Raw genomic sequence first — 72,089 nt, 5'->3', positions numbered from 1 at the left:
ACGCAGGTGGTGGCGGTAGATGACCCATGATTCGGAACCATATAAGAGAGTAGACAGCACTATGGCTCTGTAAACACTGATCTTGGTACTTTTCTTCAAGTGTTTATTACGCCATACTCTTTTATGGAGTTTTCCAAAAGCACTATATGCCTTTGCTAACCTGTTGTCTATCTCTCCGTCAATCTTACCATCCGAGGAGATGAGGCTGCCTAGGTAATTAAACTGCTGGACTGATTTGAGCTCTGATTGGCCGATGGTGATGTGGGGATGATGGAGGACTTCCTGAGATGCAGGTTGATGGGGAACTTCTGTCTTCTTTGAGCTGACTTCCAGCCCAAAGAGCTCAGTAGCATCTGCAAAGTAGGATGTTAAACGCTGCAGGGCTTCTTCTGTGTGGGCAACAAGGGCGGCGTCATCAGCATAAAGCAGCTAATTGCACAGCTAATAATACTTTTGTCACTCTTGTTAGTAGACAGAGATTAGGGCATTAATATAAAACAGCATGTTCTATATCTCTAAATTTCTGCCTTCATAATAAGAGTGCCAGTAAGTAGCAATAACCATCAATAAAAATAACATGGACAAATTGAAAACAAATCCATAATCTGAAGAAGTATATAGCAAGGAAATTAGCACAGGAAAGAGGACTAAGTTTTGTAGAGAAATAGAACCATGGTAATCACAGAGAGGCAAATCCTTTTTTCAATGTAAATTTACAGAGTGTCTGCAGAAGACATGAGATCCCAAACAAGGCAGCATAAGGAACCTATGATGAGCTTTAGAAAAAGCAATTGACATAGATATTAACAGATGTTGCTGTGAAAACTGGAAATAAAATAAAGAACATTTTGTATCTGTTATAAACCACAGTTCCAAAAACTGGGAAAGTAAATAGCATGAGAACATGGTTACTGATTTTCACAGAGTGAATGGCAATGAAAAGAAGCATACAATAACAACTAGGTTAACATTAAATTCACTTTGCCTGTTTTCTGCTGCTCATTTGCACACAACCAGTGTAATCCCAGGGTAACTACTACTTTCATCCATGTGTATGTCAGTTTTTCATCAGTGGAGTGGCACAAAATCCGTAGAACATACCAACGAGCATGAGCTGATCTTTGATGAGAGGAGAATGATGTAATACAAATCTTTCCAAAACAAAAGAGAAAACCAAAACCAACAACATTCTTCTGTACCAAGGCCAAAAAAAGACAGAAGGAATTATGTGGGTCGTGGAATGTTTAATATTAAGGCGAAACCTTTAAACTCAAGCAGTTCCAGAAAAAACAGAAACCATACCAAAGTAAATGTTGTTCTGAAGATCTTATAAGTTCACCAGAGGAAACTGAGAGAACAAACCTCTTCAGCTGGTGATAATCAGGACAATCACATGGTCTTTGTGGCATCTCTGTCTGTTCAACCTTTCTGCAAATTGATTCGGCATTTACGGACCTAAGCCACAGAAAACAAGCACCGTGATACGTCACTGCTCACAAAAGACACTGTGTCAAAATAGGATGTATTTACTTGTGGCCAAAATATTCTATCCTGATCATACCAATTTCACCATGAAAACATAACACACTACTCCATGTCTGTACAGTTACACAGGCTTCATAGCTAATATTGCAATGTAAACACACTTTCTGATTTCAAAGTATTTGGAACACTTTAGGCTTCTGTTCTCTACTGACTGTTGTTTAGTCTTTTCCCACTCTCATGAGTATTTTTTCTGAGTTTTGACTAAGGAAACAAAGTTGCTGTGACTGAGACTCTTCAGTTTCCAGTGAAAATGAGATTAAGAGAGCATGAAATCAAATCGTTCAGTATCTTCCTTTAAATTAAATGCATACATACATAAAGTCAATTAGCAATTAAATTTTTCTTTTTCCAGCATTCTTGAAGGAACATCCTTTAGTAGTTGCAGTATTATTAGAACACAAGTTACTATATGTTTTGGACAAGGTAGAAAGATAATATAGTGCAGTATAGCTACGTTACTGCAAAAAGGACAGCACTGACATTTTCAAATTTGTTTGAGTAGTACTGCACAGTAGCAGGAGAGGACTGCATGATGCCAAGTGAAAAGAATTTTCCACATCCTTTGTAACACCATAACTGTCCTTTGTTTCCTTGATCTCATTAGACTGTGTTTTCCTTATCCCAACCACACTCGTGACTTTCCATCTCTCTCCACTGATCACTGTTTTAAAGCTGGTAGATTGTTAGATTTGTTTTGTGCACCTATTTCATGGTGGAAGGTAGTAAAGTGAAATCTCTGCCCGTCTTTACATTTCCTGTTGCAATGAGCTACTGGCATAGCATAGATTCCTCCTCAATCTTTAGTGCTCTCCTCTAAAAACCGGAATGAAGATGGCTTGGTGTCATAAGCAGAGGCTGTCTCCACTACACAGTTCTCATTCAGTGGACTGGTAGCCCTCTGTGGGAAAGGCGTATTTTCCCCAACAGAGTATGCTTGGGCGCTTAAGCATGTACTGAGGAAAGATTTCTTCATGTTTCTTTGAATGGCCTAAATCAGGCTTCCCAACCCCCTCATGTCTGCAAGGCGGATGGGATTGCATCACTGCAAGTAGCACAGCCAGTAGCTCTTTTTCAGGGTGAAAATACCCCTCTCTATGCACTGCCATGATTTGTAATATGAATATGGGTTGCTGTCTTTCACCTGTGCTGGATGTTCTCCTGAGGCACTATTGTAGCTTGAGCTGCTCCGAAGGTTGAGAGACTTTAGATATAGTGCTCTACTTGCAATTCCTTTCATTCTTTCAAATGCTTGATCTTAGATCTCTGACTGTTACAATGCCACAATAGCTCAAAAAGACTGTTAGGCAGTCTATAAATCAGCTGGTTTCTTTCTTATTCTTTGATTTGGCATTTCTCAGGGTGAGCTGGAATACCCAAAAAGTCAAAAGCTTCACTGGAAAATGCTTTTTCTTTACAATTCTACATCAGGTCACTTTTTTTTCCCCCTCATTATGTGTTAATATCTAGGTTTTGTTCGTGGGGTTTTTTTCTGTTTCTGTTATTCAAAGTTAACTATTCCTCGTAGTCTTAGTACTCATGTAAATAAGTCATGGGAAAGTGTCAAATATGCACTTTTCATTTTAAAACTAGATTTCTTAACAAAATAAGGGTTATTTAGTCATGCTATCAAACTATTCTTCAGCATAATAATTTTGAATCTTGGACAGTTTCAACTCTATAAAAATGAAGAGGCACAATAAAAAATAGCAATATTTTATAGCAATATGAAGAAGTGTGGTGGTTGCTTAAGAGTCAAGGATGGATATTAATATCCTCAAGAGGGTAAGAGGCCACCATATGAATTTAAGAGACTGTTTGGCCAGCAAGCCGGCCATTTAGCTCACCTACTAATCAGGCAAACAGTACATATGTAGCTCCAAATCAACTGTAATACATACTGTCTCTGGCCCATCTACTAAGTAAAAATATAGGTGGAATGAAAAGATCTAGAAAATGAAGAAAATTAAAAATCAAGTGATGGTGGGGACATGATTGTATAAGATAGTGATTTTCTAAGGTTGTAGAGTATGTATGACCCTGTTGATGTAAAGCTTGCAGAGTGTTTGATTGAGCAATCTGTATTTTTTGTGGGTGGCCAGGTTATTTTTTCCCAACTTTTATCCCTTGACACCCACGTTAATGAACGGATCCCATTAATTTTCACTTTATTACCAGTTTTCACACATGAGTTGTGTTTAATTTTTTTTTTCTTTTCATGTGAAAATGCAGCACACCTTGCCTGAGTCTTTCCTAATTCCTGCCTGCTTTGTTTCTAGGAGCTATCTTGTTTCCATACCACCGTGGGTATGCACCTTTCTGGAGCCACGGCTGTCACCGTGTTTGATGTGTTCTGATCCACTCAACAGCATGAAGATCTTGATGTTCCTAATTAAACTGAACAGCTTAGCAAGGACATGTCAGAAAGGAGGTTGCAGAGCTGCTTCTCAGGGGCAGCAGGGCTGAGCAGGACTCCAGTGTGGTAGCAAGGCAGGGCAAGAAGAGCTCCTGCTGTGTCAAACAGGCAAGATCCCTGACAGTGGCCAGGGCCAGCCAACAGTCCTCCTATGAATCTGAGAAAGTGAGAGGTCCAGTTAAGAATTCTGTCCAGACAGGTGAGGTCAGGGCTGAAAAGGCCAGGCATGCCAACAGCACAGCCCAGGCCATGCAGTCAGGTGCAGCTACTGAGCTAAAGCATGGAGGACCTGGGCCAAGCTCCCAACACAGCTGGTACCTCAAAGTCTGCACCAATGGAGAGATGGCCCAGCACAGAAGAAGCTTGACACCTTGGTGGTGTCTGTGGGTTAAGACCTCACAGCCAGAAATGATACTTAAACTAGCATAAAATTGGTTTATTGATGTCTTTTCCTTATGTTTGTTTTGTGATATCAATTTAAATTTAATTAGAGGCACAGAATATTGGGTGAGAACTGGGAAACTAGGGTAGTGTCTAGGTGTTACTAATTAAGCCAGTCACTCAATCCCCACTTCTAGTGGGATAAAGAGAAGAACCAAAAGAGGTAAAACCTGTAGGTTGGGATAAGAATTGATTAATAATAGTAATAGTGGTGGTGGTAATAATAATAAATGAATATTATAATAATTAAACAGGTGTTGAAATCCCAGAGGTGATAAAGACTTTCACTATGTGTAGAAACCTTTACAATATACTCTTCTGTTACCTTATTGGAAGATGTCAGTTGTTGTAAGACTAACAGGTAGAGCAAGTTAAAAATATCACTTCTCATTTTGGCCCACATTTTCAAGGGCAGTAATTTCCATTGTAAATGGTGACACCTGACATTTACCTCATTTCCTGTAAATGTAGGATGTTAGTGTAGGATGATGAAAAATGGGTCCTGTAAGGCTGATAATAGCCTTGTAGTTCTTTGATAACCTCAAATGAGTGACATAGCTGGGTACCTGAGGATAGATTTTTTTTTTTCACTCTTTGTTCCCTTTTGGTTTCTCCATGTTAAGTTCCAAGATTGGAGAAAATTTTCAAATACAAATAAATGTGTTACCAAGGAATCTTCAGCAGCTCTTTTTTGGAATTAAAATATCACTCATGCTATCACAAGTTATCACAGTTTTTGATTTTGTTTTAATTTCATTTTTTGTTTTATTTTTTATCTTTTCTTTATGAAACATCACTTCAGACAATATTGATTACAGCTGCATGTTTTTCACAAAATTTGTTGCCTCATTGGGGAAAAAACCTTAACGCTATTAATTTAAGACAGAGGTAGCATTTGCCTCTGTACTTTAGATTGAGGATCATCTATTGTGATACCATTTGTATGTATACACAGTCTTTCACCTGACTAGCATTAAAGAAAACTTCACAAACACTTCATTCATTTGCTCAGTGTTTCTCTGTTTCCATGCACATGGATAGAAAATCATCGGGAGGAAAGTTAGAGCAACTGTACCAGTTATTTCAGTATCGTTTTTAAGATGAGTAGGGGGTTAATAGCAGTCTTACGCTTAAATATTTCCACCATTACATGTAAAAATATTTTTGTTGCTATATATTCTGGGTAATTTCCTTTAAAAGTATTTGTGAGCAATCACACAGAAATAAAAGACACTTTAACAATCTTCCTAACAGACTGTGATAGACAATTTGAAATAGCCTGAGATTGTCACAGTGTTTAAAATTCTTTGGTATTCTTTTTCACTGCGAAAAGCTTCTGGATCAAAGAAAACTTGGTGCCCCAGACAAAAGATCATGAAATCCCACACTCGTCTTTTTCCTTTTAGAAACTATAAATAGATGTTATTATTGAAGGAAACTCAAAGTCAGCACAACTCCTTGAACAAGGAAATTTAATAGTACACAAAATTAGAGATGAACAAAAAAGGTGGAAGGTTTTGTGGTAAATATATACCGTCTGTTCAGATGATTGGGAGGGGTTTTTTTCCCCTTTAGTTTTACTTTTTGTGGAAAAATTCAGAACAGTATTATGGTGCTTTGAAAGAGAAAGTGAAGATAAAAATAGTACTAAATACATCCTGAAAAATCCTTCTGCTATTTGCAAAAGCAATTGCTAACTCTTTTGTGTGTGTGTGTGTGTCACTATGTTTGTGCATGTCAATGTGTGTGTGCATTGCATAAAGTGAAAAACATAAAAGAAATTGTCTTGATTAGCATTCAGTCTGGACCCTTCTGTATTCTAATTCAACTATTTCATCAGGTGATGCATTAAACCCAATGTTTTTGTGTGAAAATATTGTTGTCAACCTACCCTACCCTCTGAAAAAAAATCTTTTAATAAAAGCCTAGCATCCTCTTCGAAGGCCTACTCATATATTACTTAGCTATATAACAGAAACATTTACAACATTAATGTATTCACTTTTCAATCTTCCTGGCTTTAATTAGCCATCCTGAAAACTGGGCATTACTCTTTGATTAAAAAACATTTCCTGAAATGAGAGAAAAGTCCTCTGGGTAACGCTATTTCCGTACCCATAATTTCTTCTTACGTTAATCAGATCTTTGCAGTATGTGTTGACTACACTAAAGATAAAAGACACCAAAACAGACCAGACAGAAGGCAACATCAAAAAAAAAAAAAGTAAAATTATCATCTATTATTTGCAGGCCTACATGATATCCTCATTTAGATACTACCATCACTTTAAAACTATTACGCCCCAGTTGAGTCTGCACCAAGCTGTCAGCTAAGCTGATTTATTCTTTACTTTCTTAAATTAAAAAATTGTTTTGCTAAATATGAGAAGTTATTTGTGAGCGCTGTTTTTATTTGAAGTCCAAGTTCCATACATTAATTAATTTTTGCAGCCAAGAGTAGAATCCTTATTATACAGTATAAAAAGAACATTTTCAGCAGCCAATTATCATGTTACCTATTTTGAAAGAGAACTCTTTAGAGGAAATATATCATTGAAAATATTTTATGTGCTTGTTAGTAGCCATGGCCCTCAAATGTGTTAATCAAAAGGCATTCTAGAACCTTTGAAATTAATGGGAGGCTTCTACAGACTAAAATAAAGAATGTGTTTTACCCATAATGCCAAATTTATGCTCAAATAAGTGTATGATCTTCAGCATATAGAAAAAATGTAATGAATTTATTGTTTAAAGGAACTGCAAAAGTGAACAGGTATTCAAGAATCCTTGAATGAAAGAGTACTCATTACTACTGTATTAGTACTCATTAAAGAGAGTTTAATGTTGCTGAGCAAACTTATGAAGAGATGTAAAGACAGAACTAAAACATGGCTTTCATCAGTTGTTATAAATTCACTGGCCATGAACTTTATGAAATCATAAAAAAATGGGCACTGATCATTGAAACTCACTCTTTGAAAAGGGAAGACCTAGACTCTGGAAAATGATTCTTCAACTGACCATGCATATGTGTGTGCAAAGAGTTCCTTCACCCCAGCAGGACACACTCCCTAGGGAAGTGAACTCAGCCATGCAACTCTACACTTCTCTCCCGGACTTGACTTAGCAGTTCTGGTTGATATCAGCTGGTCTAGATGCCAATTTAGATAGTTTTGTAAAATTATTTGGCCACTAAAATAATATGGAATATCACAACAAAAGGCAGCAATATAGAAATTTGGAACACAGCTACAGTCAAAATCTGAAGGAACAGAAGGATAAACTTCCTGTGTTTATCAGTTTAGTAGATCCAGAAAAAGAAGAATGTTTTACTTTGAATTCCAACTAGATTTCAAGCTTGATGGGACGAGAAGTGCAGAGACCACACTCCTCACACAGTAGACCAACAAAACCTTTCCAAAACCTTTCTCCTCCTTAGCTAATTCAAATCATATGGTACATTTTTCATCTCCCCAGTCCTGACTGCTGATTATAAATAATGCTGTAGCAATTGTTATTCATATACCTAAAGCTCAGACTCGAAGTACTGATGTGCTTTTCACAGGATGTGTGAAAAATAGCGTAAAAACACAATGATTCAAATCCTTGCAGCCGTTCATAGTGGCAAAAAAAAAAAACACATTCTTCCAAGGGACAGAGCTTCTATCATATTAACTCAAAACAAAATTAATAATAGTAATAACTGGTAGTAGTAGCAGTAATCTGAGATATCTGAGGGGAAAATCCAGGCTATAGCCTGAAAGATCTCATTTGGAAAAGGAATACAGCATTTGTGTTCTACTTTCTTCTGCCCTTTATTCTCAGTAGCTCCACAAAAACAAATTATTTTTTCATGTTAAGGACTTTGCATGTCTATATAGAATGGATTCACATTGTAGACAAAATCAATTTGTATTTGCAAACCATTATTTAATAACTTCTTTTGTAAATTTGAATCAATGCTAATGGATATGTGGTAACATCAAACATATAGAAACAAAAAGAGTGAGCCAAATTTCCTGCTTCCTTATACTGTTTGCTGGTATGTTGAAAAAACAATGTAGAACACTAATAAATCACATTAATTGCTACACTTACATCAGAAATATAATTTCTTTTAAACCTGAACAAAAAAAGGAAATAAAGTTTTACGTGTGTTGTAATATAAGTGGGGCTACTGATGACGCTTTTCTGCTTCCTCACTATGCACGTGAATCACTACACAGAACAAACACTCTGCAGACACAAACACGAGTACAGCCATGCCTCCCTGCTATGCTAATACAACTCAGGCAGCTCAACTGGTCTTCAGGTGGCAGGCCATTTGCGCCATTCTGAAAGCTCTTCTTATCCTGTTTCAACCTTGTAAAAATAAAATGGAGGCCTAAATATTCAGTAAGATCCATTATTTATATAAAATGAAATCCAAAGCCCCTGCAGTATACTTTCAATTTGTGAGATACTGAAATTATTGTTAATATTCTCTTATTTGATACTTATTGTAATTGAACTGTAGAATAATAGAAAAACTGGTTAAATTGCTTTGCAAGTATTTCATTATGCCATTTTTAGGTTGCTCAGATGCTTCAGTCACTGCCAGTAGCAAATACTTTTTCCTGAGGTTGTATGGAATGATAGTAGCAGAGTTTTCTTCGGTTTATGAAATTATTTATTTTATATAGGAAAATGAAATGTAGTTTCAAGCCTAGTAAGCTGATTTTTCATAATGTCATGTTGTGAGTCAGAATCTGATAATCGTGTATCAAAAGCTTACCTATTAGGACAGCTGGGCCTAACTGCTGCTTGTTGATAATTAGAATAGTGATACAGCTCTCAGATAATGAAAAACTAAACAAATCCATACTAAAAAGCAGTTATTTTCAGTCTTTGAGCAATGTTACTCTCTTTAGACAACTGTAATCCCAGTCAGAAATGTCTAAGGCATTAATAGTAAGCACTACAGTCAGGTAGGCTTTTTAAAAGGAATGTTAAGATATGTAGCATTTTTTTCTGCTCACAGATACACACAGTTTTCCCTCTCCATGTATTATTATTTGTCTCTGGATTGTTTATAAATTAAGTCTTTTTTTCCTATATTCTAGTACTAATGATGTCTTCATTAGGTACCATTATCTGTAATATTATTCATATACATTTATTATTCAATCAGTGATATTTATGCAGATTGATAATGACTGGTAAGGTCAGTCTTATTATAATTTATCTATTCTTAGTGGAAAATTGTCACATTTTTAGGAGTACATTTCAAATGTTAAATAAGGACTTTAGTATATGTGATTTTACATGAAACTTTTTAATTAGCCTTAGTGGAAAAGAGCTATCCAGATAACATGCAACTGCAGTCAGCATTAGCTAGTGTCCTCTACCAGCTGAATAAAATGCTGATTCATTCCTGATTCCGAAACAAGCCCCATGTGTGATGGTCCTGGCACTTACACAGATCTCCAAAGGTGATTTGCTCCTGTTGCAGTTATACAGCATTAACATCATAATCCATAATTTCATTATGTTTACTTAACTCACATATAAATGATTTGCTTTTTGAAATCTTCAGAAACAAAATGGGTTTAGTGTTCTATATGTTTCATTCTGAAAAAAATAAAAGTAAAAGAGAAAATCCATTTTCAGTAATAGAGCTGGCAAATTTTGTTCATATTGACTTTCAAGGACCATATTTCTCTTTATTAGCAATTATTTAAACACCCGCAGAGAAGAGCTAGTTGCAACATGAAATATGAAGTTGTTTCTAATTCACAGGTTTGGAAAAAACAGTGCATTTTCATATTAGGAATATGTCTTGTTTATCTTTCTTCTTTGGTATTTTCTTCAACTTTGAAAAATTCTATTTCATTTCACCTGTTTTGTCAATAAATAAAATAAAATTACAACTGTCCACAGTTTATTTTCTTAAGCTTTTTTTTTAATTTTTTGTTCGCTTTCTTTCTTTTTCCTCTTTATTGTATTTCAAGTTTGTGTATAGAAATATCTTGAAATTAGTAACAAAATTAATAGCAAAACTTTATCTATCATGTTTAAACATTTCAAACTGATAGTAGATAAAGGTTCACAGTTTATCTTTTGATTTTTTGATGCTGTTTTCTAAAAAAAGGAAACTTTAAATTGTCATTTTCCTGATAATTTTTTCCAATATTTCAAGAAAAATATCTAAGATACCTTATTTTTACTTACTTTCTGTGGGTCTAAATATAAATTCTTCTCCATTAATTGAAAATTGACTCGTCAGGATGCAAATCTTTCTGTATACTGTTTTTTCTTCTCCAATAAACACTCAGAATACTGTATTATTCAATTTCTTTTGTCAAAACTTCCCGTTATCTACCTGCAATTTTAAAATCATATCGCATTTTCCAGGGTGGTGGGAGTGGAGATTTTTATAGAAAGAAGGTGAGAACTTCTCGTGTTTTTGAGGAGGGTTGTGGGAGCATTTCTTTTCTTTCTTGGTGGTTTTTTTTTTTTTTTTGCCTTTGGTCCACACAGTAGCATTGATTATTAGAATAATTTTGGAATTCCCAATCTCCCGCTTTTTAGGAATAGTGATGACCAAACAGTGATCCAAAGAGATTTTTGAAATTGTTTACAACTATCTTTTGGATATGTTCATAATTATGTCTTACTGAAGAGAATCATGACACAGATTCTAAAGAAAAACTGATGAAAATAGTATTTCTATTTACCTAGTTACAGAAATTTCCAATGAAAGATATGTTTAAGAAAGGATGTGTTTCAAAAGTGATCTTAACTAGTGGTTGTTTTCTACAGTATTTTGTACATTTAATGAACTGAAATTTAGGCAAATGCATAGCAATTTCTAGAGGCCATGAAAATTGCTTACTACCACCTCCCTGGAGTGGCATATATGTTATGACACTGTAAAGGGTTTGTAAAAACCGATGAGCTAATGTAGACATTTATTCATTACACTCCATATGTTTCCTTGTGTATAATGAGAAGGAAGTGAAGATTTCTTGTGTCTTTTGCCAATGTAATTTTTTAAACTTTTTTTTTTCTGATTCGATTAATTTTTTTAAGGGGAAAATGTTTAAATGAGCTCACTGCAGGGAGCTCCATACATCTTGTCCCATTTATGTCCTAATCACACAAAATGGAGGTGCAGAGCTGTTATATTTACTCTATAAACAGGCAGAGAGTGTCAGATTACTATTTGGATATAGTCTGAATATTTTCTATTATTCACCTTATTTAACAAACTGTCACTTGAAAGAGGGAATGGTAAGGTTTTGCACAATGTATCAAAGGAATGCTGTGCTTTCTTTCTTTATTATTCATGCTAAATTTGAAGCTAACGAAGCATAACCTCTGAGCTGATATTTTTATAGATGAAAGAGACATCATGTTACATATTCCGTTTTTTTCATCAAGCTGATGTAGCCAACAAACCCACAATGATTGCCTTGCACCTAATATCTGACAATTGAGGGGCATTCTTGCTGATGTCTAATAGTTTTCTATTTTCTCCATATTTAAGGTTCCAACTATGAATGAAAGAAGGAGGGTAAAATGGATGGAGGACAACAGTATATTTTAATTAAACATTATTGTGGACATAGTCTCGACTGATCTTTTTTTCCTACATTTTCTTTTTTTCCCCTCCATATGATATGTTGATTTCTCTCCTGTCTTTTTTGTATCATCAGCCAACTTTTTTTCCACAAGGATGCTATGACCGTGAATGAAAAGCCCACCTAGATAATAACTTCAGGTAAAACTTCACAGTCTTCACAGCATACAAGGCTATTTCATACATTAAAAGAAAACAAAAAGAATAATGCATGACATAACAAGAACAATAAAATGCTGGTTACTCTGATAGTATGAGGCCAAGAATATGGTTTAATAAACTTGTACCTTAGAGCTTGTATTTCAGTAGGGGAAATTGTATTATCCTATTATCTCTTATTTGTAGAGGAAAAAAAATATAAATTTCCATCCTAATTAATAAAAGATAATAAATTTAACTAAAAATTTGTCAATTTAACAGAGCATTGAAGAAAATTTACAGTGAAAGAAATATACTGTGTCAGTGTTTCATTCGCATTTTCTAATAGCATGTCTCTTTTTAGAATGTACCTGTTGAAAGTGGAAAAACAGACCTGGTGTTAAACCTCACAGGTGAATCATAAGTATTGCCTCTCCAACTGTTCGATGCTGAATGGAGTCTCTAGTTTTCCAGAAATTTCAGATAAAGCACTTCCTTTATTTCTTTTTTTTTTTACTATAAGCAAGCACAATTGAAAAATTCAGAAGATATCTAAAGGCACACATCACAGAAAGCAAACAAGAGGAAGACAACCTTTCATACAGGGGAAAATTCAGATCTAGTGAGTGAGACAGACTGGAAGTACAAATCTGAAAACATGTCTCCCTTCTGCCAATTAAGTGCTTGCAATGTTCATTTTCCCTCTGATCTTGCTTCCAGCAAGTCTAACAATAATGATATTTTCCTTGGCTTAAAGAAAGTTTCACACATTCTGCCCATTCCACTTCTCTTCTGTTGTCTGTTCTCTACCCTGTTTACCAGAGTCTACCAGTATCTGTTGATGCTACAGGCTTATACATTTACTTGACCTCTGTCCCTTGTATTTCCCTATCTTCTTTCCCCATCTCTCTTAAGATCCTCTTCCCTTAGTGGGTGGCATCACATGTGGTGTGCACATAGCAACTGGTATACAAACAATCTGGCACAAGATGAGAAACAAAATTCAGCCTTGCAATTCCCTTCTTCTCTTACACCCGGGGCTATTTTGTCTGTCCACTTAGCAAGTTGACCTTGGCTTCTTTCCTCCTTGTAAGTCATTCCAAAGTTAAAAGGGCAAGAGAAACTGTTGGAATTTTTTATTTTTTTTTTGGTGCAAAAATCTTCGGACTGAAGATCAGGCAAAACACACCTTTTTTTTGTTCTGAGACCTCTCATGTCTGTGAAGATGTTTAAGTACCATCCTAACTGCCTTGACTTCATTGCATATTTCTATAGGAAGAATCTATGGATATTAACAGTAACAAGGAATATAAACAGCCTTTAAGAAAAACCATCTAATAAGAAAAAAGATTGAGGTTGCATATGTTAACCCAAGACCGAATTTTAGTGGTTGCAAGAACAACCAGCATACTTCCCTCAGTGTGCTTGTCTATGTCATTTATATCTACATGTTTTCAGTAATAAAAATCTAGTGTATTACTACTTTTGCCATGGCCAAACATAAAATAATTTACAGTTTGATTTTTTCTTTCTTTTTTCTTTTTGATACTCTGAAATGAGAACAGAATGACAAAACCCAACAACATATAAAGGAATGCATTGACTAATACAATGATAGGTCATATCAAATAGAAAACATTGACATTTTATGGTTTGGAGATGACAGTTTTACTTATCTGATACTCAAGAGTTTCCTTTTTTTTTTATTTTTTAATTTTTTTTATTTTCACTCTCCAAGCACTCCTGAAGTATTTGATTCAGAAGGATTTGCTTTGAGTTTGCCTGTGTTTTATGGTAAGTATTTTTAAAAAAAGAAAAATCTCATTTTAACTTCTATGGTGACTGGAGTGGGATTCAGAAGTTTAGAGGTTTATCAGTTTACAAGTTCCATAATAACATTCATATGTAAATATATATGCATACATATATTTTATATTTACTTTCTCTCCATGAGAAGAATGCCTACTTTTTCTCCCATCTCACTTGTATACAAACTTATTGTGTATTGCTGCTGGGCCTCTCTGCCATAGAATCAGAATTACAATGTATCTATATTTATATCTATATGTATATATATACATTATACATATATACATTATATATATACATTATACATATATGTATGTTGCTGTTTACAACAACATTAATCAACTACATCAAGCTACAAGTTTTGTAAAACACAAAAATTGCATAGAGATGCTGCAAGCCATGCAATTTTGAATTTCAGTTCATGAGCCAAGTCAAATCTTTCTATAATTATTTTGTAAGACTCTATACATGGATTTGGATATATGCTACCTCCATGGTTACACATAATTTTAATTCTCTATTTACATCTCTCACCACTGATCAATGTCCAGACAAAGAAAAAGAGAGAAAAAAAAAGAGATGCTTCATTTGACTGGCAAGTGAAAATGTTGTTCTTAAAGTTAATTTTCTTTTCCTTCCTCCATAATAGTCACAGAAATATTATTTTGATTCTTGTAAATGAATGCAAACACCACAGAGGAATAGAGAAGAGCAACAGTAAATCCATAGAGGTCAAGGTAGCACTCTATATTTCTGCAACATATCTAATTGTTTTGTTAATTTGATTTTACAAGTAATTTCTTGGTAAGGCCTCAAGGTTCTGGACTGTGGTCTATTACACTTATAAATCGTTATCTTGCACAAATACTACGAAAAAAACACCACATTTTTTCAACTATTAGTATTTGTGGAACAGTTACAGGCAAGAGAGTCGCCAGCACTTTAGACAATCCTCTGGGGAAAAAAAATGATCCTTTTTCTATCTGGTCTACTAGATCAGTTAGGTTTTAAAAGGTAAGGCTGATGGAAAAGGAAAGTGCTGAGGCTGCTGAGCTTTTTGGGCTGGAAGTCAGCTCAAAGACAGAAGTTTTCTATCAACCCGCACTTCAGGAAGTCTTCCATCATCCCCATATCACCATTGGTGAATCAGAGCTCAAATCAGTCCAGCAGTTTAATTACCTAGGCAGCCTCATCTCCTCGGATGGTAAGATTGACGGAGAGATAGACAACAGGTTAGCAAAGGCATATAGTGCTTTCGGAAAGCTCCATAGAAGAGTTTGGTAAAATAAACACATGAAGTTTACATTGTTTACAGAGCCATAGTGCTGTCTATTCTTTTATATGGGTCCGAATCATGGGTCATCTACCGCCACCACTCTTGTCTTCTAGAACGCTTCCATCAACGCTGTCTCTGTACAATCCTAAACATCCACTGGTCAGATTATGTGATTAACACGTCTGTTCTAGAACAAGCAGCAGTCACAAGTATTGAGGCCATGCTGCTGAGAACACAGCTGTGCTGGGCAGGACACATCTCAAGGATGAAGGACCACCGCCTCCCTAAGATCTTGCTTTATGGTGAACTTGCCACTGGCTGCCGCATGAGAGGAGCCCTGAAGAAAAGATACAAGGACTCCCTGAAACAACATCTCAGCCTTGGCCATATTGATCTTCATTACTGATCTACTCTGGCCTCCAATCGGGAGGTCTGAAGACACACCATCTATAACGCTGCTGCTTCCTTTGAGAACGCACGCAGGATCACTCTCGAGGGGAAAAGACAACGCAGAAAGAATCGTGTCTTACCGATACCATCCAAGGAGTCTTTCTGCTGTGCCTTTTGCAACCGAACTTGTCTATCTGTCATTGGCCTTTTTAGCCACCATGCGCTTGTAGCAAATGTGGGTAGAGTCCTTCCCAAATCTTCATTCACGAAGCCTAGCCGTGATGATAATGACTATAGTGATGACATTCTCATCCGATGAATGCAGAAAAAAAGCTATGGACCTCTCTCTCTCCATGATGAAAAAAAAGATTTTTTCCCCCCCAGGCTATTAATATTTTACTTCTGAGCAGGTACAAGTAAATAGAATGGAAGAAGTTTTACAGAAGGCCCAAACACCTCACCAGAATATCTCAAGTCTGCCATCTTCTGTCAATTGTTTCCATTTGTCATGTGGTGAAGAAATGGTCAATCCTCCCTGCTCTCTGCTAATAGCATAATGTGATGTCTTAAAATTAGATGAATAATATTTTAAAAATCCCTAAATGTAGAAAAATGAGGTAAAGATTTTTTACATTGGTTTAAAAACTAATGGGTTAACATTATGAAGAGTTCAGAAAAAACACTTCTTTCGATAGTTTTCTTTTCTCTTCACTTTCTGGTGAAGGAGGCTCCTTGTGAAAAGTGGAAAACAGTTACAAAAACTCAATATGAGACTGATAATTCCATAAAATAAACAAACTATGAATTTTCTTTACAGAGAAGCTACGTATTCCAGACTTTGCTAGTCTACCTGTGATCATGGTATCCCTCTTCTAGGAAGATAGAATTATTTCACACTCAAAATTTAATATATAGATTCTCTGTACTGTAAGCTTATTGCTACCTCAGTTGCTGAACTTTGTACAATGACTCCTGAGCTGTTTTCTCTCTCCTGTTTGCCACAGGCTCTTGCGTTGTTTTGTTTCTTTGAGAGAATGTTTTTTCCATTCTTTAAATCCTCCTTGTACCAATAACTCAATGACACTCAGATAACTGAGTGGTCTGCAGTAACACAGTAGGGAATGGCTAATCAGGAAGCCAAGTCATAGTCAGGAAGGAGCATTCTGTATTAAGTGCACACAGAGTTATACAGAACAAGGAGGGAAAAGCTCATATTCTGGAATTGAAATTCAATAAAACTCATGCTTCTGTTCTTGGGTACACAAACATTATGTTGGTGAAATAATTGCAAATGTTAATATTCTATATACTGAGACCTGAATGACTCAAAGTTTAGATCCTTTAAAGTAAAATACAGTGAATTCCAGACTAATACATGACCACAAATTTGTTATTTTGAGCCTGGAAGCACAATCATGAACCACAGCTGAATATTGCTGGAAGTTCTGAATATTGCTGACCAGACACTGCCCTAATCTGTGAACAGATGACTTTCCAAGAGCACAAGCCCCATTGTGCTGGAGCAGATTGATGTTCACTAACAGGTGATAACAAAACTTCAAAATCTACAATTTTTCTTAACTGTTTTTTTTATTATATATTGCCAAATATAGCAGTCTGATAGCCTACAGGTCTGCATGTTTGCAAGTCCAACCAGAAGCAAAGCTGACCGTGTAACCCTAATGAGCACATTCACACATTACACTTTACATATGTATGTATATACCTTAATAGACCTACATATGTAAAATATACATATTTGGCCAGTGATTGTACTTGGTACAGAAAGAAAACAGACTCACAAACATGAACAAGACTAGTAACCCAATCTCTCTTTGACTGATCAAGATGAAAGCTTGTTAATAGAAAATATGTATATTCATACCTATATGTACATGTATAGTGTGTATGTGTGTGTACGTATGTATGTCCATATCACTGGCTCACAAGACTGGAGGTAACTAACTCTCTCCCTCTGCTGTCACATATACACTGCATATTCATATATATATATATTGGGAAATAAACAAAGGAATTAGATATCTGTGTGGAGTTGCAAGGCTACTTGCTGCAACTTGTGGGGATGTTGCTGAGATCACAGAGATGTGATGGGTTCACATGACTGGGGTGTTGCAATGGAGAGATAAGAGCTCAGCTGGTTAGAGCCTGGTGCTAATAATGCCAGGGCTGTGGGTTCCACCCCAATATTTAAGAGTTGGACTTGATGATCCTTGTGGGTCCCTTCTAACTCAGAATGTTCTGTGATTCTGTGAAGTTGCCCACACAGATGTATGCACCAGGATAACCTGCAGACACCACAGTCTCTCCAGTCGCTGGCATTGTGGCACGCACCACCATGACCTGTAGTTCCACACCACTGGCTAGTACTGAGCCTCTGCAAAAGCATACTTACAGACATACCTCCTTAAACCGGGAAATACTCAGAATGTTTAAAACTGTATACTGGATAGATATTTATACATACATGGGCGTGCACACACACACACACACACACACACACACATATAATCAAAAAAGGACAGACCAGATCAGTAAGACTGACTATGCTGAGGAGATATAGGGCACGGCCCCATGAGCACACTGCCCAGCCTCTGTTCACACACCTCCAAGCCCTTTCATCCTCTTAGTCTCTACTTTCCCATGTTTTTTCATCCCCAAACCACTCTCATCCCTCCATTTCTCCACCTCTGCTCCTGTCCTTACTATGCCATAATAAACCTTGCGCAATTCCGAAGGGTTCTTCCCTCCATCCCATAAGGTGTTACATGAACCTCTAAGCAATAACTGGTTGATTTTGTAAAGTGATCTGGGGACTTGTTCTGGTAAAGAATTTTTCCTCCGAGATTTTAGGCTTTGAGTAGTTGCAACAGACTCAAGCAAGCTGCTTTTGTTCCATGCCCATGACAGATTTCATAATTGATCCTGGATGCCTGTACCAAACCTACCTTGATGTGTCTTTAAACCAGTCCATGTGTCCTATCACTGTATCCCACAGAGAAGAGATCAGCACCTCCCTCTCTACTTCCCCTCCTCAGGAAGCTGCAGAGAGCAATGGATGCTAGTCAATGCAGAATTAAGTAAACTCAGCATTTTATTTCACATAATTTTCTTTCACATAATTTAGACATCTGCTGCATGGGGTTGTATGAGCATTCAATCATTTCTTATATAAGCTGGTTACGACAGGAACTTCAACTGGTCAATGCTTATTGGATCTATTCTTCAGAGTCAGCTCTATGAAGAGACACCATGACGATGCAATTGAACATATGTAAGTATGCATATACATATGCATGGACATATATGGGTACAGTATGCATGAACTTGTATGGGTACATACAACCTTATTCAGGATAACTCCTTAAACAAAAAAAGCTCAGAAAAGAAAGTTAAAAAAACCATCTTTAAATAAGTCTCCATTGCTGCTTTTCAAACTTGCTTTTCTCTAGAATCAAGGTAACTTTTGTTGGGGCTATTCCCTCTGGATATTTATTTCTAACACTGAAACAATGATTTCATATTGGTAAAAGCCTGCATAAGTGAAAGCATATTTTTATATTAACCTAAATGGAAACATTTTCTTCTATTCCATACTTGTGGACTGAAAGATGAGCAAAGAACTTGCAAAAAAAAAAAATGAGCTGTAACCAAATTACAGGTGATTTAATCAAACCATTCTTACCTTCAACAAGAGCAGTGATCCTCAGCTTTCCTAAGCTGAGGATTCTAACCTGGAACATACATTTTCATGCTAAACAGTCAGAAGGTTCCTTTTTTCCTTTCTCTTTTACCTTTCCTCTGAATGCTTGAGTTTCATCTTACTGTGCTGAAAATGGGAAGTTGCTTTCTACTCAGCCAAATCTGTTTTGTGTCAAAGGAAGTTACCAGTTGAGCAACATCTTTCTGCCAAGAGAACTCTTCCTCCTATTTCTACTAGTGCCTTGGGAAATGCCTGAGTATTACATCTGCAATTGAGACATGAGACTTCAATGCTGTACGCTGTTAATATGACAATAAATGGAAGTTTAACCAATCGCTGAAGTGAGAGTAGGTACAGTAGGTGTATGTGGACAAAATTTATTGTTGCTTAACTTAAAGTTTATGCCTGTAAGTGGTCTCTTTTAATATACAGATTATTTTTCACATTTTTACATTTCACTATTAATAGATGAAGAAACTTACACAGTCAGTTTGCTAACAAAGATAATTTCTGCCTGACCTCTTTGTTGAAATTTCTTTGACATAATATTCTTTCTTGCAACATCAGCTAACAGGGTTTTGTTTCTTGCTGATATTAAACACAAATATTTCTCATTTGCAACAGTTATACTTTGAAAATAGTAGGAATTACTTATCAAAAATAGAAATAACCCTCAAAAAGTCAATTTGCAGTTTTCATTTTTTAATTTTGCTGAGACATTGTTGATATTGATCAGGATTACTCTTCTGATAGAAAAAAAGACTGATCAAATCCTGTTCTTGGCTTATAGTAATAGATTGAAACATGAGTTAAGACCTCAAGTTTTAGAATACCTTAAATTCTGCTCTCACAGAAGTGAGATTTCACAATGTCAAAGTAATAGTTTTTGCTCAGCTTTTAAGGAAAGATTTATGTGCAATCTCCTACAGTTTTTCTAAAAACAAGAAGAAATTGTATTTCTTGTGTTATTCAGTTACTTGTCTTCTGACAAATAGAAGACAATTGTGCAAGATTACAGCAAGTCCAAGTTGGGAGGAAATACCCTAAAGGCATGAAAAAGAAAATATGAGGCCATACTTATTGTGATTCAAAGTGCTGCTGAAGCTTCAGCCATTATGGGTTTCCCAGCTGAAATTACCTACCTTAAAACCACTTGTCTTTCGGTTATGAAAACATAGTAAGGCAATTAAGTTCTTGCAGAACTTGTAATCATCACAGAAAGAAATATTTCTCAGATGTGGAACTAAGCCACATGAAATAACGGAACACGAAAAATGTGTGAACAGTACCCACAAAACATTGAACAGGAATTAAGTTATTGCAATGTTTTCACAAACTCAGAAATTAACCTTTGAATTGCAATACTGTAAGATTTCATTAAACCAAACAGTTCCAGCATATTCTTTCAAGCTAATAAAATTTAATGAAAAAAGGGGAGTGTTTTAAAATGAAATGGTAATGCTTCCCTGTGTTAAATTTGGGAGCATAGCTACAGTGACAAAAGCAAGACTATTCTCATGGAAACTTAGGGAGTAGTTTTGTACATTTACAGCTTAGTTGGAAGTTGAAGTTTTTCTCTCTTTCTTCTATGCAGCCAGGAATCTAGAACTCTTTGGTAAAACCATGACCAATGCTGTGGACTTCCCTCTAATACAGAGAACTTCCCCTGAAGTACAGAATTTACCTTGTTCCATGTCAAACTCAGTGTCTTCTTTCAAACACTTTGGGTAGCCAAATAATTTGCACAGGAGGAGTAAGAACTTGTACCAAGTGGCTCAGAACAAATGATGAAGGGATGCTAAAAGAGAGAAAAAGAGCTTGATCTACAGAGGCTTGATGTGATATTGCTGTGATATTGCAAAAAACAAGTTCTAGCTCTACTGGAGAAAAGGGAACTAGGCTGGTTAAAAAGAGTAAAAAGCTTAACATGATTTTATACTCCTAAGTGGGCAAAAGACCCAGAGGGCAAGCACCATAAAAGTGCATCACAAGGTTCAGTTACTGATTAGACAGTAGTAAGCAGGCAGGTATGTTACCTTATGATAGGAAGCTATAATGGGAGATGATTCTATTTAATTTCTTTTTGAGTTTTATTAAAATGTTCCACAGACAATAGAGCAGACACTATTATAAGAGACTTTAAATTGTTCTGATCTCACAGGTAAATGTGTTTTTAAGCATTTTAAATCATGTCTTCTTTTCCTGATTGTGATTTTAGGTAGAACCATAATTATTGTCTCTCTAAATTCAATGCTTTTTAGATATTTATCATAAAAATATGACACTAACTCTGCTGGCTAACTCCTAAGCTCCTGTAGAAAGGAATTTTGCCTTATGTTATGCCTCATGTTTAAAGGAAGATACTGATGTGGTGTAGTAAACAGTAATATTTTGGATAACATGACAGGTTACCCAAAGTTATTTTTTCAACCCAAGCGTGTTTCTCAGCTCATTCAGTTTCAACAGAGAGAATATACTATGAGCAAAAAGCCAAAGTTAAGAGTACTGGGTGATCCAAAGCTTTGACAGAGTTCAACTGAAGCTACTTTTAAGTATACTATTTTTAAAATGTATTTTAATTTAAAATCAGTGTCATTTTAAAATATAAGTTTTTGAACTTCTTTGGAATAGGAAACTATGATACAAATCCAATTACCAGGAAGTAAATTACTGTAAATAAAGTTATCTATTATTAAGAAGCAAAAATGATTCAGAAAGAACCCTTCCCAACTGATATTTCCAGCTTAGCCTCTGTTTTGCTTACTAATATAGTTTATGTGTATCACACTTCTCTTTTTTTTTTTTTTATTACATTTATAAGCAAGTCTAAAATGGCCCAAAGCAACGTGAAGTGCAGACTCAGGACACATTTCCATTCAATTGCCTTCTGTAAGCACAGACGTTGGAAGTACAAGCTAGCCCTGCCTCAGATTGCATTTAAAGGAAATATAAATCCACTGTAAGTGTCTGGCTCTGTACACAATAAGAGATCGAATGGTCGAGTATTTATACAGTCATTTTGATTATTTCCAAGAACACTAGTTAAAAGTTGGTTTTGTGACTATTATTTTCTTTATATAACAGCTTTCCTAAACCAAAAATACCTAACAATACCAAACCTTAATTCCATAGGATAGAAATTAATCAAACCTGAATGCTAACCGTGGTGGTTTTGTGGGTTCCACAATATTTAAATTTTTAGCTTGTATTCACATCACATACTTATAAAACACTTCCATTTATGTTTTTCAGATGTAGAAGAAATCTTATAACACTGGACTGTCTGTCTGGTTAAGGAAAAGACAGAAATTATTTGCTTACATTTTCTGAACAAACAGTAAGAAATAGTAGTTGTTGATGTCATTCTTGCTCCTTGAAAATAAAGAGATCTATTTACCAGGACAACATCCATTTCTATTCTGCATGGAACAGTGAAGAACCCTCTAGATGAGGAATTATGGAATGAATTTTTTATTATCTATTTCTGTCAGGACATTTTACCATGAATCAATCAGTGTTTGTCTTCAGAACTACCAAAGAGACGTGGAGTATTTTGAAGTTATGTTCATACAATTTGATCGTTCTTTCTATAGAAAGTCAGTTGTTTAGAAGAAAGACTGGGCTTTTCTCTGAACCCTTGCACATCTCTGAAAATCAAAACCAAATCAAACTTTCCAAAAGATCTCAACCATTTAGTAAACTTCCCCTTACCTGTCCTGCAGAAATTATTAATTTCGCCAGAAACACAATGAGACTGATTTTTAGGAGCTACTGGGTCAAGAATGCTCAAGGCAAATTATAGCAGACTCCTGTGATTCAATTAGAGTGATACATTAGCTATGAAAACCATGGTCAAAATAAATAAGAAATGGATCTTTTTGATTTGTGTAAAAATCTATGAACAATTGTGAGTTGTTTTTACTGTAACAACTGACGCAATAGACCGTTGCATATACAAAACATTTTATTACCTAACTTACATATGCAACGTAGACTATCTGCAGAACATTTATGTAAAATCTCTTACCTCACCAAACACACTATTTTTGCCTGTAAAATTAATCAGTCTGGAAATAAGTGAAGTTATTTCCTTGATATATGTGAAGATATTTACATTTTATTTTTAAATTTAAAAAGGTATCTCGTAGATAACTACATGTAGTCTTATCTGAGACAAAAGATGAATGAAAGATAAATAAAATTAATTTCTCATAAAACTTCCAAACACACCATTATAAAAAAATTATATCATATTTTCAAAGGTACATATCAACACAGTCAATGGAGTCATGATACTCTGCATGAACAGAAGATTTGATCTGTCCTGTTTCTAAAAGAACTTCAAAGGATAGATTTCCATTTATACCCTAAGCCAGCAATAATATATTCAAAATATGCCAGTAACTTTCCCATTTTCACTGATTTTAAGGAGGTCTTCCACAGATGGAGCAATTGCAGCAAAAAAGATTTATGGTAAGGCTCCTGTAAACAGCAGAATAATTTTTTTTTTGTTCTAAGTTTAGTTTCTGTCCATTTCAGTTTCCTCTGTCTCTTCTATGCTGTTCCTTTCATAATAATGTCTTCTTTTCTGTTACTGTTCCTCAATCTTTTCAACCTAATATCCATTTTTTTAATTTTGATCTCTTCCTGTCCCTTTTCTATGGGCACAACTTTCCCTTGTTCTTCTCACTGCAAAATACAAGCTGAGAGATGAAAAGACACCGGGAAAACATTGCCCTACATTTCACTGCAGTCTGGACTGCTCAGATTAACTAAGTAATGGTTTAAGGTCAATAAAACAGAAACTTAATATAGAGTGGTAAACCATTCAAAATTCAGAGAGGAAAGGAAATATAACCAGGTTACTGATGGTATCCTTGGTTTATAGGGAAAAAAAATAGACATTGTTACATAGCCACACACATGGGTACGCAGAGAGGGGATGCTAAAGTGGTGATCACCTACAGTCATTTTATGATTATTAATTAGAGGAGCAGATGTACAAATCAGTATTTTCCCTTCATTTATTTTCCTTTAAAATGGTACTAAACTGGGCATTATTCACTGTATTGATGCCATCAGTAATACTGAGGATAAGCCACAAAGATATTCTCATCGAGGAGAAATTCATGAAGGTAAAAATCAATTTTTGTCAGCATAAGAGGTAGCTGACTTCTCCCATTCTCCACCAAAGGAAAAGTAATTTTCCTGTTTAATTTTTTATCATTAAAAAAAATCATAAAGAGAGAAAAAAAAGAAAATATGTTTGGCTGCTAATGCCAGCGTCATGTGAAAGGAGGGGGTTTAATATAATGCATATACTCTCAAATAGGTTAAATGTGCGTAAAATGAGGCTCCACTTCTGCATTGTCACGGTTTGTATCTTAAAATTAGGTGCAGAAGGATGGGTACAGACTGGAAAAACAGAAGCTTCATATCTATGTAAAATGTGAAGGTACAAGGCTATCTTTTAACCATACTGATATAGATTCATCAAGAGCGCAGGCCAAGAACACTTTACATTTATGCTTTGCTTAGTATTGGGTGCTTAGTGCAGTTTTGACACGTAAGAGCCATAAGTGCAGAGACAGGTATTTACCAAAGCCTGAGAAGTTGATCTGTACTGAAGATACAATCAAACCATACAGAAATCTTACACTGACACAGAAAGAATCTTCACTTGCCACTGAAATTGTTTTAAAGGCCATCTTGTATTAGGAAGCTCCAAAGAGATGAAAATTCATTCTGAAAAGAACAGACATAGAGATTTTCTCCATTCCACTATGCTTTCTGAGAAATCAATAACAGACATATCCATGGCTGTGACCATGGTGCATTTACTTTGAATACAGAAGTGGCAGCTGAGTGAATTATTTAATATTAACTATTCAATTTTGTACTCATGTTTTCCAGGCTGATGAGGTTCTGATTTCACAGCCAGCCTTGGTTTATCATCTCTTTTTTCTCTTTAGACCATTTGCTCCAGCACTTTTGAAAGGAGTATGGTTTTCTCTCTTTTCTGCTTTGAAGGATCTGTCACTATGCAGAGGTGACTAAGCTAGTGCAATCTCAGTCATTGTTTATGTGGTCAGGCTGCAGAAGTAGGACAAAGTAAAAGGACTATTTTAAGTCTCAATAGAAAGGCTGCTTTTTGTAGCACCATAGCACCAGCCCTTTCCCCTCATTCCAGACACTAAATAGCACATACGGCAGATTTCCCTGCTGGCAGGGATCTGGGAAGAAACCTTTTCTGCTCACTGCTTGCTTTTCCCTCTGGGAGTCAGAATTATTTCATGTACCTATGCAGCACAGCGTGGAAAGACACTGCTTTTGCCTTATTGCACTTTATAGTAGCTTCACCAAAGGCTACTAAAACTTGAATTTTTAGGAGTATAAGGTAGGTCTCACCAATAAACCTAAGTGTGGAGACCTTCAAATGTATTTGCCTTTTACCTGACAGGTCTTTTCTGGCCCATCTATCAACATGTTCTGCTCCCTACACTTTGACATGTTCTGCTCCCTACACTTTGAATGGCTATATTAGACAGCAGAAAGGGTCAGAAGAAGTCAGGAGATCACTTTCAATATCACTTAGGACTGTTTGTTGTGTAACTGCTTATAAACTTTTTTGCAGGAGATGACTAAAGTAAGTAACAGTGACCTTGGATCTTAACTAAGATGCACTATTACAGGTTCCAAAAAAAAATCTATTGGGAAAATTCAGGCAAAATATACAAAATCTTTATTTTCTTAAAACTTAGTTTTGCAGTAAAAGTTCTGATGGATGATTTCTTATTAAATACAGTCTCTTTTAGTTCACTGCACTGGAGCTTCTCTCAATCCTTTTGGGTAACAAACTTAATAATTCCTGTATGCAATTTTTCCCCTTTCTAAATGTTTCATTCTTCTTTTAATCCACTTCAATGAAAACAGATTTTTTTTCTTTTTTAAAGCACTCTCTCAAGCACATGGACTAGTTTTAATAGATTTAACTATGCATCTTCCACTAACTTAAGCTGGACAGAAAAAATTGAACTAGTAACAGGTTTCACAATGGTAAAGGAAAACCAATTAATGAAGAAAAATTACTGTTGTCAATGAAGTTTTTCCAAATGAGGGAGGGGAAGTATTAAATACAAAATGTTTGTGGTTTTGCAATACATATGATATCAGGTAAACAAAATACTTTTAGATTTTTCACCAAGCACTATGTATATTTTTATTAATTATGTAGCTAGCTAGCTAGCTCATTGTACTCCATAGTAGGAGAATGCAAAGTCCTTTTTCATCATGGAGCTTTTTTTATCACCTAAGTGATAAATAGAAAAGTAGATGTAACAGCTGCCATCAGTTTCACCACAAAGTACTGGAGAGGAGGAAAAAATCCCCATAAGGTATGTAGCAGGCCAGAATAAAGTATTCATAGATTTTCTTAAAAATATATACTTTAGTTAATACTGCATAGTTACTAAAACACTTGAAGATGGAACCATTCTGTAAAACATGACATTAACAATAAAGCAACACAGTTTCAGGTGGCATAAAATGAAGAATCATTTTATATATGTCACCACTGGATTGCTGCTCAACAGAACAGTAGTAGCATATTTGTATGATAAAAGCAGGAACATCAGAAGATTGTTGGGAAACTCTGCCTGACAGATTAGGTTGGTGAGAATTTTTGGCATTGACCTTTGTAAACCTCAGATTTTTTTAATGACAATATGAAGTTAAGGAGTGAGGGTGGGGAGTGTTTAATTTCTGCCCATTTAGTAAGATCAAATTTATTAGATTATACAGTCCATTATACACTTAACTGTATACACCAAGCTCAGGATTAGCTTTTCTACTATCACTGCCAAAGAATGCTGATTTCCCTTCCATCCTCTTACAGCCTTCATCTTCTGCTAGAAAATTTACTAGAAAAAAAACAATCAAAGCTCTAAAGAATCCCATGCCCTGGTGGGAAGCTCAATACCATCTTCATTGTGGTGATCATAGGAGACCTGGGCAGAACCAAAAGTGTGACAAGGGCAGGTAGCAGAAGACAGCTCTTGGCAAGGTTTACTGACTTCTCTGCAACCTGCTTCTTCTTTGGCAGATTAGAATCCATACGTTTAATGTGTGCATCCCACGCTCCAGGCTGCAGCCACTGCTTTTCTTTCTAAGAGAACTTCTGTAGCAAATTAGGCTGCAATTTCTTCCTGACTACTCATGGTCTGTGTAAGTTTCTTTACAGCTTTCTGTGGGCAAACCCAAACTGTCAGTTTTCTGAGTTTGTGCTTAAAGGATAGCAAAGTAGAAGGGCACTGCATTTGTTAATCTATGTAGTAGGTGCCAACTAGATGTATCTTTTTAGCTCTCCAGGAAGAGCAAGTACCATGTTTCTGGTAATTATACATACAATTGTAAAAATTTTAGAATTTATGTAATATCAAACAACATTGAAAAATCCATTTGCTTATGAAAAAAAAATTTGTCCTTGCATTTTCTGCTTTGTTACGTTGTTTTAGAGGCCCTCACTTAAGATAACATAATGTGAAGACAACAAACACGTGATAGTCCCCCCTGGATTCTGCATGTGATACTCCATGGAGTGCAATTTATAATAGAAGGGTTATCTATCACTGTTATAATCCTGTAGACTGCCAGAACATTTTTTCCTTTTATAGAAGAAGCTTTACTTTTTAAATTAAATAACTTGGGAATTAAATACTCAAATTCATGCACAAATTTGCTAGGAGCTTCTCAAATTTGCTTGCAGACAGCAGCTGTGTATTGACCGCCATCGGTTTTGATACATGAGAAAATTTAGGATGGAAACTGTGCTACAGAGGTGTTATGTTGGCTATACACAAATAAAGTTTTCCAATAAAGAGTTTTTAAATCTAACTCTAAATCTTTAGGGAAGTCAAAATGTCACATTCTTTCTGAATTGGAACCAATATTATTTTGGACTGTGTGAATTGCAGAGAAGAAATTACATTTTTTCTGCAATTCACACTAATCAATGAAAAGACCTATGAACCTATATCTTACACTAAAAATACCTTACACATCTCTGACAATGAGAAAACTTTACTGTAAATGAAAATCAGGCACTGTATCATTAAGTCACTGTAAGGTGCTTAAGTGTACCATAACTGTCCCCAAAGTTGTATAAAGGTTTTGGATCATGCCACTCTTTCTAACTAAAAGAAAAAAGAGAAGGTTAAAAGCTAGTACAGTACTTTCAGAGCAGAAACATCAGAAATTATCCGGTTGAACTAACCAGGAGATGGAAAAAATTCTAAGTAGCCATATGTCCCATGAAATTTTGGGATATAGACAGTAACACAATCGTCTCATCCATCCTTCCAATTGTTTTAATGTATTACTTGTCCTTCATAGATTACAGCAAAACATTTTAGACAGAAAAAAGATAATAACTGGCAGGTTGTATAATAATTGATGAATGTCATCACTATCAATCAACTTCTGTATATGTATTTTACTTCTATAAGGTCTTTTTTTTTTTCCTTTCTGTTCCCTAACAGTATACTTAATTTCCTTCATTTCTTAAGAATGCTGAAAGTAGTGCTTGAGAACAAACACTTTTTTTTCTATTAGAACATATTTTTGGGGCTTTTTTTTTCCCACCAAAAAAATATAGAGGTTGTAATGTCACACATTCCCTTTGGAATTTAGATAACTCATAATAAATCGAGGTATTTCATAGCTATTTGAAGGAATTTTTGTCCAGAAAATCACTCTCTGGAGGGGGGAAGAGTGGGGGGAGGGAGGGGAAAGTATTTTATTTTTTTCAAGTTTAGTAAATCCCAGTTGTTAGTGACACAGTTCCTGAGTACGATTTATCACTTTTTGAAATTAATGACCCAAGACTGTTTTTATATTATATTACGAGACTGACACCTACCAAGAACTGTGAAGGAATATGCTTTTTTAAGACTTGTTAATTTAATTTATGCAAATTAATTGGCTGAGGTTTGAGAATGGATTGCAAAATTTTGTCATTTGGGCTCCTTTATTAGTAGAAGAGTCAGGTGTTGAAGTTCTTTTAGAGCTGCGTTATTCTGTTCTCTGCTGGTGTAGCGTGGGCAGATTCTCACTTGTTAATTATACTGAGAGCACAGAAAAGGATGAAAAAATCTTGACAGAAGAAAAGTATAAAATTCTTTTCCCTGGCACGCACTTAAGCTTCTGTCTGTATGGGATCAACATATTAAAGAATCAAAGAATGAATCTTAGAATGGTTTGGGTTGGAAAGGACCTTTGAAAGGACCTTTCAGTCACTGGAGACTTTGCCTGACTGCCATGATTTTTTAAATAGGAAGGAGAGCAGCTTACCAACTATACCTGCCAGGTCCCTCAGAATTCAGAGACACATCTCACCATGTCCCATTTACTTGTATATCTTCAGGTTTCTGAAGTGGTCCTAAACCTGATATCCTACTCCTTCGTTTCCCCAGTCACTGATAGACTAGAGAAGAGCCAGTAAAAACTGAGGCAAAAAAATCATTGAGTACTTCAGCCTTCTTCATGTCAATGTCACCAGATATCCCATCTTGTTTATCAGAGGGTGCATAATTTGGTTTGTGTTCCTTTTCTGAGTAATATACCCTAGAAACTTTTCTTTTTATTCTTCATGTTCCTTGCCAAATATATCTCTCTCTGCATCTTGGTTTTCCTGATCCTACGACAACACCCTCAAGCAGCATTACTATATTCTTCCCAGGATGTATGTCTGTAATTGCACTGCCTATGCATTTATTTCCCCGTTGTGTTTCAGTTTGACCAGCAAAGACACCTCTTGCCTTCCATGACTGATTTCTTGCACATGAGAATCAAGAGTTCTTATGTTGTACAAAAAATTTTGTTAACTGGCTCCAAGGTCTCCTCTCCTTTATCCTTTAAGGCAGTTTTTCAGGTGGTCCCATCCATTGTATCCTTAAGCAACTGAAAGTTTGCTTCCCTAAGATTTAAGGTCTGGACTATAATTTTTGCATGGCCTATATTGTTCTTACAATGATCAAACCTGCAGTTTCCTTAATTCTGGCAATTATTATAAGGGCAAGAGTGAGACCTAATTTCTTTCAAAAAAAAAAAAAAGAAGATTTTATGGCTACAGTGACACTAGATGGCAAACACCAGAATCTAATAAGTGGAACATAAAAAATGTTGCCAGTAAGTTAATTGTTGGAGCTTCTGTAAGAGCACTAATATTTCTCACATCACTCTGTGGAAATGAGTACTTGAAAAGCTGATTACAAAGCAAGAAAGAGCATGAATTTCATATTTGTGAATTGCACAGTTAATAAGATAATTTTTGTTCATTTGTTACCATTCTCCTCACTTCTGCGAGTGACCTTAACACACTCATGTGGACCTATGTCCATTTGGAGAAAGACTCACATGCCACAGAACACATTACAAATCATCCTATTGATTGGGAAAATTTTACATTTAAAAACAAACAGGCAAGTCAAAACAAGCAAAAAAACCCCAATTTTAAAAAATCCTTTGAGCTATTCAGACTGTAGGAAAGTTTATTTACAGCCACATTTATTTCTTTGTGTTGAGGAATACATTGGGTGCAGGTAGCTCGGTGTGCAGCTGCAGAGCAAGGTGCAGACTGAGCTCTGGGAGTGGGAGCCCAAGACAGGAGACTGTTACCTGGTACTGATCCTTCACCTCACAAAGGGCACGGGGACTGGTGGCACCAGCCAGGTGACTGGACACTTAAACACAGCTGGAGCTGAGGACTCAGCTGGAAGAGCGAGACCTTTGCACACACAAACTGTGACGGTGTAAAAACCCAGGGGTTCCTTTGATGGGGAACCTGCCCAGGAGGCACCACCTAGAGCTGTTTCTGTGTTACTGCACTGTGAATAAACTGCTTTATGGAACTGGACATCTGGGACTCTGCTACACGAAAACTGGGATCAAACTGGTAGGAAACCTGGTCTGAGTGAGTGAGAGCGGGGCTTGTATGAAGTCAAATCGGGCACTGTTGGATCACAGGAGCCACCCGCTGAGAATGAGCCTTAGTCCCAGCAGTACAAGTCTGGTGGTGGGAATGTGATTGCCAGAGTGGCTCCTGAATGGGCAGACAGGAAAGTTTCCTTAATGTTTGTTTTTATGAACCAAGAAATCCAAACGAGTTAAATTTGAATCATTTCTGTGTAGGTTAAAAACTACTTGTGCTGAGCTAGTGTTAAAAAAAAATAAATGTATAAACTGCTATTAATCAATATTCATTAAAAAAAATAAAAGAAAATATAAAAATACTACAGTGTGAGTCCGTCAAGTTACAGAGTAACACGAGCAGGTGATCAAGGAAATGGAATACATGAATGTGGATGTTCATCGTCATAATAAACCCAGGAATGGAATAAGGAATTTCGAGATAAATTTCTATTATTTAGAACCATAAGGGGAGAATTACTAATTATTTAGAAAAATAAATAAATAAATGCTGGGAAAAATGGCCAGAAACTGTACATATTCACTGTTGAAGTGAATTGTACGTATTGTGGATGGGTTTTCAGATACATTGAATGTATCCAAAACAGTGCTCTCATGAAAGCTAGCAAGAAGCTTAATAGGAAAATATGTTAAAATCATGGGATTGAGCCAAAATTCATCTTCTTTTAAGTCTTTACAAGTCTTTTATCTCTATTGTGCAGAGAAGGTTTATTTTAAGTCAGAACAGAAACATACTTAAAGAGATTCCTGTTACTCAACAAGAATGTGTAAACTGAACTGTTCACATCCTAAACTCCAGCTAGGAATAAAATAAGCTACCAATTTTCCTGAGGAGAAAAAGTGAAGCTTTCAGAACAACCAGGTAAAGATGTGTTCAAAATCAGCAGGAGGAAAAAAATAATTTTCATGCCAAACATAGGCAGATAAGCAAATAGCAAAGTCTAGAGAGAAGAAAGGAAAAAAAAGAAAGGCATTCTAATGGCAGAAAGTACCAGATCTACAAAAACAGACAATAATAAAGAAGATTAGCAAACATGATAGAAATTATTAAAAATACTGTCATTGTATTATCCAATACCTGTTGAATAAGCAAGATGAGTTTTAAAACAAAGCCAAGCGCCCAACACAAATGTTTTGTCAGCTTCCTCCTAGGCATTTGGAAGCTGGCCAACCCAGGAAAATAAAATATTCAAGATACAAATGTTTCCATTGCCTACCCTGAATCAAATAGCAAAACCACATGACTAATGGAGCAAGATCTCAATAGTTGTCTGACCAGATAAAACACTGGCAAGAGAATGCTGGTTTGTTTTTCATAGGTGACAGAAAGGAGACTGCAGGACATTTTCATACACCTCATTAAATCCTTTTGATATAGCACCCTCACTACACCTGCTGCAGTTTTACTCAGTCAATTAAATTATTAGTATATGGATACAACTGCTAACATCAGCTGGTGAATTGCAGAGCCAGAAACAAGGTGCTGCTTGGACTGGAATTGCTCAGACAACAGGAAGTGACAAGAAAGCTTACTGAATATAGAAGCCTTAAATTATAAATACCCTCAAGTAAGCTAATTAAGTCCAAGTTCATTACATAATGCTGCAATATAGTGCCACTCCCACCCCCAAATCACTGCATAACAGTCTCCTTATTTACAGTAATGCAATGCTACTGACTGGGGAAAGTTTACTCAACATTATACTTGCAAATGTAAATAAAGAATTCAGTTCACAGATACCATTTTGTTAAGCTGTTGCAGTAGAAACAGGGGTTATAACTTGGTTAATGCAAGGAGAGAAATCTGAATTAGATTTGACAGACAGATCTTGTGTTGTAAGCTCCATCTTAGTTGCCATTTTTTTGACTTTTTTTCTCTTTCTAAGTGTACATAGAGGGATGTAGAGCATATATGCTTGGGAGAAAAATCTGCATTTAGAATCCATGCAAGAGACGGCCAGAAGGCAAGATTTTTGATAGAATGTGGAAATGGAAATATGCCTGAATAGAATTTCCATATGGATCACTGCACTTATAACTTACCAGGTACAAGAAAATGGGATCATCTTTTTCTGCTGGTCATACATGTTTACACAAGCGTCCTAAAAAGCAGATGTCAATTGGCATTTCTCTGCTGCCTATCCAGCCCCATAGGACACATTTCTCTGTTTTCCAGACTCATTGCAGACCACAGAGGGAAAGTTAAGTCCCTAAGAAAATTATTTTCAGAACTGAGCAGTGGTATGAATAAATTCCTTAAAATTGTCACAGAGAGTCTTACATCTTTCTTATGTTCTTATATTCTTGTGACTCTGGAAAAGACTGCAACAGGAGTCAGTAACTTCCCTTGTGCAAGTTCCACAATGTCAGGAAGGACGCCCATTGATAACTGTGGTAGCAGCAGGTCATAACTGGATATTTGACTTATATGGTATACTATATGACAATTTTGATTCCCAAAGGCAGTTAGCTTGGACACCTGCACCTCTGCTCCCTTACTGCCTACAGACTATGGCATAGTCTGTTACTGAGCCCTCTGGATAATTCAAATGAGTAACGAACTACAGTTAGTGTATGCCTTTCGAGATGGGAAAGACTCAAATGTGCCAGCAGGTGAGGTGGGTAAAGAATAAAAATGCAGGGTGGGTAAAGAATCACTGTCGTAAGGGTACATTCAAATCAGTAAATGGAGCAGAGGTATGAACTGAGGTTTAGACCCCCTGAAGACCAAAATAGTTCCTTCAAATAATACCTTACCAGTGCTTGCTGATCTTGTTTATGTATATACTTGTCTAGCTGGAGGAAAAATCTTGTAAAAGAAAAAACATGGAGGAAGAAGTCAGACAGCCATGTCTCCATGTGTTCAATTCTTTTACAAAAGATAAAATTCTCAAGAAAGAAAAACATTTAGGAGCTCCCACTGAGAACAATTTGCACTTATGAATCTGAACATTTGTCGAGGCCATTGGATGCTTAACTCATTGGAAAATCCAGTCCATGAAGAATCCGCCTTTCTTGGAAAAAAAAAAACATCCCAAAGATTGCTGTTTAACGTAGTATTGACATATCCAATCTTCATTGCCTAAATGCTCCATTTAATTTGATTTTTCAAGTATCTTCATTTTAAAATATGAAATTAAGTTTGTTAAATTGCATTTTTGTGTTATGCTGAGTTTAGTTACTTTATGTTTTGATTAAAATAATTTTATTAAAATTTATTTCACATCAGCCATGTGTCACTAATTTTATGCTTGTAAAAAATAAGTATAAATATACTTCTACAAACAAGTGTTGCAAGAATGGGTAAGATCTAAAGATTTCTGCATCTATTTCTTTCTAGTTTAAACTTTACCAAGCAGAATTTGAGAACATTTTATTATTGTGGGCTGAATCAATTTTCCAATGGTAATTTGATTTAAAACAAATTTATTTACAATATTATTTGCAGCTTCTTCTTGTCTAGAAAGAAATAACAGTAGCAGGATATTATTCAATATCATAGCACTACTACAAGGAAATGTCGATTTTAAAGGTAGCCTTTTCAGTAATCTCTTGTATTCTATGAAATCTCTATATTCCTAATATTTAATTATAGTTATAATTTACAATCATCTAAAAGCAACTTTTAGGTGCTTCAATAGATTGAAGTGACTGGATTTCTCAGAACTAGATATCTACATGTGTTATTTGACAGCAAAATGATAAATATTTGCAAGAGATTTTTCTGTCAGTTTGATTTCCTAAAGAGCAATTTTTCAGTAATTCACACTGAAACACAATATTTTCTGTCAACATATACAACCCCATAGTTTTCATCACATGGATCTCTACCATCCGGCTAAAAATCCCCCTCTCTCCAATGTGCACCTCCTCCCACTCCTTCTTGTCCTTCCTCCTCTTCACAAGACAACAGTAACCTCTACCCTGACACACTCCATTTATCTCCTGGTTTGTATTCACACTGATGATGACATCTGACCACTCCTCTGCGTCTCTGAAGTTCGTTCCTGATTTCAGCTGTTTTCCCCATACTTTGGAAAACAGCTATTGTTGTCTAAGACAGCCTCAGTCAATCATGACCACATCTTGCCTTTCTTCAGCTACTGATTTCTAAGGATCCCTAAATCCCTTCCTCTGTCAGAAAACACTGTACCACTGAGTCAGAGAAATTGAGCAAGTTGGCTTATTTAGAATTTTCACCATGTAGCTCTCCTTCAGATAAAATAAAAATAAAACCCCCTTTGATAACATGAAGTAAGAAGAACTACTGGAGAAATGTGATAATGCTATGGGTACAAAGTGTGTATACTTGACTTTTTAGCCAATATAAAAAAAGTACTTGTAATTGTTCCATCAATGAATATGTGGGATAGATTATTTTGGCTTTCCATTATTTTGTAAGGTGACAGTAGTTCAATTTCACGTGCATTTAAAAAATTAGGATTTAACAAGCCAGCTTTCTCACTTCAAAACAAGCTACAGAATTACTACTGCTTTTAAACTACACTCCACACAAGCATTCCAAATTTTACTGGCAGCAATGTAGGTGTCAGGACCACTATACATTTCACACATCACTAAATGGACATATTATCATAGTACAATCAAACAGGTTCATTACAATTTCCTTATTCTACTTTTCACTGTATTTTTGTGAAGCTAATTGATTATTGCAAAGTTTCGACAAGATATTTTTCCTGTACTTCATATTTTTATGCACATAAAAATACTATTACTTTGACTCTAATTAACCTATAAAATCTGTGAATGACAAAGGAAATAAAACCTTTTTGTCCTAAAGAAAAGATTATCTGATAGGTTTCCTTTAATAAAAGCAGCTTTTAGATGATTGTAAATTATAACTATAATTAAATATTAGGAATATAGAGATTTCATAGAATACAAGAGATTACTGAAAAGGCTACCTTTAAAATCGACATTTCCTACACTGTACCTAATAGAAAAATATCACAGTATGATGCGTCAGTGAAGATCTGGTTGCTTGTAGTAGTGCTATGATATTGAATAATATCCTGCTACTGTTATTTCTTTCTAGACAAGAAGAAGCTGCAAATAATATTGTAAATAAATTTGTTGCCTTTTACACTTTTACTTCCAGTTCTCACATCTGTTTTTCTGGATTTCTTGCCTAGTTATGATAAAGGTTGGGGGTTTGAAAAAATGCTGGAAATAAAAAACACCATGACACCGATATGGCAAGCATGACATAAATATATCATAAATAAATATTGCAATGGATATATTTCTGAAAAAGGTGATTTTTGATAGAATCATAAGATCATAGAATCAGAGAATCATAGCATAGTTTGGGTTGGAAGGGATCTTTAAAGGTCATCTAGTCCTTGTGTGGGCAGGGACATCTTTAAATAGATCAGGATTTTTAGAGCTCCAACCAACCTAACCGTAAATATTTCTACCACCTCTCTGGGCAACTTGTGTCAGTGTTTTACTACCCTTATTGTAGAAAACTTCTTCCTTTTATCTATTCTAAATCAACCCTTTTTACTTTAAAAACATCACTTGTTGTCCTGTAGCAACATGCCCTGCTAAGAAGTTTGTTCCCATCTTTCTTAGAGGTCCCCTTTAAGTATTGGAAGGCCACAATAAGGTGTCCCCAATGTTTTCTGTTCTTCCAGCGTCTTCTTTTCTTTCAGCTGAACAACCCAAATTCTCTCAGCTTTTCCTTGCAGAAGAGAAGTTCCATCCCTCTCATCAGTTTTGCAGTGCTACGCTGGACCAGGTCCAAGAGGTCCATATCTTTCTTTCACTGAGAATCCCGGAGCTGGATGTCCAGCTGGGGTATCACCAGAGAGGAGTAGAGCAGGAGAATCCCCTCCCTTGAGCTGCTGGCCATGCTTCCTTTCGTGCAGCCCAAGATGAGAATACACACTATTGGCTTATGTCCAGCTTTTAATTTACCAGTACCCCCCCAAGTCCTTTTTGGTAGGTCTGCTTTCAATCCCTTCATCCCCTAGCCTGTATTGATACCAAATGTTTCCCCAGTCCAGGGGCAGGACCTTGTACTTGGCCTTGTTGAACCTCATGATGTTCCCAGGGGTCCACTTCTCAAGCTTATCCAAGTCCCCCTGGATGGCATCCCATCCTTCAGGTGTGTCAACTGCACTATGGTTTTGTGGAGTCTGCAAAAATTGCTGAGGGTGCACTTGACCCTGCTGTCTATGCCACTAGTGAAGATATTAAACAGTACTGGCCTCAGTACAGACCCCTGAGGGACACCACTGGTTACTGGTCTCTGTGTGTACACTGAGCCATTGGTTGCTGCCCTCTGCATGCAACTGTCCAATCAATTCCCCATCTACTGAACAGTCAACCCATCAAATCCATATCTCTCCAGTTTAGAGAGAAGGATGACATAGAACACCATGCCAAATGCCTTACAGAAGCCCAGATAAATCACATTCACAGCACTTCCCCTGTCCACTCATGTTGTCACTATATTGTAGAAGGCCACTAGGTTGGTCAGGCAGGTTTTTCCTTGGTGAAGCCACTCTGGCTGTCTCACCTCACCCCCCTTTCCTCCATGTGCCTTAGCATAGCTTCTGGAAGGACCTGTTCCATGATTTTGCCAGGCACAGAGGTGAGGATGGTAGGTCAGTAGTTCCCAAGAGGATCTACACTTTAAAGATGGGTATGTTTCCCTTTTTGCAAACACGTGGGACTTCATCTGACTGCCATGGCTTTTCAAATATCATGGATAGTGACTTGCAAGGTACATCAGCCAATTTCCTCAGGGCTCTGGGATGCATCTCATCTCATCCTACAGATGTATGTATGTTCGGGTTTCTCAAGTGATCTGGAAACTGCTCCTCTCTTACAGACAGAGAGACTTTGCTCCCCCCATCCCCATTCTGCTCTCCATCCACTCAAGAGGTGTGGGAAGAGAGGTTGCCATCGAAGACTGAGGCAAAAAACTTGTTTAGTACCTCAGCCTTCTCATTCATTTTTATTAGTTTGTCAGTCTTGCTTATCAGGGCTGGTACCCTTTCCTTGGCCTTTCTTTTCTGGCTGACATACCCATAGAGGCCTTTCCTAATATTTTTTTTTCCCTTGCCAAGTTTACCTCTAGCTGCACCTTGGATTTCTTCACCTCATTCCTACACACCCAGACCAACACCCCTATGCTCTTCCCAGGATACCTGCCACTGCTCCCTTTACCTGTCCATTGGCAGCTTGACCAGCAGGTCTCAACTCTGCCATGCCAGTCTCTTGTCTTCCCTGCCCAGTTTCTTGCACTTGGGGTCATGAGCTCCTGTACTCTATGGAAAGTGTCCTTAAACATCCACCAGTTCTGTTCTGCTCCCTTGTCCCTGAAGGCAGTCACACAGGAGGTACCATTAACTAACTCCTTGAAGAGCTGGAAGTTTTCCTTCCTAAAGGTCAGGGTCCTGGCTTTACTGTTCACCTGACCCAAATTGCTCAGACCTGCAAACTCTACCAGTGCAAGATCACTGCAGCCCAGGCTGCCTCCAGTCTTGATGTCACTGATCAGCTCACTTGTGTTGATGACCACCAGGTCCAGTAAAGTATTCCACCTTGTAGGGCTGTCTATTATCTAGCTTGATAAGTTATGCTCCAGGAGACTTTATAGGTGTCTATAGATACTAGACAACACTCCAGGAGTATCACAGATTGCCTACAGCCCAATGCATGTTAATTTTTGGTAGAGACTTCAGATAAGATATTTTACAGATGTGAAGGTCTCCTGAAAAGGGCAAATAAAAATCTGTGCTTCTACCATGCTAAGAAAGATAATCTTTTAAAAATGAGGAAGGTTATGAAAACTACTGTTTCAACATATAAAAGAGAAAATGAAGGGAAAAAAGAAAAAAAAAGACCTGTGAGAAAAGACAATAATAGTAAATTTCCCATGACAGGAACTCCTTTTTTACAGCAAATAAATTATAATATAAAAATATGCAAATAAAAAATAAGTGATTTTTTTTTTAAACTATAGGTTACTACAGAAAAGCCCCACAACTAAATAAATTTTCCAATTTCCATTTTTTCCTATTTTGCACTTTGACAATTTTACCACAGTGCAATGGAGAATAGCAGTATCTGATTCTAACTTCTCAGGGCAGAGAACCTGTCAATGCTCCATCCCTGGAAGTATTCAGGGCCAGGCTAGATGAAACCTTCAGCAACCTGGCCCAGTGGTAGCTGTCATTGCAACATGGTTGGAATGAGATGATCTTTAAGGTCCCTTCCAATCATAGCACCATTACAATGCTATGATTTTACCTTAACTAAAACTGTTAATACAAGTAAAATTTTAAATATCTTGAAGCCTGTGTACTTGTTACTTTAGAAAGCAAATTTTAAAGCAAACTTAATAGACATAAACTGCAATTTTTATTATGTCAGACAATTATGCTTTTCATCCATAACACTTGGTTAATGCATCTGAAATAAAAAAATAAACAAAAAAAAAACCCCAAACAAACAAACAAACAAAAATCTGGAACTGGTTTTCCTCTTTTTATCTCATTGTTTAACAGTTAGGTTCAATTGTGATAGATTATTATATTTAAAAGAAAATGAACTTCAAACTATTTCTAAATTCTGTGTGAAAATTATTATTTGTATGTGGGAACTAATGTATTAAAAATAAATGCCAAAACAGTTCATTTGAGCAACCAATGATTAATGCAGACCATCAACATCATGTAGTTCAAATCATTTCAGGTCAAAAGAAAAAGTGATGTTTTGATAAAATGCAATTCAAGATGAGCATATATTTGAAACATTGTCATTCATTCACTTTTGGTTTTGCCTTAAGTTTCACCTTGTGCTGTCTTAAAATCAAACTGGCTGGAAGAATGAACCCATCTCAAGACAGATTACAAGTCAGAGTTACAATTTACTAAAAAGATTACAATAAATACAGTGGTACAGAGAAAAAGTAGTTTTAACCCCCAAAGACAGATGTATAACCCAGCACCCTGGGACAAGAACAGAACAGTGTTTGTTAGCCCCAGTGCTGAGTACCCCATGGTCCCCCCGGGGGCAAAGTAAAATGAAAAGAAACCTGTTGGTTGGGATGATGGTCGCAGTAACTAGGTCACACCTTAGAAAGGGTTGACAACGATAATACCAGGGTTTTGCCAGTTGATGTGAAGTTTACCACTTGGATGCCAAAAAACAATATCAAAGACAACTAATTCAGTTCTGCCTTTTAAATGCTCAGAAATTATTGTCAAATTAATTTAGGATGCTAGTACCTCCAGCCATGACAAAAATGTATTTATCAGTGTCCAGTTTTCTAAAAAATGCATAATTTTCAATTGCACTGATAAGTAGCTCTTGTTCTAAATGTGAATTGCAGAAAACAGCATGGAAAGTCACAACTCCTCAGATCCTGTATTTGATCCTCATACTGATCTCAGCAAAGAATAGGTCCCATTATACCCTTTGCAAATCTTGTTCCACACTGAAATGTTTTAAAACTCAGTTAAATAAATGGAAATACACTCATTAACTCTGTAGACCCTCAGAAGAGCACTATGACTCATCTCCATGAACATTTCAATAAAGAAAATACCTGATGATTTTCAAAGAGAGCTGATATATCCTTGGTTTAAATCAGACAGGTGGAAAGAAAAGGATATGAGAACTTATCTTTGAGAATACCTTTCTGTTTTAAAAGTGCTTATTTATTCCAAGTGGAAAGTCAGCCTCTTTCCTAGCTTTTCATTTAGTTACCAACATTTTAAGGCACCAAAACCATTTTATCAGCTGATTGTTAGTGCCTAATCACTAGGACCTGTAAATACTAGCGATCACAATCCATTAATTTCTGAGTTCACTCAGTGAATTGTGATTCTTAATCATAGACAGGTTCTGCAAATACTTTGCAGGAATTCTGGACTTTATGCTGTCCAAATATGACAGGAGTGATTTGGTGCCTGGACCAATGCAGTTTATGTCTGATTATTTTGGTGAAATTTTATGTGACCATGAGAGACGTAAAAAAAGAGGTTAATACTCTCCAAAGAGGAAGTCTCCACGTTTTCAAAGGTGTGGATTCTGGACAGAGATGACACTTTTCAGAGAAGAATTGTGAATTAAGAAGTAACATTATAAAATGCTGCCATCTGTCATTTAGATGAACATTTTTCCTCACAATTCCTAGTGAAGGGTGGATCTGGAAAACAGGACAAGAGAAAGTAGACTCAAGTTGCACCAGGGGAGATGTGGACTGGTTATAAGAAAAAAGTTATTTGTTGAAATAGTGGCCAGGCATTGCAACAGGCTATCCTGGAGTTGTTAAAAAAACGCGTAGACATGGCATTTGGGTACAAGGTTTAGCAGTGAACATGACAGTGCTGGGTTAACAGCTGGACTTCATTATGTCAGAGTCTCAATGAGACTATGATTCGAAAAAAGATTTCTACATCACACATCCCAGTAAAGACCAGTTCTTGTGCCAAGCTCATGAGCTCACTGACAGCCTACATGAGGGCATAGTATTCCTAAGATGAAAAGAGGAAGACACATACAAAGTGTTTAGCTGTATGGAGCCAGAAAACAATAACAAAATACCAAAAAACATGCCACTATGTATTAAGAAGCATACTTTAGGAGACAAATTTCACATGCATGGTCATGAAATTTCACATGCATAAGCTGAATGGTGATCACCACTCCCAGTAATCGCAATGAGCCACTGTGTGAAACTACTGGCATTATCACAGAATCATAGAATGGTTGAGATTGGAATTAACCTCTGAAGGTCATCTGGTCTAATACCTCTGCTCAAGGAGGGCCAGCCACAGCCAGTTGTGCAGGCCCACAACGAGATGACTTTTGAATATTGCCAAGGTAAGAGACTTTATAACCTCTCTGAGCAACCTATGTCAGTGCTCAGTCACCCTCACTGTGTTTCAGTTTGTGCCAATTGCCTCTATCCTGTCAGTGGGCACCACTGAAAACAGTCTGGCTTTACAGCCTCCCTTTACGTATTTATATACATTAACAAGACCCCACTTAAGCCTTCTGTTCTCCAGACTAAACAGTTCTAGCTCTCTCAGCCTTCCTTCACAGTAAAGGTACTCCAGTCCAACACATTTCTGGCCCTTCACTGGCCTGTGTCCAGTAGCTCTCTACCTCTTTTGTTCTGGGCAGCACAGAACTCATCACATTTCTCCAGGTATGGCCTAAACAGGGGATCCCCTCCCTTAATCTGCTCTCAGTACTTTCCCTAATGTATCTCAAGACATCATTAGCCTTCTTTTTATCAAAGTCACATTACTGATTCATATTCAACTTGGTGTCCACCAGGACCCTGAGGGCCTGTTCTGCTAAGCTGCTTTCCAGATCAGTGGTCCCAGAAAGTCCTCTGAGGTTCAAGATTCCATCCTTAGGTGCTGAACTTTCTACTTCTCTTCATTAAGCATCTTGAAGTTCCTGGCAGCACATCTATCCGGCTCATTGAAGTCCCTCTGGATGTCAGCATGACCCTATCAGCCACTCCTCTCAGTTTTGTTTCATCAGCAAACCTACTCAGAGTACAGTGTGCCCCATCATGAAAATTATTAGTGAAGCCGTTAAATAACAGTAGACCTAGTACTGACCTCTGAGTTATTGACCTCCAGCTAGTCTTTGTTTCACTGAGTAGAACTCTTCAGGCCCAATCATTCAGTAAGTTTTCATCTCACCTCACTGACTGATTGTCCAGCCCATACATTGCCAGCTCATCTATGAGGGTCTTATGTGTCAAAGACCTTACTAAAGCACAGATAGGCAATATCCCCTACTCTCTTTCCTTGTCTATCAGGCCAGTCATTTAATCCTACTTATCAGGTTGGTCAAGCATGACTTCACCTTAATTCCATGCTGACTACTCTTGGTCATCATCTTATTATTCACCTACCTAAAAATTTTTCTCATGTTTAGTTGTTCCATCACCTTCCCACAGACTGAGGTGAAATTGATTGGTGTGTTATTCCCTGGGGCTTATTTCTTGCATTTTTTGAAGGTAGTAGTGACATTTGCTTTCCTCCAGTCTTCAGGCACTTCCTCTCAGTGCTGTGATTGCCATGACTGATTAAAGATTATCAAGAGTGGCCTCTCAATTCTGGGCAACTCCCTCAGTATTCATGGGTGCATCCCACCATGACCCATGGAATTATATATGTCCATATTGCTTAACTATTCCCAGACCTGAACCTGGTCCACCCAGGGTGCATCTTCCTCACTCCAGGCTTTCCTCCAGTCTCTGACACAGTCTTCCTAGTAAAGATTGACACAAATAAGACATTCAGTACCTCAGACATTTTCATGTCCTGTGTAACCAAGTCCCTTCTATCACTGAGTGATGGGCCCATATTTTTGCCAGTCTCTGCCTTTGACCTTGTAGAAGCCATTCGTGTTATCTTTGGCATACATGGCCAGATACAATTTCATTTAGGTACTAGCTTTCCTAACTTCATCCCTGGTTTCTTGGATAGTGTTCCTGCCAGTTCATCAACTTTGGACCCATCCCTGGATTCTTCCTTTTTGTGTCTGGGTTTGTCTGGGAGCTCTTTGTTCATCCATTGTATCCTCCAGGTATTTTTGCCTAACTTAATGTTCATGGGTACGGAAGTCTCTTACCTTCCTTCCTTCTTGAAGGAACTGATCCTTGAATACTAACTAGCTTTCTTGGACCACTCTTCTCTCCACAGCCTTATCCCATGAGACTTTTCTGAAGTTCAGAGATGTGAACTTGCTTTTCACCTTTCCCACTGCCCTAAGAATCCTGAATTCTACCATCTCATGGTCACTGCAGCAAAGGCATTCTTTGATCTTCACATCCCCAGTGAGTCCATTGCTATTGGTGATTATGAGGTGCAACAGACCACCTCTCCTCATGTGTCATTAAGAGGACATTATCCTCGAATTTCCTGGGTTGCTTGTGTCCTACTGTGTTGTCCCTCCAGCAGATACAGGAGCGTTTAAAGGCCCCCATGAGTAGCAGAGACTGCAAACTTGAGCCTGCTCTTATATGTCCCCAGAGGGCCTCATTCATCTGTTCTTCTTGGCCATGTATGCTATATAAGACACTCACTATAATGCCACCCCTACCTGTCCTGTCTTTAATCCTAACCCATAAACCCTCATTTGGCTCCTCATCCATCCCCAAGAGAGCTCCATACACTCCAGCTGCTCTCTCACATAAAGTGCATCTCCCCCATCTTCCCATTCTGTCCTTCCTAAAGAGTCTCTACTTCTCCATTGCAACACTCCATTCATTATCCTCAATCCATTTCAAGACTGCCACTGAAAGAGATGTCACAAACAGCCCAAAGCAGTTTCCAGGCATGACTAGTTTGTCTTGAATGTCAGCAACTGACAAAACACTGCTGAAACCAGAGCAGAGTTCCATGCAAACTACTGGAACGATGCATGAACAGTTGCAGTGCCAGAAGAAGTCTGCTCTGGAAGATTTTATAAAATCAGTCTTCAGTGGCCTGAAAAAAACAAACAAACCATAAATCCCTAAACAAATAAAGAACAACAACAACAAAATTAGAAGTTCGGTGTGGTCTAATTGCAGATAGCCTAAGCTAAGCCTACAGATAAGAAAAGGATAAATAACCCTGTAATAAATTCTGTAAATAACCCTGTAAGTAAGCCTGATTATTTACACAGAGCAGGGTGAGTACTTAGGAAGACTAATTTACCCAGGACATGGGAAAATGTGAGTCTGTGAAGACAGCTATTCATTTCAGTGCTATACCACTGATACTGGTATTCATCCTGGTAGAATTACAGATGAGGACATATGGAGAATGGCCAGCCCTGACAGCATCCTAGTCCTGGACTGGCATCTAGGTATGATTACTGTTCTAGGCCTGTTTGTACATATATGGCTAATAAGTCACTATTTTTGCATGTATTTACACAAGAGAACTGTGTGCAATGAAACTAGTTCAAAAGAAAACATTTAAGTGTATTCTTTCTTTCACTTTCAGTTCAGGCATTTTCATTTTAGTGAAACCAACAATTGTCTTGGGCAATATGTCATTATATAGCATGGGAATTGCCCTGATCAAATAGAAGAATAACAAGGTGAAATATGTAGAAAAATGTTATAAGAGAACACTTATATGTGTCAATGGTTTCAAGACTCCATTAACAGCAGAGACTGGTTGAAAGACTTTCTTGTCCAAGTCCCTCATTGTACAAGTACCAAATCAAAAGTTTTGTATGGCAGGATACTCTTAACATCTTTCATGTACCTAGATGATCTGTCAAGACACCTACTGCTCTGGAGACATGACCAAGAGCTAAGGAAATGGTGCTTTAATCTGCAGCTTCTGGGGTGAGAATGCTGTATGTCTCCTGAAAATCAGCTTTGAGGGAACTGGCATGAGTAGAAAGGTGGTTGGACTAGATGATCACCAGAGTTCCCTTCCAGGCCTAACTATTCTGCAATTCTGACTCTGTGAGGTGAATGAGTCTTCTCATGAGAGCACTTCCGGCTCTCTCATCCTCTGGTCATCCTTCAAGCCCTTAATAGCATCTGTGGTCCTTTGCTGAACACCCTTCATTATGTCCCTGTCTCTTTTGGAATGGGAAGCTCAGTGATGGACATATCACACAGGTGTGTCTTAGGGCTGAGTGGAAAGGACAGGAACACCTGCCTTAGCCTGCTGTCAATATTTTTCCTAATGGAGCCCAGGAGGCTGTTTGCCTCCTCTGCCATGGAATACACTTGCAGCTTATGGTCAGTTTACTTCCCATGGTCTACATTTGGGGCCCATGTTTCTCTCTTAAAAGATTAATTTTTAAGCTGTATTTGCCAAGTACCCACAAATATCTGACAGCAAATTCTCTCAGGTTAGAAAGCCAGAAAAGCCCCTTACATTATTTCTTCACGTAACAGCACTGAAAAAAAATTCTATAATTGAACATGGCTACGTGGCTAAATGCATGAAGTGTACTCTCTTTCCCTTGCAGAACAGAACAAGAAGCCATTCACAATTACCACCCGTAAGGAACCCATTTTATGGCAAGAAGTATTAAAAAAAAAAAGAATAGTATCAGAAAAATAACTTTCTGTATGAATGAATGATATAAGCTTGACAGAGGTCAAACTGTTGGCAACCTGCCAGAAGAAATTTAACAGCCCCACTCTTTTCTTCGTGACTTAATGGAAATTGACAGATACAGATGTGTCTGGAGTTTGATTCTCATGTCATTTACACTAGAATATTCAGAAGCAGCTCTGCTTTAACCAAGGCTTATACAGTGTGACAATCTGAACACAGCCAAGATGCTGCTCTTTCTCAGGAAAGCAAAAAGGAGCAAAGAGAGATTTTTTTCTTCCTGTACTTTCTGAGGGAAAAAGGAGACAGTCTGTCAAAGAACATGAATCGGCTTAGAGGGCTACAGAAACTGAAGGGATTGCTCCTTTTAGCCAGACATTTTAAGGGTTCGTCACTTACTGAGAATGCGATGTGGCTGAGTGAGTTTAGGAAGAAGAGTTAATATGTGGCAAAACTGCCTAGGTAAGGTTATAGTTCATATAATATTCTGATACTCTCCCTTCACCCAGACGGAAACCTGAAGAAATAAAATGTTCCATATATTTCACATCACCTCTTCAGAACATCATACAAAGGATCACTGTGATGAAATAGAAGGAGGCCAAATTTGAGGGCAAGGATATTCCTCTTTTGCTCCTGCAGTTGGTGAAAGTATGTGAGACACACGAGTACTCTGTTGTTATCTTTTATATCACTTTCTCATCACAAACCCCATCCCACAAGATCTTTCTTTCAGGATGTTAATTGCTACAAGAACATAACTTTAGCTAATGAGCTTTCATTTCTGGTCTAAATATTTTAAGCACAGACCACCTGATTCAGAAATGAAAAATATCCTTCCTGTCTTTCCATATGCATCCAAAATGTTTTAGCTGCTTCCTTAACCACGTGCAAACTGAAATTAAGCAAAATCTGAACCCCAGTCTTGATCTGCACAGTACTTCCGCTTCTGCAGCACTTTAGCTGTGCAGTGATTTCCCACTATTTGCAGTAACCACTTAATAACTTACTGATGTAAATAGACGATAAATTCTTTATTGTCCTGTTAAATGATTGCATAAGCGTGATATTTCTAGGTGTTATTGTTGCAGTGGTTCCCAGTGTAAGGTTAATTTTCTCTTTTTGTAAATATGACAAGAATAGACACAGCAGTTAAAAAAAAGATTTTAATATGACAGTTCTTTTGTCTTTTCTTGCAGGATGAAATGACAAATTTGTTTATTAAAAATTTTTATTTTATTGATAAGCATCATGTAAAACAAGCTATGTGAAATTACAGATCAGAATCTATAAATTGAACACAAAATATTTAAATTTAATGGTATGAACTGAAGACAGAAGCTAGAGATTTTAAAAGTCTGTCTGCAAAGTGTCACCTTTATACTCATGACTAAATAACACAAGCAGAGAGAAAAATATTAAAGGAATTCTACAAGTGTTGAATCCTGAACCTCATGACTACCTGTTGCATAATGGTGTAGCCTGAAAGGAGGGCCAATATAGAAAAAGAACTGAATTAGAGAAAAAACAATACAGCTATTAGATACGGATTTTCTTTTTCTAGAGGATGACTGCTTTTGGAAACAAGAAAGTGGCACTACTACATTAACAGCTTTCAAATTTCTCACACTTGTTCTGATTTACCTCTTGCAGTTCTTTAAATTCTTTTTTGATTTTCTAACATGCAGCTGTAAGTGGATGGAAGTTGCATCAGGGTTGCTCTTGTTTTCTCAAAGTATTCTTCATTCTATAGTTCTGTTTAATAACAGAAAATTCTGCCAAGTTAATGGTGGATGACCTATGCACATCATTCTCTGATCTCTCTTTCTGACACTGTGCTAAGGACGCTAAGAAATCTTTTTTCTTTATGTTGCATACTTTAAAGTATATTTGGACTTTTGGTATCTTATACAAATTGTGTCACTCCAACTGGAATATTTAGTTTTTCTTCTCTGCCTCTGAAGTTCTTCTAAATCTCTTTTACCCAGTGCTCTGTATTAATGATTTCTTCACCCACCTTATTTTGCTTCACTCCTGTTACTTCTCATTAAGCACATCAAACTGAACCTTTAATCTTGAGGCCAAAAGGCTATCTTTTATACTGCATTTTTCATTTTCATTTGACCTGACTTGAAGCTACTTCATAAGAGCCTTCAAATATTTCACCTACTCATATCTCAACACCTCTCTTCAATGACTTCCTCACAGTACTGTAAGGCACTTCACCTGCTTCTTCTAATTACTTTTCTTTAAACTTTCTTCCATTCTTCTTCTTTTATCTCTTTTGACTAAGTGCCTAAAGAAAATCAACCTGAATATCCACTCTGCTTACACAGCTGTAGCACCTTTAGTACCATAATATCTGAGCACCTTCTGACAGATACTGCTCATTAAAGAGAAGATTAATCTGCAGGATGCTGATGAGAAAATGAAAGGACAGAATTCAGAATTCACCATTTTTCCCATAACCCAGATCTCAGGCCATTTAACATTTGGATGTGACGTACTGTATTGTTCTTTTTGCGGATTACTGGCACTAGAACAAATTAATTTTATTTATTGCCCCTGACTCAGAATTCTCAATATTTTTCTTTTAAGAACACTTAAGAGAAGAATTGGGGATAAAGTTGTAAAGATCTCATTTAAAGTATCAAGTGTTGTTACTGAACTCTAAATTATGAATGCAAAGCATAAGAAAAGTATTTAATGGGACTTTAAAGAATAAAATTTTAACTTGTGTCATAACTTTGTCCAATGCCTACCATACATGGGACTGAAAGAGCAACTTTCAGTCCTAGTTTAAAGACATTGGTCCTTGGAAAGCATTTCAACACCTAAATTTTATAATTTTGGGTTTGTACTTTTCTGAGATTGTTCATTAATATGGTGATGCAAGACTTTTCCTTATCAATTTGTTTTCTGGTTTGGTTTGTACTGCAGACAGTAACTACTGTGGCTTCATCTTTAAAACATTTTTTTGGAGGGGGCAGAGGGACTGTTGCAGGCAGAATGGAAACTTTAGACAAGGTTCATCAGGGAGACTCTCATGTTGAGTCAAGAGGCCCAGAAAGGGCCCACATGACTTCAAACCTCCTTCTCAAGGAGGAGCCTAGGTGCAGCTGGATCCAATCCTAGTTCTAGATTTGGCCAATGGTTTATGTTTAAAGGATTATACAGGTGTAATTGATCTTTTACGAAACTTTGTCCCACAGGATGAAGGATTGTAACTCAAATATATTTATATCAATAAAGTAAATTATTTATTTAAAATTATGATAATGTTAAACTAAAAGACTTTAATCAGCACTATTTACTACACAGCAGATATAACTAGTAGAGCTAGCAAGATGTTTATTAAGTAGAAGCTGATGTTACTCACCCATGCCAATGACCATTGGCACATTACTTTCAGTCACCCTCGAGAAGTAATTTTGAGGGTTATTCCCATTCAAGGGAGGGATCTCCAAGAACGTGTGTGTTAGAAACCTCCATCATCAAAAAGCTGGCCCAGGCTTTTATGGTATAGTGATTGATTATAAATCATATGCTTCTAATCTTGCCGTGTCAGATCAGCAGCTTTAGGTGACTTATCACTAACATCACTTGTTTCCTTTACAGGTCTGACACACCTCACCAGTGTTAGTTTCTGCCAGGAAACATTCTTCTTACTTAGTATGTTTAACTTTGGGATTGATGAGTCGATCTGGTTTCAGCATTCTTCAAGACCAAAAGCAGTGTGACCCCGCTTCTCCATTCATCATTGATAACTTTTGTAAATAGGGTAAAGTTCATGCTAGTTTTCCTCCACTCTAGGCAGAGCATCCTACTACAGGGTGAGTATTGTTCCACAGAATGAGCAGTGTGCTCTCAAACATAAAGCTTGGTGTGGAGAGCGGTAAAGTAGAGAGGAAACAGCAAGTACTGGACTTAAATGAATCAAATTTAAAGATACTATGGCAACTTATTGCTATTCTACTAATGATTAGCTTAATGGCCTTGAGGGAGATACTGATTTTCATGCTTTCCTTTCTACTGAAAAGTGTCAGAGAAAGACAATATGAGACAGAAAGAAAGTATAACAAGGTGGAAAATATAGAAACTGTACAGCAAGCATACAAAATAATATTAAAAGAGACTACAATAAATGAAGCATCAAAAAGTTGATTCCAAGCACATGCCTAGAAAATATGTCAGTGCTTCAAAGCTGTCAGGTTTCTACTTTGCAATTTCCTCTGTTATCTGGCAAACATGGGGGTGGAATAGGGAAGAGACGAGGGAGCTTTCTACTGCACTAAACTTGGGATGGTTTCCCCAGGAAAGATAGTTGCTTGGCTAGCTGCACAGAACAGACAGAGAGGTATCATATCCTCAAGTTTTATGGATAATTATCCAGACAACTTAAAGATTTTATCATCATTCATATCAGCACCTACTAAGTTTTCTCAGATCTAGAGGAGAAATTGAATTTCAGTAATTAACATTGTATGGAGAAATAACAAAAAGCACGTACAAAAGACAAAACCTGGACTGTATAAACTAAGAAAGTGACATTTTAAGCACATAAAATGTAACTAACATTATATTAAGTAGTCAGCAGAGTTGGTATCAGAAGGCAATAGTGATGCCATAGAAATGGTACTGTGACACATGACTGCAGTGAGACAGCAGTCTCTTCACAAATCATCTTCATGTGCTGTAGAAACAGACTATTTCTTCTTTACTTTTCAAAAATTCTTTCAATTAAAATGCTGTTGTTTTGTGGGTTTCTTTCCCCAAAATAAACACATTCACAGAAATGGTCATTTGTAAACTTGTTCAAAGTTTGTCTGAAAGATACTTAAAGACTGATTTTAAATCTATTTTATAGTCCTGGCTCAGAGCTAAATTTTAATTTGGTTCACTTATTTTAAAGAAATTTTTATAAAATTTCTTGTCCTAGTTCCTCATATGCAAAATATTTATAATTAAAGTAAAATAAGAAACAGATTAATCAATACATGTGATTTATTCTGGTTTTAGATCTAAGTTTTTAGATTCTGTCAGTAACAAAGGTGTTTTATTGTCTTATGTAATAGTTGATTTCTAACACACAAAGTAACAAAAAAATCATAAAATGGATGCAAGCTCTCTTCTTCATGATCAGGAATCCTAGTAATTTGTTTAAATTATGCTAAAAATAACTAAAGGTTAATAATGGGGTGAATTCTTAATTGCAATTCTTTCTTGCCTCTTAACATAGACAATATTCATTGTAATACTTTAATTTGCTACATCAAATTAAATTCTTTGTGTTCGGTCTAGAACAGTCTTTATGTTTGCTTAATACCACATCTATCTAGAGATATTTGGCTTACATTAAGAGAAGCTATTATATAATTCACCCTGTACTCCTTTAGTAACTATTTAGGTGCCTGTCAACACGAACACCCTGTACTCAACTGGCAAGTAGGTAAAATAAACCATGAGTCAGAGTCTCTTCTTGCTTACCATGATGCAAATTGGGTGTATATTTGTTGAAATCAGTGAAATTACATTTCTGTAAAAGGAAACATCTAAAAGAGGAGAGTTAGCCTGATATTATTCCAGTAGTATCCAAGTAATTTTTACACACAGAACTAATTATGTATTAGAAATAGAGCTCTTCCATGGTTTCAGCAGCATGACTTTTCTTTTCAAAGGCATGTCTTAAACATATCTGTTCAAGACAAATCCTATGCCTTAGTCATTATATATCTGTACAGTGCATGGTATGACAGAACTGTGTTCTCATCTGGAACTTTCAATAGCACATTAATAGGCTTGCCAACAATAGGTTCAAAGCAATCTATCAAGAATAGAAGAAAAAACACTTTATTACCTTTCAGGGGAGCTTTATCGTTACGGAAGTCTCAAAACATCCTGTCAATAGACACCTGAAAAAGTTTTCAACTAGTCAGAAATGTTTTGAAAACTTTGCAAAAAATTAAACCAGTATCTTTGTGGATCTAACTCCAGGGAACAAAATTAACTGCAGCTATTTTTATATGTGTTTTCACAGTTCCATTAGAGGATATTAAGCAGTAGGAACAGTTCCATGTTTTAAGTAAGAAACTGTTTATGCCAATATTATTTTTCAGGTTGGATCAGGGAAGCAAAGAGTTTAGCAAACAGTAAAATTATACTGTCTTGCCCTGAAGCAATTGGATTTGATTAATATTCTCAGCATTATTAATGAAAACAAATGCCTATAGGATCCCAGTAACCTAAGGAAGAGTGGCATATGAAAGATTTTGTCCATCCATAGACAGGTGCCAGACCTAATGCCGTTAGAGAAAAAGAGCTGGATTCAATTTTTATGCTTGATCTAGATTTGGTGGCAAATCATTAACACTCAGGACTACACATCTCTTAGTATATGACAAAATTGTGGCAACGCTTGATTTGTTTGCTCAAAGTTTACTGTGTGGTTACCAGGATGCATTTATTCTGTTAAAGAGCTTGGCCAGGAAGCACAAACATCTGCTTGACTTGCCCTGGCTGAACACAAGAAGTATCTGGTATTTTGGGATGGAGAGAAATCCCTTTCCTCTCACCAACTGATCATAAACAGAAACAACAGCTCTGGAGAGAGACAGCACTCAGATGTCTCATAGAAATGTAGGGCATTCTTGAAGTCAGAACTGTGCTGCTTGACAAGCACAAGGTATGAGAGAAAAAAAAGGAAGTTTCCCAGAAACACAGAGGGGACTGGGTAAGTGTCAAGCAGGAAACCACCAAAAGAAGCCAAACTGCATCACAGAAGCAGACAGGAGGACAAGCTCTGCAAGAGCAGAGCAGAGAGGGAACATGAGACTTCTTAAGCCCCCTGTTCAGATTGTTTCAAGGCAGCAGTTAATAGTTTGTTATCTTTCAAAGTTATTCTATTTTTATTTAGTATTAAATGATTCAAATAAAGCAGAAATTTAGAAACAGAGGTTTTTTCTCTGATTCATTTGCTTCAAAAAGGGAAAAAAAAAAGGAATATCAGATCCAACTTGAGGATCACAGGGGTCCTATCACAATGTAGATCAGCAAGGGTTTTACAAAGAAATAAATGTTATACAGTATTAAACTTAACAGCTGGTTGCAACACAGGAGAGATGTCCTCAGATCTCTGCATCACTACAGACTTCTTTTATATCTAAGGACAAATCACAAAGTTTCTTTGTGCTTTGGGTCTACACTTCTAAAAGAACATGAAATAGTAGTTTTCCCCTTGCAGAACTTTGCCTTTGTAAGAGTTCATGGATACTCCAGCAGCAGTGACCACATTTATATCATAAAATAGGCAGGGGAAGAGAGATGTAGTTGAAGCTGAAGAGACTGTGTGGGGCTCTAGAGTGCCAATCAGGAAAATGTAGTGATTAAGAGGCCATAGACTTTTGTCAGTTATCCTGTCTGTGTAATGATGATTAAGTATTGTCAAAGAGTTCAGGGTCAAAATTTATAGAAGTGCAACTTTGCATAGGAAACAGGTTGACTTTACAAATCACTGGGAGAAGCTATTTTAATCAGAAATGGTGTGAACAGTACAAATATGACTATTCTCCTCAGTGCTATCACATCCCACTTGTTAGTACAAACTCTGCCAAAATAAGATGTGTTGTAATGGATAGAAAAGTAACAGGTCCACCTTAAGTTTTTTTAAGAAATAAAGTTTCTGACTGTCCCCTGGGAACATCTTTGTTCCAAGCACTTAGCTGACAATATTTCCCTCAGTGTTCGTTGCCTTTTGTGCATAGTCAAGTCTTATTATTATTATACACTACTTGTATTACTTCCAGTCATAGACAAGGACCTCATAAAACTAAGCTTTACACAAGCATTACCAAAAAGATGATCTCTTCTTGAAGAGGTTCTATTCTAAACATCAAATCTGAAACAAGGTATCTGCCTAAATAGTCAGTTTGCAGATGATTTTAGCTCACTCTGAGAGGATTCTGCTTAAAAGCTGCAGGCAAGGTGAAAGTGAGTCAGTAGGAAAAAAAAGGAGAAGAAAACAGCATGAGTATCCTCTGGGAATTGCTCAAATTATTCCAGCTCTGCCATTTTGGGAGTCATTTAAAAAGATAATTTTAAAGTGCATAATTAGGAGAAGGTGAATTTTGCAGGTGTTGGAAAATCTTTTATGTGCTTACAACGCACCTTTTATTATGGATATGAAAAATGTTATTAAAGAAGCCTGTCAGGTATAAAGAGATTTAAGACTAGTTTAAAAAAGACACAGAGACTCATTCACATCAACATTGAACAAAGAACCATGAAGTGCTCTGCCTCACAGAGAGATGTGGAACAGAGAGACTGATGGAGTCTGCAGCCAGCTAGCTCTAACTGATCCTTCAAGAAAACAGGAGGTACTACTGAGTATCTCTGCTAGGACTGAGGGAAATACCAAGACTAAGGAAAGAAATATGCATATGGTCTTTTGCTTTAGGTATTTGTGTCTCTGTTAGCTATTTAGATTTTGGCAAAAGAATATATGTGTCTCTGCAGGTCATCACTACATATAACCTCCAAAAGGAAAATCACATAGGCAGACAGTCCTTCTGGACAATCACATTAAACACCCGGATCCTGAGTGGGATCACAGCTAATCATTCAGCCTCCCTCTTGGACTTTTAATGAAGGGAAATGGGATGACTGGAAGGGTATTTTAAGGGAGCAGCCTATCATGTGTTCTGTTTGGTAAAACATATCTCAAAGAAATGCTGACAAGAGACTGCACAGCAATTCTTACAGGAAGCTGTGATGTATTAGCAGTAAAATTTCATCTACTAACACAGACTCCCTGTCTGAGATTTGGGAGCCTTCTGAAGCCAAAAAAAGATATCACAGGGTCTAAAGTAGAAAACCTATAAGTTCTGCCTTCTGTAACCCAAGCATTAATCACCTCTATCAAATATCCTCATTACTATTCAGCACCACTGTTTTAAAGAAACTCATACACTTTAGTTTATCAGTCTGTCTACCAGTCCTTCAAGTACACCATACTGTCCCTCACACAGTAAAAATAAATTAAAAATAATTTAAAAAAAAAATCCTGCTGCTTGACATAAACTGATGACAGAGTCACTAGAAGATTTTGATACAGTTCCATACTGTAACAATGATATCATCTGCTACTTGGATTTCTCCTCCATGGATCTTTGCCACAAAACACAGTTTAGGCTGTTTTTCTGTAAAGGTAGGAGAATAACTGAACATAAACTTAAAAAATAAAATCCAACTTGATGTTCCCAGATGGTTGTTTCATCCATATGGACTTGGATGAAACACTGGTTATTCTAGTTATTGTCAAATCTTTTAATAATTACATTTTCCATTTGAAAAGCAGGGAAAATGTTAAAAAAACTTTGAAAAGAACAGTTGAGATAAAAATTGAGAAGATATTAAATAACTGTTACAAAGTACCTCAACACCACATAGGGTGGGAGAGAATTGACACCAGCTAAAAAAAGGTCTTTCATATTTATTTTTCCTGCATATTGTAATAACAAAAAATTACTGAAAATAGTGTTCATAGAGCAACATGTTTTAAATAAATCCTACAAATTCTCAAAAAGGATTTAATCTAAGAAAGATGAGCACTGTTCCAGAAAACATAATGTTAGAATTATACCCAAACCTCTGTGAAAGAAAACAGCACCCTGTAATTCATGTGGCATATTAGAAGGACATAGTAAGACTGAATGTTATACCCATAAAATATGGTGGCTCAAAAAATGACTTAAAGAATACAAATCTAGAATTATTCAAAGAGATATTTTTTCCCCTACAATTTGCTCGTGGGCTAGTTGTTCACTGAAAGAGATTTTAATTTGTCAATTATTTACTTAACTCTAGTTCCTCAGGTGGCCATTGCTCTTTTTGTAATCAGTGTAATGCTATCTCAGTCAGATATAAATAAGAGATTATTGTTCTAAAATTTTCTCAGTGGAAAAATAAATGACAAGCTATTTTATTTGAAGGACACCGCTTAGAACTACGTTATTTTCTGTAAAATTATATTATACTATATATATTTTTTATTATATTATATTATATATATTATATTATATATATATTATATTATATTATATTATACAATAAAAAATCAGTAAAATTATTTGAAAATATAGAATCCTTAAAACTATATGTTTCAAACAAACCTTCTGCACTGAACTGAGGACTCTTACCTAAATCTACCTGTAGATAGTACAAAGCATCTGAAATCCAAATACTCATAGGTACCAGCCTTTCTCATTCTGATTTCCAAAAGATACAGAAATAAAATTGTATCATGCTACCTAAATAAACATATCTTAACATAATTATAAAACCATACATTATTTGTCACACAAGTAATTAATTGTGTTTGATCTGAATCTTGTAATAGGCAACTGCTCTGTTTAGTTTATTTAATTTTTATTGTATTATCTAAGGTGTAAACAGAGAATCTGTATTACTATTCTGTTTATGAGCATGTTTTGAAGTGAATTATCTCCATTATCTGTCTTTGGAATATAATACATAGTGAGATAATAGATGGCAAACTGAATTCCACCTGTATTAAGGGAAATCAGATGATGTGCTGCATCCACTAACGAAAATTCAGAACATGAAAGCAATCTAGAACCCGTCAGAAGTAAATTCATGAAGACACAAACACTATAGGTGTCAAATTCTCAGCAGGAACTAAGAATGTGGCATATTTTAAAACTCTCTTAACAAATCCATTACTAAATCTTGGTGTTATCTCTCCATTTATCTCTTGTAGAAAACAGATGTGAGGAAGCATGACTATTTTCAATCATTTTTCTTAAGGCAGTGTTGGACAATGCTGCAGTACATCTGGAAGTATTGGTTGAATAATAACTCTATTTCTGTATCAGTTTCACCTTTCAATGTGCTAATCAAGCTAACATGATTTCCATGCTGTGGTTACTCAATACTTTCTCCTGCATTCCACACAAAACTATGTTGACAATGCAAAGTGATTGGCCAAAAAGTATTTGGATGGGTTCCACCACTCTGTCTTTCAGCATACAACTTTAAAATAAGTGACGAAAGGGCTGCAGATTTCAAGTCAGTATCCATACAATTTAAGTGAAAGGTTACATAAATTTTAATAAGTATTTATAGCACTTCAGGATCTCTGCCTAACACTTTTTTACTTCCTCTTTCTCTATTTCTTTTCAGGTGTTATTTGTTAATTATGAAACATTTTTCTCTTTTAATAGACCACTTAAATATTTTCCATAAAAGGGTTATTGTGAGCAGATATGCTGTGAGGCAATGATACTGTGCCTGATCAATAGTACTCTATCATAGGCCTCTAGTTTCTAATGCACAAGGAAATTCAGTTACCATTGCTATAATTACCACAATTTTACACCTATTAATTTTGTCTGTAGCATTCATTTCCATAATCTACAATTTGAAACAAAAACATCATCTTCATTGTGTTTCTGGAAGGAGTAGAATTATTATGAAACCCCTAAATGTCACTTTTGTTCATTTTTTACTGGATCTCTCCAAACACTTTCCTCCTATTAAAATTCAAAGAGCTGTGAAATGGCCAGACAGCAAAAAGACAAAAGCAAATTTGAAGCTACCTTCATCCATGCTGAAAAAATAGTATATTATAAAGAGGTTTTCCAGCTGATGTTACACAAAGCAAATTAAGAAATACCTAAGGCTAAAATTTACTTTAAAAATGTTTCCTAAATTTCTGACAGTTTCATTTAGCTGACTAATTAAATTTGCTTGTAGGCATTTCAGTGAAGCAGTCTTACAACTGCGCTATCATTTGGAAAGAAGGTGTACATGATTTTCTGGGGAAATGTGTTTGCTATGATCTATGTCTCCCACTGAACATTTGAACAGTATCAAATAGTGATACTTTATTGAATTAAATGAGAATACTAAACTTTAGTTAAAGGTATTTTAAAACCTCTAAAAATTTTAAAAATGCACGAAAACAGTTCCATATCAAATGAAAGATCAAAATACATGTTGCAAGGAAAGTAAGTGTTTGGGATTTCAAATTGTCATGTAGAGGTGTATGTTCTAGGACTAGTAAAAATAAATTAGCAGGCTGTAAACCTAATCAATGACAAAAATCAATGTTCCCACTGAAATAATCCTGTATCACCCAACTGCAATAGCTAATATACATTATAATCAAATTATATAATCACAGTTTATTTTTTCTTTAAATAAAAATTTAAAATATTTGAAAGTGTGCATTTTTTCAAAGTATAAATTTTCATCTATATGATATACAAGTTCCAAAAATTCTGTAAACACAAGAATTTCAACCAAGAAGACATGGTTCAGATAAAAAATCCTTTTCTGTGTGCATTGGTTCACACACATAAACACAAGAAGAGAAATAATTTCTAGAATAAACAATGAAACTTATTCTTCCTTCCTACATTTGAGGTTAAACAATACTGACCACCTTGATCATTCAACTAAAATCATGAGAGGAACTTCCAAGCAATTTTGCAAGCATGCAATCTTCTACTGCATCAGAGAAATTGTACCATGAACATCCTACAATCTTGTAAAAGTATAACACAGATTAAATCCTGGATAATGGTCAAAACATTGATATAGTCTCTTTATTTCTTTGCAAACAACTTGGTATCTTGCCATATGAAATAGAAAGCACCTGACAAGTTTTAATAAAGGCTTTCTTTCACTATAACCATGTTTTTGCTTTAAGGGGAAAAAAAAAAGAAAATACATTTAAATATAAAGAGCTGCAATTATCTGATTATTTTACAAAACAGTAGTTCCTTATAGGGAATGATTAAATCAGAATTTCTGTGTACACAAGGCAGGTCACAACAAGCTGGAATAAGAACTAATTAATTTTTTTTGAATGATAAATGTAGAGTTTTAGGGGTTTTCTCCTTAACAACAACAAAATTAGAATTAAAATAGCATAAATTTCTATTCCGGGGTAAGATATTGTGTGCTTTGCAGGAAAAAAAACAACAAATATAATTTGTCTATCAACTGAGTTAATCAACTGGTTCAAGCAAGATTTCTCTGCAGGAAAATTATTTTAAATCCATTAACTTCAACTAAGGAAGGTAAAATTGACAAATTTTATTTAGCGGTCTAGGTCCATGACTTTGCCAAAATCATTAGGATTCCATGTTTAGCATTCAAAAATGTTGTGCAATCTTCCTTCCCCAATCCAACATTTGCATACACTATTATGCCACTATTTTGGTAGCAATGACATTTTAAATAATTTGTAATAAAATGTTATAATACTATTTATTCTTCAGTAGCAGCTGCTCAGTTTCAAGCATGCAAGACTGCACATGATATACTTTATTCCTCTTCAGCTGCAGCCCTACACGAGAAGAAAAAACTGCTACTATTGCTGCTATTGCTACTACCACAGAAAATCACAAAATATATGAGATATACCTTAGTGCAGTTTAAGGGAATTGTGCAGAAAGCAATTCCAAGTCATTTTTGTTTCTCTCCACTCCAAAATTTTTGGGAGTAGACAGTGGTTAGGGTCATTAGCTTTTTAAATTGATGTACTTAATACGAATCAAATTGGCTCTGCTCCCCTGAAATGGTTTATTCAGTGAGGATGAAGATCTCCCTCTTTCCTTTTCCAGGGGAAATTAGTCTCTGGCATAGCAGCCTTTGAATATCATCTCAGATGTGATTTTTAAATTAATGGCTTAAAGAGAAGGTTCTTATTGGCCTATGATGTGCACTAAATCAGATTTGTCTAGAAAGGTTCCTTTGGAACTTCTAATTATAAGACTGGAAGAACTGAATAAGACTGGACTAGACTAGAAAAGTTAAGTTTGTCTTATTCAACTGCTTGACTACTTCAGTCTGACCGAAAGTTAGAGTGGAGTATTAAAGGCATTGTCCAACTGCCTCTTAAACATTGACAGGCATCAATCACCTCTTTAGAAGCCTGCTCCAGTGTTTGACAACTCTTAGTAAAGAAATGTTCCCTGTCAGGTCTAAACCTCCCCTGCTGCATCTGTGAATCCTCCCTATGCATCCTATCAGGATACCAGGGAGGAGAGATCAGCATCTCTCTCTCCACTTCCCCTCCTCAGGAAGCTTCATAGAGCAAAGAGTTTGCGTCCTTAGGCCCCTGTTCTCCAAACTAGACAGACCCAGTGGAAGCTGTCAAGGGAAGCTATGCCCTCTGGGACTGACCAATGACTCAATCTGCATGCAGATTGCCAGATCCTATAGACTCAAGTTTCATTTAAGGAATATTCTGTTTCTTATCTAAGAGGGGTTTTTTTTGATGGTTTTATGAGGGTTTTTTGAGGGTGGAAGAGGAAGTTAGTTTTTTGTTTTGTTTTTTTTGGGTTTGATTTTACTAGGAAGCACAGACTCATTATGTCATTGTTTTTGCACCAATTCTATGATTACTGAACGAATGAAGATTTCTACTTCCTCAAAATCTTAGCACTGGGAAGTCCTAAACTTCAATGTCTAGTGCCCTCAGGATTTTGAAACATCTGCTTGGGGCCAGGAAATTTGACAGGACAGCTAGAGCATGGTGGGATCTGCTAGTGCTGAAGTTTGGGCAAATGCCCATTGCCACACTACCTATAAAGTTCTGAAGTTTTACCCATATTGGTTTACCCTTTCCTGTGGGTTATTTGCTCCCCTCAGAGATCTGCTGGCAGAGCTGTTTCAAAGCTGACCTTGAAGGAGGCTGTGGAAAGCTCTGCTGGTAGACTTAAAATTATCCTAAACACCAAGTTATTTAAACATCTGCCATGGAGTTCATGACCTCTAAGTGCACAAGGGGACAAAAATAATTGGGCAGTCACTTAAAACTGAAGATGTTAGAAACTTTCCAAGTCCCAAGCAGAGCACACTAGTGAAAATGCAATAGGCATTTGAAAACTTTGAAAATTTTACCCAGATTTGTCTTTAGACAATATCCTTACTGCTAGTGAAATTATTTAAAGTATAGATCTACAGGTTGGAACAATACTAAGAGACTACATATGTCAAAAAAACCCAAGTGGGAGTTAAAATATGCTGAGGGCTATCATATAAGACAACAAATGTCCTGATTGTGATGCCTTTGAACTTTTTGGATTTTTAGCTTTTTGTAGATTTTAGAAGTAATTGCGTAGTAAATGTAGATTTTAATGCAGCTGTGTAGTCTGTCACACTTTACACTCACTAAGTCCTATTTCCCCATTTCATATTGAATTTTCTAAATTCTTTAAGCTTATTTAGACCTCCTTTCAAGGTAGAGTTGTAGAAAACACCTCTGTTTAAGAACATTTGCACCCCAGGCCTAAACAACAAGATACCATCATAGTCAAAGCAACCTTCAAGCCCAGAACCTTGGAGAAACTCCAAAGACAGTACGTGCTGTGAAGAAGTGGAAGATGAGGAAGGATGAGGGTCTTGGGACAGCCCCACCCCTCCCCCCGACCCAATTCCAAAGAGGCATGCTGGGGGGGAGGAACTCGGGCGTGGATAGTTCTGGGACTGGATGGACAATACTACACAATTGTAGAACCACTGCCAGGGGTGTGGTGCCTTTCTCTGTACTCCCATGGCCTGAAGGCTGGCATAATAGAACTGCTCTGTTATCTCTACCAAATTTGCCTGGAGTATTGTTGACTCTCAGTCTTAAGGCAACAATTGTGAAAGCTACGAGTAATTGAAAAGGGGGGAAATATTCTGCCTAAAAACTCACCATGTTTTCCTTTTCTTAGTCTTTCTCAAAGTCATTTATTAAAGACATAATTCTAGGGCTCAGATTTTTTGTCTGATCCAGTAGGATACTTCTTGCACATTGTAATAAATCTGTGTAGTCCAAAGACAGATGTATCTGCAGTGAGAATGTCTGTGTTTTAATGTATAACATCTCTAGGATCCCTAATTACTAAGGACATTCTATTTATCTCATGGTACTGATCATCTTGTTGTCATCTTGATTTCTTAAATTTCACACACTCCTTTTCCAGAGATTCTTCACTGATTTTATTACTGTAACGCCTTATGTTTTGTATTCACTAATGCTAAAATTTGCCTTCATTCCTATTAAAATAAACTTAATTAAGCCATGTTGCTGAAATAAATAATAAATTCCTAAAAAGCCAAACTAAACAAAACAGAAAAAAAAATAAAATAACACCACAATTTTTTTATCCCATGTGTGAATAGGGCCTGATCAATACTGTTTTCTGGTGAGAATAACTTACAGTAACATTTTGTGTGATCAGTAAAGCAAACACGTAAATACCCATGTTACTATTCATGTTTTTTTCATCTTTTTGTCTTCTTCTTATGTTGTGGATCAAATATTGGAAGTGAAAAATTAAAAGCCTTACGTGATTTTCAGTCTTGAAACTTATTCGACCAACTAATTGAGTAAAACATATTTTTAAATTATTGATAGTCTGGTAAGTTGCTTTAAATATAGCCTACCTTCCATAAGGAATTTTTCTAGGACAATATCTTTAAAATATATTATAAAATACTAAAATATATTATTAAAGAGAAAAAGATAAACACTTCAAGATAAGGTTTTCTACAAGAGATGTCTGAAAATTTTCAAAAGAATAGTAATATATAGAAGAATTAAATATGGTAAGATATTAATTTCTTGATGTAGTTCAGCCATTTTTGAGGGGACGTTGCAAAAAAAAAAGCAAATCACTTTCCTGTCATTGCAACTAATTTTAGAGAAAAGAAAGGTAAAATATTAGGGCATGTTGTAAATAAATCCTCTGACTTCAACAGTTTCCATCACTATTATCTCTTAAAATATGACATTTATTACTGCTTTTCAGTATAGAACTGCTTCTGCTGTGCCCTGCCAGCAGAACTGTTGGCCTCCTCAGTTCTTGACCCTGGACAACTGAAACAACTTTGAAGCAACCCCTTTCAAGATGTCCTAGTTAGGAGAGAAAGAAGCAAGTACTGCTAGAAACCACACTCTCCCCTATCTTGGTGACTATATTCATTATAAAAATCTATAGGAAGTAGAGTTAGCCTTAACACAATGCCATGATCTTAAGAGAATTTTGAAATCTCTCAGAACAGCTAATTGCATGGAGTTGAGGTACTGTTATCACTTACTGCATACAAGAGGCAACATGAAATGATGATCAGTCTTGAGGCGAAGTTGGTTACTGGGTTTATGATGCAGAACACATCTTTCAAAAGCAACTGGCATTTGTGCCACATCTGCATATGCTGTGCTGATACTCTACTGTTTGATCAGATTCCTATTAGATCTTGACATGGCAAACTTTCTCCTAATTTGTGGTAGTTTCAGCTCCCATTCTCAGTTTACATCATCCAATATAAATAGAACAAAAGGAATTATTTTTGACTGCTATTTTAAGTTTGATACCCTGTATTTAGTGTATTTAATTTTTTTCAAATCAGACATTCCTTCACAACATTCGTTTTCTGAATACAGGTCTTATACTGTATACACTTATAAATAATAAAAATATATAAAAATCCAAAAATTTTATACATGTTTGTATACATGCACACACATATAAACATATTTATGCCCATATATATATACATACACAGACATTGTTTTCACATGAACACACAAGCACTGCATTTCTGAGTATATACTGAAGACTTGCTTTATCTATTTGGGGGTATTTTGTTTGTTTGCTTTTTGGGGGAACATGTAGAATTATAGGTAAAATGTGTCTCCAGAAATGAGGGTGCTCATATAAAGAGAGCAGAGGAGTGAGCAGGGTAACTCACTCAACTGTGAGTCTACTCAGGGCAGATGTAAAATAGCAGGCCAGGTGAAGGACCTCAGTCTTTCAATCTCTGTTTCAGGTTATTCTGCTCCAGTGCCACAGTCGGATAATGAGAATGTCACACAATGAGGGAAACTGCATTTTGAACATGTTTTTTATCTACATAATAGGAAAATGGATATTTTGAAGAAAACCATAATTAAGAGCACTTTATAAAATATATCAAAGAGATGGTAGGAAGGATACATACTGCGTACATCTCAAGTGAGTTTGAAAAATTATGATCATTTTAACAGTATGAAGATCCCTGTGAATGCAGCTTTTAATATATTTTACCTGCTGCTTATACTTTTCTAGTTCATTCCAAAAGAATAGCAGTCAGTTGCAAAAGCAGTTCAAAACACCAAGTGAGCTGTAGCTAAATTGGCAATGAAGAATGACTTTGAGTCACTTCCACAAATGTCTGAAACTTCCTTTTAAAATTTAGCCACAAATAGAAGGAGGGAACCAACATAAGGCTTCTGACACAAAACAGATGAACCACAGAGATAAGTCTGCCATATAGGCTTTGATCACAATGCTTCATATATAGCACAGAAAAGTTTCTAAAAGTTCATGATCTCAGAACTCTGGCAAATATACAGACCAACTGAAAAAAAGAAAAAAAAAAAAAAAGAAGTTGCCTACAAGTGGTCTGAAAAGAACTAAAAAAGAGTGGGAAAATCCAGGTCACAAGCTTCCACTCTGGCATTTATCCTCCACCAATACATTGGGAAACACCCAGCATACCAGCACTTGCATAGACCCTGTCATGGCTCAAAAGCGAGTAAAACAGAGCCCATGCTTACTCAGCTGCATAATCCCTGTAGACTTCCAGAAGACTTTGCTTGTTGAAGTCCTGTTCCAATATCTTTTTCTGTTGCAGATAAAACTTTCACATAAGGAGTCTTTGGGGATGTTTCTGAGGATCCAGTTTACAGCTCAAGTCCTGTTTTGAGGGTAAACAGCTCATAAGTGTATTCATAGGCAAATGTACCTAAAGGTATCTATAAGGAGAGCTTTCAAGAGAGACTCAATGCCACAGCAGAGATTCTGCTGCAATCTGTGTAGGACCATGGTGCAGCAGATATCCACCCTGCAGTCTGTGCAGGACTCCATGCCAGAGCAAGTGTATGTGCCCTGAAGGAAGCTGCAGCCTGTGGAGAGCCCAAGTTGAAGCAAGCTCCTGCCAGGAGCTGCAGATCATGGAGAAGCCCACACAGAAGCAGGTTTTCTGGCAGAAACTCCGGTCCATGGGGGACCCACACTAGGGTAGTCCTTTCCTGAAGGACTGCATCCTCTTCCTGGAAAACTGCAATACAAGATCCATGTTGGAGAACTTTATGAAGGACTGTATTCTGTGGGAGAGATCCAACACCGGAGCAGGGGAAAAGTGTGAGGAGGAAAAAGCAGTTGAGATGAAGTGTTTCACTGCTTATGATTGGGAGGACGTAGAAGAGTCGTGCTGAAGGCGAGTTTGGAAAGAAAGGAGGGGTAAGATGAAGGTGGTTTAGTTTTGATTTTAATTTTCACAATCTTATTCTACTGTTAATTGGCAATAAATTAACTTATTTTTCCCTAAGTCAAGTTGGTTTTGCCTATAACAGTAATGGGTAGGTGACTTCTCTGTCTGTATCTTGACCCATGACCTTTTCCATATTGTTTTCACCCCTTGTCCTGCTGAAGAGAGGGACTGAGAGAATGACTTGATGGGCATTTGGTGGCCAATCAAGGTCAACCCACCATAGGCTAAAATGCTGTATTCCTCTAAAAAAGTGACACTCAATGGCCCAACAATTGTCTCTATACCAAGGTACATAGCATGATGTCCTGATTTTGGCAGGAATAAAGTTTAGTTCTTCTCAGTAGCTGGTGCAGTGCTGTGTTTCAGATTCAGTATGGGAATAATGTTGATAACACACCAATTTTTTGTTTGTTGCTAAGCAGTGTTCACCCTAAGTCAAGGACTTTTTCAGATAGAGGAAATGCACAAAATGCTGGGAGGAGCATGGCAGGTGACTCAAACTGTCCAAAGGGATATTCCACACTATAGAACATCATGCCCAGTATCTAAACTGGAGGAGTTACCTGAAAGTGGGGCCAATCATAGTGCAATAAAGGGGTTTGGCATCAGCCAGCAGGTAGTGAGCAACTGTATTGTGCATCATTTGTTTTTCTTGGGTTTTATCTTTTTCTTCTATTATTATTATTATTATTTTGTTTCAATTAATAAACTGTTCTTATCTCAACAAACAAATTTTACTTTTGATCCTCCTCCCTGTTCCGCTCAGGTGGGAGAGTCAGTGAGTGGTTGCATGGTGCTTTAGTTGCCAGCTGGGCTTAAACCATGACACATGTGTAACAAAAATGGCCATATACTGTTCAGAGGGGACAGGCAAGCAAAGAGAGGTGAAGGGGTTGCCCTCTTAGTAAAAAATGGATTGACTATACAAACCTGTCTTTGAAAAGCAACAAGGAATGGGTTGAGACCTTACGGGCAGAAATTTGAGGCTAAACAAATAAAGGACATCTTGCGGTTGGTGTTTACTGCAGGCTGCCAAATCAAAGGCAGTATGTTGATGTAGCATTCTTACTTCAGGAAGAATCACTCTCACAGGCTCTGATCCAGTTGGGGTGCTTCACTCACCCTGACATCTGCTGGAAAAGCAGCACAGCAAGATATATGCTATCCCGGAGACTCTTGAAGCATATTGAGGATAATTTCTTAATCCAGTAACACGCAGCCCAAACAGAAAAGAAGTGTTGCTAGAACTAAATCTAACTTCTTCTGGTTGAAGCTATTACCCTTGTCCCATCAGTACATGTCCTTGTAAAAAAGTCCTCAACAACTTTCTTGTAGGCCCCCTTCAGGCACTGGAATTGTTGGGGTTGTTCAGCCTGGAGAAGAGAAGGCTTAAGGAAGACCATGTAGCAATCTTTCAATACTTGAAGAGGCCTTATAAGAAAGATGAAGAGAGATTTTTCACAAAGGTCTGTTGTGACAGGACAAGGGGCAACAGTTTTAAACTGAAAGAGTGTAGATTTAGACTGGGTATAAGGAAGACATTTTTTACCATGATAGTGCTGCGACACAGAAACAGACTACCAGGAGAAGCTGTGTATGCCCCATCATTGGCAATGTTCAAGGTCTGGTTGGATGGGGCTTTGATCAATCTGGTCTAGTGGAAGCTGTCCCTGCCCATGGCAGAGCTGTTGGACTAGCTGACCTTTAAAGATCGCTTCCAACCCAAACTGCTTTATGTTTCTGTGATTCTAAGACTGGTATCTTGCACTGGCTAGCCTGAGCCAACACACTCTCGGTCATTTCATGGGGAATCAAAATACATTGAAACATTTTTGCAGCACTAGAAACTGTGTGACAACATCTTCAGACGTGGTATTTGCATGACCAAGGGAGAAGTAACAATACAGGTGCATCTGCTTCTGCAGCTGAATTTCACACTAAGGTTAGGCAAGCCTGAGTACTATCAATACCTATTAATCACTCAGAAACACTGTGAAGACAAATAGAGGAATTTAGACCAAAATATAAATTAAGATAAACCACTCTAGATTAAACAACAGATACTACCAGTATGTTACATCAATAATTCTTAATTGAATTCTCTACGGCTATTTTTCTTTGATCTGAGCACAGTGATAAAGTCATTGTGATTTTTAATTGAATTGTGTTATTGTTATGCTAACCTCACATACAAGACATCAGCACATTTGAAGGCATACAATTTTAATGTACAAGGATGACTCCCTGTGAACTACTTCTGTTACGTTTCATAATATAAGAAACTAGGCTGTTCAAATTGGAATTGCAGGAGGGAATTAATTATTAAATATTTCATCCATGAAAACTATGCAACTGTCAGGCCCTCAGTCTGAAGATTCAAATGATAAGCATTCTTAAGGATGGAATCTAGACTTTTACAGCAAATTTTGGTGGGGATAAGTAGCCAAAAGTACTGTACAAAATTTGATGTTTCTATCAGTGTATTTTTGTTATTTTCTGTACAAATATAGAAAATGTAGTTTCCTGCTATTTATTTCAGTTAGTCTTGCCCAAGACTGAACTCATTTTATTTGCATAAGATCAAAACAATTCAAAAATCTTATTTTGAATGAATTGATTTGTCTGTGAGAAGAACATCTATTCATTCTCATCAAAGATGACAATAGCCTTTTCACACTTAACACAACATTGTAGTTTTCATGATGCTTCTGAATTCAGAGTCTCAGGTAAAGGATAACCCTGTTCTTCTCAAAACTTGTCTACAACTTTACGGCTATTTGGACATGCCTCCTTTATGATACCTCATTGTTAAGATGAATGCTTATAATTTTACTGAGATGTTCAGAGGTCTTTACAATGTGTCTTTGCACCAGATGTATACCCCTCTCTAAGGTAAAGAAATATATGAATACTGAAAAAATACCTAATATTCTTTTGAGGCAAGTTCTTTCTGTAATTCAGTAGCCTTGTACAATGAACAAATAAATAAATAAATAAAATAGTAAACAACACCACAAATATTAAATATCTGCAGAAAAAATGCAAGTAAAATTGGATATAATTGTGCTAAAATTATAAAGTTTTTATTTAATTTGCAAACTTTCTCAAGCAACGTTAATAGCATTGTTTAGTATGTATAGTTTAGCCTCCTGCTGTTCTTTATTACTAAATCACTACTTTTATCACAGAATCACATGATGGATGAGGTTGGAAGAGATTTCAGGAGATCATCTTGTCCAAACACACCTGCTCAAGCAAGGTCACCTAGAAAAGGTTGCCCAGGATAAAGTCCAGATGCCTTTTGAATATCTCCAAGGTAAGAGACTCCACAATCTCTTTGGGCAACCTGTTCTAGTGCTCAGCACCCTTCCAGTGAAAAAGTGTTTCCTGACATTTAGATGGAACTTTCTGTGTTTCAGGTTGTATCCATTGTCTCCTGTCCAGTCCCTGGGCATCACTGACAATGACCCCGTGCTGTCTTCTTTGCAGCCTCTCTTCAGGTATTTTTACACATTGATGAACCTTCACTTCTCCAGTCCAAACAGCCCAGCTATCTCAGCCTTTGCTTAGATGAGAGATGCTCCATTCCCTTTATCATATTAGAGCTTAGTAGAGGGGCAGGATCACCTTCCTTGGTCACTGTCAACACTTTTCCTGTTGCAGCCCAGGACATCACTAACTCTCTTTGCCACCAGGGCGCACTACGGGCTCGTATTCAATACAGGGCACCAGGACACCCCTGTCTTCTCTGCAAAGCTGCTTTCAAGCAGGGCCGTCACCAGTTGGTCCAGAGACAGTCCAGAGACCTGCTCCTTTGCTTCAAAAATTTAAACTTAAAAAGAGCCTAAACTTTGAGCATTGATGTTTCCTGGTAAGACTGATTTAGTATATTTTGCTTTCTAAATATATACTAAGTTCATGGACTGTTCTTCTTTATGAATATGCTTTTTCATATCGTATTATGTTTTTATTCCATCATTTTTCCATTTTAGTTTACCATGCTTATATTATCTTAAGTTCAAGCTTTTTTGATCTTGGTTTCATACCAAAACAGCCAAAAACCATTCCTAGCAGCTTTTGAAGACATGCAACTTTTGTAAACAATTTATCAGTTTTTTATAGCAATAAATATCAGTGTGACTGGAATTTTTATAGCAATAAATATCAGCAACTGCTCTATGTACTTAAGCACTTCCTGATATATCCTGTCAGTTCTATAATAGTTCCCATAGTTTCCTTCGATCAATTTTAGCTAATCTTTGATTTCAGTTGAACTTTAGGCTTAGGTAACTATTCCCTATTGAAATAGACTGATGGCACAAGTCTGAACCTGAGTTCCTCTTGAATTCTGTTTTGTTCCTTACTATGCACCACAAAATTACTAGAAAAATAAGGTCAAGAAAAATGTGACATAAATAGCTCCCTGGAATTAAATGGATCTTATATTAAGGGATTTGCTTATGCATAGTTTCCTGTTTCTACTTTTCTCCTTTTCTTTCTTGGTGTTCAGTTTGAGGTTTCATTCTTCTCTTCCTTGTGACTACTATTTCCCATTACCAATGCTGGTTATAAATCAAAAACTCATGGACAAACCACAGGTGCCTTGAAGTTAGGGAGCAGGAGATAGACAGAGAGATAGATTACATAAAAAAACCCTGCTAACTACTTAATTAAAAAAGAAAGATGTTATTTTCTTTGAAGATTTTGTAGTCAGCTTCTTAATAATTCAAATAAATGAAACTTCTTCCAAGACAGTAATAATCTGAATGGGGTTGCAAAACTGGATATAGTATTCTACAGGTGATCTAATGGGTGTCAAGGAAAATAAGCAGCTTCCTCGACCTCCTTACTGGCTATGTTTCTGATTAGATCTCCATAACCTTTCCAACAGAGTTTTTTATCAGTCAGTCACTGTTTAGGCAATACAAAGGGCTAGTCTTTGTACCATTAAAATGGGTTAGTCCACATCTGACACACATTTACATTTATCCTTGTTTAGTTTAATTAGATTCATTTTAGTCCATTCCTCCAAGTTGTCCATGGCCATTTGAAAGGCAGGTTTTTCTAACATGTATCAACCACGCTCCAGTTTGGTGTCATCCACAAACTTTTCGAAGACACTACAACAGATGAACAAATCGCATAGCATAGGTTCAAGACAGCTTCCTGAGAAATTCCCTGTAATGGCCTCCAGGGAGAGTATAACAGCAACCATAGCCCTCTGTCCTCAAAAAAACCCAGTCTTTTCACCCATTTAGTACTCCAGCTATCCAAGCCATGGTGTTCCAGACAGAATCATACAATCTAAGAATCATAGAATTACAGAATGGCTGGGTTGAAGGGACCTCAAAGATCCCCTAGTTCCAACCCCCATGCTGTGGGCAAGAACAGCTTTCTCTAGACCAGATTACTCAAAGCCCCATACAACCTGGCCTTGAACACTTTCAGGTATGGAGCATCCATAACTTCTCTGGGCAACCTGTTCCAGTGCCTTATAACCCTCACAGTAACATATTTTTTCCTAATATCTAATCTAAACCTACTCTCAGTGTAAAGACATTCCCTCTTTTTCTGTTACTAGATGTCCTTGTAAATAGTCCCTCTCCATCTTTCTTGTAGGCTCCCTTCAGGTAGCAGAAGGTACAGCCTTTCCTGACTCATCTTCACAACCTCTCAATAATGACCAAAATCAGACTAGCAGGGACCTCAGATCTTCACTCGGCCAGAAGATCAACTTTTGTTTTTCTCGTGGTTTAACACCAGATGGCAACTAAGCCTCACACAGGCTCTCATTCACTGCCCTGCAGCAGGATAGGTGAGAGAATTGAAAGAATAAACAGGAGAAAACTCATGGGTTGAGATAAAGACATTTTAACAGATAAAGCAAAAGCCACACAGGCAAGCAAAGGAAAGTAATTAATTCATTCACCACTTCCCATGGGCAGGCAGGTGTTCAGCTGTCCCCAGGAAAGCAGGGTGTTTCAGTTTGAGACAATTTGGAGGAGCAGAGACCTTGGATGGAAGTCTCCTTCCTCCAGTTCAACATCCCTGATTCTCTCCAATACAGAGAGAGAGACAGAGAGAGCGCGTAAGTGAAAAAATAACTAAACAAGTTCCCACCCACCAAACCAAAACGAGATGGCAGCCGGCCTCCCCCACCTATTAAAACCTGGCAGGAGTGGTTTGGAGGGTCAGTGCTCGACTGAGGCTGCAGTGCTGGCACAGGCAGCAATGAGACCTGGTCACTGAACTCTGATGGTGGTTGTAGGCCTGATCTGCTGAGGTGGTGGTGGAGGCCTGAGTGGTACAAGTCCGATGGAGTGAGGGAAGGAGACCCCCGACCTATC

The sequence above is a fragment of the Neopelma chrysocephalum genome, unplaced genomic scaffold, assembly GCF_003984885.1.
Source record: "Neopelma chrysocephalum unplaced genomic scaffold, ASM398488v2 Primary Assembly neopelma1_96921, whole genome shotgun sequence".
Classification (NCBI taxonomy): Eukaryota; Metazoa; Chordata; class Aves; order Passeriformes; family Pipridae; genus Neopelma; species Neopelma chrysocephalum.
Note: the sequence above shows the minus strand (reverse complement) of the source record.